This window comes from Rutidosis leptorrhynchoides, chromosome 2, assembly GCF_046630445.1.
Source record: "Rutidosis leptorrhynchoides isolate AG116_Rl617_1_P2 chromosome 2, CSIRO_AGI_Rlap_v1, whole genome shotgun sequence".
NCBI lineage: Eukaryota > Viridiplantae > Streptophyta > Magnoliopsida > Asterales > Asteraceae > Rutidosis > Rutidosis leptorrhynchoides.
Window position 1 is genome coordinate 403123587 of NC_092334.1, and position 72089 is coordinate 403195675.

The 72089-nt window shown below is 33.9% G+C and overlaps 1 long non-coding RNA gene across 3 annotated transcripts in view; it reads right to left on the minus strand.

Moving 5' to 3' along the window:
- Positions 1 to 70315: 70315 nt before the first annotated feature.
- LOC139892244 (uncharacterized) overlaps positions 70316 to 72089 on the minus strand; it is a 2312-nt gene continuing 538 nt past the window's right edge. For 2 of the 3 annotated variants that reach the window (XR_011774009.1, XR_011774010.1), the window contains exons 3-5: positions 71531 to 71710; positions 70602 to 70659; positions 70316 to 70532 (exon numbers count right to left, since the gene is read on the minus strand). This is a non-coding gene — a long non-coding RNA (uncharacterized lncRNA). The remainder of the gene's footprint in view (positions 70533 to 70601; positions 70660 to 71530; positions 71711 to 72089) is intronic. The other variant, XR_011774011.1, reaches the window with a different exon arrangement.

Consider the following 72089-nt stretch of genomic DNA (forward strand, 5'->3'; position numbering starts at 1 on the left):
GCTTTGTACCATAATTGGGGTTTGGACAAAAGAACGACACTTGTGGAAACTAGACTATGGGCTATTAATGGGCTTTATATTTGTTTAACTAAATGAAAGTTTGTTAATGTTAATATAAAGATTTACAATTGGGCGTCCCTATAAATTACCATATACACTCGATCGGACACGATGGGCGGGGTATTTATATGTACGAATAATCGTTCATTTAACCGGACACGGGAATGGATTAATAGCCACTAGAATAATTAAAACAGGGGTGAAATTACATTCAAGGGTAATTGGTGTAATTGTTAACAAAGTAGTAAAACCTTGGTTTACACGCAGTCGATAACCTGGTGTATTCATTAAACAAAGTATTAAAACCTTGTTACAATTCGAATCCCCAATTAGTTGGAATATTTATCTTCGGGTATAATAATAATTTGACAAGGACACTTGCAATTTATATTTATGACTGATGGACTGTTATGGACAAAAACCAGACGGACATATTAAATAATCCAGGACAAAGGACAATTAACCCATGGGCATAAAACTAAAATCAACACGTCAAACATCATGATTACGGAAGTTTAAATAAGCATAATTCTTTTATATCATATTTTATTTCCTTTATTTTATATTTAATTGCACTTCTAATTATCGCACTTTTATTTATTGTTATTTTATTTAATCGCACTTTTAATTATCGTACTTTTAATTATCGCAATTTAATTTTATCGCATTTTTATTATTCGCAATTTCATTATCGTTATTTACTTTACGCTTTAATTTAAAGTCTTGTATTTATTTTATATTTTACATTAGGTTTTAGCTGCGACTAAAGTTTTAAAATCGACAAACCGGTCATTAAACGGTAAAAACCCCCCTTTATAATAATAATATTACCTATATATATATTTGTATTTTTATAAAAGTTAACTAATATAGCGTTGAGCTTTGTTTAAAGATTTCCCTGTGGAACGAACCGGACTTACTAAAAACTACACTACTGTACGATTAGGTACACTGCCTATAAGTGTTGTAGCAAGGTTTAAGTATATCCATTCTATAAATAAATAAATATCTTGTGTAAAATTGTATCGTATTTAATAGTATTTCCTGCGTAAAATATAAGCTATTTTATATACACCTCGTTCGACATCAAGTATTTTTGGCGCCGCTGCCGGGGAACATCTTAAAAGCCGGAAGCGCAACGCTAATATAAAAAAAAAAAAAAAATATATTTTTATTTACTTTTATTAAAAGTCGTTTTTGTAAAAATTACGTTTTAATCATTCAAAAATATAAAAAGAAAAACAAAAATATAAGTATTTTTAGGATTTTGTTAAATATTTAAGTTTTATAAGTTTCTTTATCTTTATTTTAATTTATAAAAATATAAATTTTATTAAAAATCGTTTATTTAAATTAAAAACAGAAAACAAAATAAAAAAAAAAAATAAAAAAGAAAAACGCGTAAAAAGTACTACCTGTCAACAGAATTCCTGAACCCCGCGACTTGCGGGGTTTTACTCTTTATTTGCCGCGACTCGCGGAGGGTTTCTGACACACGGACAAAACCCTAATCACGGGTTTTAATTTATTATTATTATTATTAATTACTTAATTATTATTATTATTATTAGTTTTAAGTTTTATTTTTATTTAATTTATGTATTTAGTTTAAATAAGTTTAATTAAATTGTAAAATTAGTAGTTTTTATTAAATAAATAATATAAAAATAATATTTTTATAAAAATTGTACTTTTTACAACTTTTTGTATATTTTTATATTTTGTACCTTTTTAATCGTTGTAGCGTAACTTTTGTATTTTTAGCTCATATTTAATTTTAAACTTAGTTTTTACTATAGTTATTTTTACTCCTAGATTTTTAGGCTTTGCCGTAGAATTCCTTAAGTGCTTTTTCTTTAGACTAAGATTTAGGTACTTTAGAATTTTGCGACGCCCTTTTTAAGTTTTAGTTTCTTTTTAAGTTATTTCCATTTGGGATTTAGTTTTTCCTGTAAGCTTTAATATTTTTAGACCTTTTACTATGTATCAATTATCATTTCAATTAGTAATATCAATTTGCGATTATAATTTTAAGTTAGTTGTAGTAATAAGGTTAAATTAGTTAAGTATTTTTAAGTTTTTATAAGTTTCTTTTATTTTTCCGTCACCTTTTATTTTTCAACCATTTTTCTTTTTCGACCTTTTGCGACGAACTCTTTGTCTCTCTTATTTCTCGCTATTCTAGTTTTAGGACTTAGAATTTTTTCTACTTCTTATCTAAATTTCTAAAAATTACGAAAATTTATTTTGAGTGGTTAAATTAATAGACATCAAAATTTTCTGGTTCGTAGTAATAGTTGGATTTGTACGTGGACCGGGTTATTGGAGCCAAACAGTCCTCAATTATATTGAGACCAAACGAATCCTGCCCCTCTGCTGCATCTTTTGGCTATTCGAAACGTGGGCAAAATCAGAAAAGTCTATTGATTGGATAACTTATTATAATTTTTCTTTCCTTTTTAAAACTAATAGGATATTCAGTGAATGTACCGAGCAAGACGTTCATCACCTTTTGTACGTTCACCACCTGTAACTCGATCAAGACATCGTTTAACAAATATAACCGCCGTTGATTTTTCTTTAGAATCGTCATCCAGTCGACCAAGTACTTCAGTTCAAATTTCCGATAATCCAGTTTTTGAAACAAACCTCACAATTGAGAATCCAGAAAATATTCAGGAACGGTTCGTAGATCCTGAACCACTAAACTTTCCTCCGGAACCACCAATCATTCAAACAGAGATTGTTGAGGAACGAACTATTAAATCAGAATCATCTAGTGATACCGATTCAACAAATTCAATTATGGAGAATCTGGAACCTTTAAGTATGGAAGACCGAATGAGAGCTAAACGCACTGGCCAAGGTCACGCAATTACTCATCCAGACATTAATGCGCCAGATTATGAAATCAAAGGACAAATTCTACACATGGTGACTAATCAATGCCAATTTAGTGGTGCGCCGAAGGAAGATCCAAATGAACATCTACGTACCTTTAATAGGATCTGCACACTATTTAAAATCCGAGAAGTGGAGGATGAACAGATATATCTCATGTTATTTCCCTGGACTTTAAAGGGAGAAGCCAAAGATTGGTTGGAATCGTTACCTGAAGGGGCGATCGATACATGGGACGTTTTAATTGACAAATTTCTTAAACAATTTTTTCCTGCATCTAAAGCCGTAAGACTTCAAGCAGAAATTGTTACGTTCACACAGAAGCCAAATGAAACTCTATATGAGGCGTGGACAAGATATGGAAAGTTATTAAGAGGATGTCCGCAACATGGTTTAGACACCTGTCAAATAGTACAAATATTTTACCAAGGATGCGACATCACTACAAGAAAAGACATAGATATAGCAGCTGGTGGTTCGATTATGAAGAAAACCGAAACTGATGCTTACAAAATTATTGATAACACTGCTTCCCACTCACATGAGTGGCACCAAGAAAAAGATATCATTAGATCATCTAAAGCAGCTAGAGCCGATTCTAGCCATGACTTAGATTCCATTTCCGCAAAGATAGATGCTTTCGAGAGACGAATGGAAAAGATGACTAAGGATATTCATGCTATACGAATTAGTTGTGAGCAGTGTGGAGGACCACATTTGACAAAAGATTGTCTAAGTATTGAATTAACAATGGAACAAAGAGAGAATATTTCATACATAAACCAAAGGCCTGGAAATAATTATCAGAATAATTATCAACCGCCAAGACCGATTTACAATCAAAACCAGAACTATAACCGAAATATTCCATACAACAACCAACAAGGTCCTAGCAATCAACAAGTATCCAATAATACTTATAATCAGCAAAGGCCGAATTTTCAAAACAAACCACCACAACAAACCGATGATAAAAAGCCGAATTTAGAAGATATGATGACGAAGCTAGTTGAAACTCAAACGCAGTTTTTCACATCTCAAAAACAAACCAATGAACAAAATGCTCAAGCATTTAGAAATCAACAAGCTTCTATTCAAAATCTGGAACAAGAAGTAAGTAACCTAGCAAGGTTAATAGGTGAAAGAAAACCGGGAAGTTTACCTAGCGATACAAATACTAACCCCCGGAATGAAACAGCTAAAGCTATTACCACAAGAAGTGGTACAACACTTAAACCACCTGAAATACCTGTAACTTCTGATGAAACTATTCCTACTCCACAAGAACCACAACCTGATCAAGATAAGGAAAAAGAACCGGTAGTTGAAAAGGTTAATGAAGATAACACAGTTAAGGATAAACCTTATGTTAAACCATACCAACCACCACTTCCTTATCCGAGTAAAATGAAGAAAGAAAAACTTGAAGCCGAGCAATCCAAATTCTTGGATATGTTTAAACAAATAAATGTAAATCTTCCTTTCATTGATGTGATTTCAGGAATGCCAAGGTATGCTAAATTCTTGAAAGATCTAATCACGAATAGAAAGAAAATGGAAGAACTCTCGGCTGTTACTATGAATGCTAATTGTTCAGCAGTGCTGTTGAATAAGATACCAGAAAAATTATCTGATCCAGGAAGTTTCACAATTCCATGTTTTCTGGGTAGTCTTAGTTCAATAGAAGCATTGGCTGATTTAGGTGCTAGTATAAATCTAATGCCGTATTCACTATACGCTAAACTAGACCTTGGAGAATTGAAACCAACCAGAATAAGCATACAACTAGCCGATAGATCAATAAAATATCCTAGAGGGATAATGGAGAATATGCTAGTTAAAGTTGGTACTTTAGTATTTCCAGTAGATTTTGTTGTTTTGGACATGGAAGAAGATTCTCAAGTTCCTCTCATATTAGGAAGACCATTCTTAAACACGGCTAAAGCAATGATAGACGTGTTCGGTAAGAAACTGACCCTAAGTATAGAGGATGAGAGTGTTACCTTTTCAGTTGATAGAGCAATGCAACAACCACAATCTGCAGATGATACATGTTATTATATTCAAACTATAGATGCACATGCAGAATTATTAGAAGAATTTCCAGAATTACAAGGAACGGGAGAATGTTCTTTAGGAGAAGGAAATGAACCAATTGATGAAGCTGAAATGTTAGCTACACTTATAGCTAATGGATATGAACCAACAACAGAAGAAATTCAAATGCTAAAAGAAGAAGACAGATATCGATATAAATCATCGATAGAAGAACCTCCGAAATTAGAGTTAAAGCCACTTCCAAACCATTTGGAATACGCTTATTTACATGGTGAATCTGAATTACCTGTAATAATATCGTCTTCTCTTACTGAAAATGAGAAATCACAACTCATTTCTGTGTTGAAAGCTCATAAACCAGCCATTGCATGGAAAATTCATGATATTAAAGGAATAAGTCCTTCGTATTGCACACATAAAATCCTTATGGAAGAAGGTCATAAAACGTATGTGCAACGTCAACGAAGACTAAATCCTAATATGCAAGATGTAGTTAAGAAAGAAATTATTAAACTGCTAGATGCAGGTTTGATATATCCAATTTCTGATAGTCCATGGGTAAGCCCAGTTCAATGCGTGCCTAAGAAGGGTGGCATGACTGTCATCACAAATGAGAAAAATGAGCTTATTCCTACTAGGACTGTAACAGGATGGCGTGTATGTATTGATTATAGAAAATTAAATGACGCCACCAGAAAAGATCACTTTCCCTTACCTTTCATAGATCAAATGTTGGAAAGATTAGCCGGAAATAGTTACTATTGTTTTCTTGATGGATTTTCCGGATATTTTCAAATTCCAATAGCACCCGAAGATCAAGAGAAAACCACATTCACGTGCCCTTATGGTACTTTTGCTTACAAACGCATGCCATTTGGACTTTGCAACGCCCCTGCAACCTTTCAAAGGTGTATGATGGCGATTTTTCATGACATGATAGAAGAATGCATGGAAGTATTCATGGATGACTTTTCAGTCTTCGGTGATACATTTAAATCATGTCTAGTTAATCTGGAACGAATGCTAATTAGATGCGAAAAATCAAATCTAGTACTTAATTGGGAGAAATGCCATTTCATGGTTAAAGAAGGCATAGTTCTTGGACATAAAATTTCAAAAGAAGGAATTGAAGTGGATAGAGCTAAAGTAGATGTAATTGCTAAACTTCCACATCCCACCAATGTTAGAGGAGTTAGGAGTTTTCTAGGGCATGCCGGTTTTTACCGACGTTTCATAAAAGATTTTTCTAAAATTGCCACTCCTATGAATAAACTCCTAGAAAAGGATGCTCCATTCATCTTTTCAGATGAGTGTATCAAATCTTTTAATATTCTTAAAGAGAAACTCACTAATGCACCGATCATGATAACACCAAATTGGAATCTACCATTTGAACTAATGTGCGATGCAAGTGATTTTGCAATGGGAGCCGTTTTAGGACAAAGGATTGAAAAACGATTTCAACCTATATATTATGCTAGTAAGACATTACAAGGAGCACAAACGAACTATACAACTACTGAAAAAGAACTCCTTGCTATTGTCTTTGCATTTGACAAATTTCGATCATATCTCGTTCTAGCAAAAACGGTGGTCTATACCGACCATTCTGCTCTTAGATACCTATTTTCAAAACAAGATGCTAAACCAAGATTAATCCGTTGGATCTTACTCTTACAAGAGTTTGATATTGAAATCCGAGATAAAAAAGGAGCAGAAAATCTCGCCGCTGATCATCTTTCTCGTCTTGAAAATCCCGAATTAGAAGTTCTGAATGAATCGGCCATACAAGACAACTTTCCTGATGAATATCTATTGAAGATAGATTATAAAGAAATCCCATGGTTTGCGGACTATGCAAACTACTTAGTTTGTGGATTCCTTGAAAAAGGATTATCGTACCAAAGACGAAAGAAATTCTTCAGTGATATAAAACACTATTTCTGGGAAGATCCACATCTGTTTAAAAGTTGTCCCGATGGAATAATACGCCGATGTGTATTTGGAGATGAAGCTAGTAAAATTTTAAACCATTGTCACACAGGACCAACAGGAGGGCATTATGGGCCTCAACTAACAGCAAGAAAAGTTTATGAAGCTGGATTCTATTGGCCTACAATTTACAAAGACGCACACCTTCTTTGCAAATCCTGTGATGCATGTCAAAGGGCCGGAAAAATAAGTCAACGTGATGAAATGCCACAAAATGTCATCCAAGTATGTGAAGTATTTGACATTTGGGGTATTGACTTTATGGGTCCATTTCCAAAATCTCATAATAATCTATATATACTCGTAGCCATTGATTATGTATCTAAATGGGCGGAAGCACAAGCTCTCCCAACTAACGATGCACGAGTTGTAGTCAACTTTTTAAAACGTCTTTTTGCAAGGTTTGGAACACCGAAAGCTTTAATAAGTGATCGGGGTACTCATTTCTGTAATAATCAACTTGAGAAAGTTCTTAAAAGATATGGAGTAACTCATAAAATCTCCACCGCATATCATCCACAAACAAGTGGACAAGTTGAAAATACCAACCGAGCTTTAAAACGTATTCTAGAGAAAACCGTAGGATCAAATCCGAAGGAATGGTCCATTAAATTGGAGGATGCACTCTGGGCTTTTAGAACAGCCTACAAAACTCCAATTGGAACCACACCTTTTAGACTTGTTTATGGGAAAGCATGTCATCTTCCAGTAGAAATTGAACACAAAGCATTTTGGGCTTTGAAGACATGTAATCTTGATTTACATGAAGCCGGACGTCTACGATTAAGTCAACTAAACGAATTAGAAGAATTAAGACATGAAGCATACGAAAATTCGTTAATCTATAAAGAAAGAACGAAGAAATGGCATGATAAAAGAATCAGAAGTTCAAAAGAATTCAAAGAAGGAGACAGAGTTCTTCTTTTCAATTCACGATTCAAGCTATTTCCTGGAAAATTGAAATCAAGATGGTCTGGACCATTCATAGTCAAAAGAGTTTTCCCATACGGAACGATAGAATTAATAAATTCAAATGGGATTGAATTTAAAGTTAATGGTCACAGAGTTAAACATTACATACATGGTCCGATGGAAGTCGACAACGAAGTTAATCACAATTTCGACACCACAGCTAACTAAGTGTGGGGAGAATCAAGTCTTTAAGGGATAATATATATTTCTGTTAGAGTTAGATTGTCTGTTTTCGTGTAGTTCTCGAAAATGGAACACGTATGGTCTTTCCCTAGCAGACCCTAAAGAACTAGTCTTCTCCCCCCATTCTGAATTTTTATTTTTTTTAGGTTTTTACAAAATGAAGACTGCCTGTGAACTAAACCATGGTCTAATGCTACACGCTTTGATCACTAAAAGAAATAATGACATACTACCGAGTGAATTAGTATCAGTAATCAGAGAAAGAATGGACGGAGTTAGAAAAGGATCCAGATGCGAAGATAATAAGTTACAATTTGGTAAAGGAAAATCAAAATCCGCAGCGAAAAGAAGAGCACGACACCTAGAACGATGTCACAAATGCGGAAAATGGTCACATGGAGGTAAATGTTCAAATAATCAAACCTATTCAAATACCGAATTTGTTACTTTATGCAGAGACGGACCGTTCATATGTTTAGAAGAAAAGACAATGAATGCTCGAGGTTACGCCTATGCAGCCATGGAAGACCAATTAAACCGACTATCTTATGAATATAATAGATCATATAACTAAGAAATCTATTTCACAGGTATGTCTGTACAGTTTTTATTTTTATTTTTATTTTTAACCTTTTGATAATAAACGCTAATTTGTTCGCTAAAAAGTATTAAATTGGTATTGAATAAAATTAGGTTTGGCGACCGAAATTATTGATATCCTTCAAAAATTTATTACATCACTGCGAAATTTAACGTTTATTCTTAAGGTATAAATATCTTTAAACAATCAAACCAAAATATTTCAAAAATTCGTCATGAGTTAAATTAGGTCTTGGAACCGAAATTACTTTACCGAAAAGAGGGGCGCATATTTTTGATAATATTTGATTGATTAAAGTGGGATAAAAAGACAAAAAGATTTTTAATTTATTTTTACCATGTTTTTAATCTTAATATTTAAATCTTAAATTAATATTGTAAACTTTGTAAAAACAATATATTTAAAATTGTAAGAATTTATGAATTTTTAAATTAAGTATAGTGTGAATTTTTAATTTTTAAAATATGAAATTTTAATTTTATGCATTTCAAATTTTAAGTTTGGTGTGAATTTTTAATATTAATTTTAAATTTTATATTTATGTTGTGTGAATAAAAAAATAAAAATTTACTTTATCTCATTAAGTTAAGAATATGATTTTTAAAATTCGTCGTAAGTTGAAGACTAGGTCTCTGAACCGAAATTGCTTTACCCGAGGGAGGGACGAGAACTTTTATTATCATTATTTTTAATCTTATTGATTTAAAGTATGCCAAAAACATTAAAAAACCAAAAAATCTTAGCTTTTTAAAACAATCGCTACAAAAAGACAAATTTTAAAATTTTGTCGAGGGACGGACTAGGACATCGATCCGAAACGACCTCGTCCTAAATAACAAGGGAAACAAAATTTTAAAATTAATTTCTTAATTGTTTTATAAGTTAAAGATTATTATTAAAAAAAAAAAAAAAAAAAAAAAAAAAAAAAAAAAAAAAAATAACTCCGCGACTCGCGGAGTTTTAAGTACAAACCTCCGCGACTCGCGGAGGGACCAAATTACAGAAAAAAATAAAACAGCTGCACACGATCAGTCACTCCCACACACACAAAACACAGAAAAAAACTGCGAAAAAGAGCTCGAAAAAACCCACAAAAATCATCCCAAAAACTCAATTTTTCACCGTTAATCTTCAAATTTTTCACTACAATCATGTTGAGAAGGATGATATCTAGGAACTACTCAAGAAAACAGGTACAATTACACCCCAAATCACCTTTAAATCCGAATTTTAGTGTGTTCTTGAGCATATTTTCATAATTTGAATTTTGTTAATTTTTAGTGTAATTAGTGTTAAATTGTTAGTATATTATGCATGTATAACCTAGATTGATGCTTGTTAACATGATTTGAAGCCAAAAACTTCAAAATCTTTAGAATCTAGGGTTTGTGTTCTTGAGCAAATTTGGGGCTTTTTGATATAAACAGGTTATGGCCGATTTTTGTCATGAATTGTTGCTAAATTGAGTAGTGTAACATGTCTAGGTAGTTAAATGATCCAAACTTTGAGCCTAAACATGATTTTGAGAATTAAAGTGGACTTTTTCAAGTCCAAAATTCATGAACTTGATTTTTGAAAGATAATGCCATTTGAGACTTGTTTATTTGCTAGTAATGATTATTTTGACATGTTATTTGAGTTGAAAGCTTTGAACTTGGCGAAAATTTTCGTATATGCTTATTTGAAAAAGTGTAGATTTGATAAAAATGTGGAAATAAGCTTAAGTTTGATATAAATTGATAATGTCATTGTAATTATTTTAATTGATGATTTTGCTGACACTAATGCATATTTGGATGCACAAAATTTGTGTTTGATGTGTTTTGCAGACTGAAAGGGGTGAATCTTCATCCCAAGCCCGCCATGCTCCTGCTGAGAACTTGGAACAACAGGAGGTAGATAACTACTACAGGCAGGATGTACCTCATCCAGTCATGACCTTTTCAGATATGCACTTGGAACAGTTGCACCCGAACCTGCGATTTGACAGACTTTGGATAGATTATCCAAAATATCAACGGGGTTTGCATACTCTTCATTCCAAGGTTGTTGAGGTACCGAGGGTCATAGAATGGGGACCCTTGGAAGCTGTAGAATTGGCCGGGCCAATTAGGGAATTACTGGTACAGAGGTATGGTAATTCTTCTTTCAATGACTGGATATGTTTATTCACCATACGCAGACCTGTATATAAAGTATGGTGTGAAGAGTTGTTATGTAGTATAGAGTTGAATGATCGGGTAGCCAGTTTAACCGATCGTTCTTTTATTAGATTTTTGTTAGGCGGTTCGATGCGCCACATGTCTTTACTGGACATGGCTCAGGCTTTACGTATATATACGCCTGAGGAATTAGCGTCTGCCGATTGTAGAGGATTGATACTAAACGGTAGGAAAATAGATGAGAATTTTGATACACACGGTGTGTGGAGTCAAATGACAAGCCATCACCGTTTTAAAGGGGGAAACTACTCTTATTTGGATATAGATAGAGCCGAATTAAGAGTAATACATAGGTTTTTAGCTAACTCGATTACACAAAGGGGTAAAAACAAAGAAAAGGTAAATGAACAAGATTTGTTTTACCATATGTGTATTCGAGACCCACACAGCGCTGTAAGTATACCATATTGTGTGGGTTATTATTTATCAGCTATGGTTCGAGGGATGCGTCCACATAGCATAATAGGGGGTGGTATTTTTATTACTTTGATTGGTGAATATCTCGGTGTGGATATAAGTCGGGGGGGATTATTAGTAGAAGAGCCGGAACCCCGCGACACTATAGGTTTAAATGTGTACCATGGTGCGAAAGTGTTGAAGCGGCGAAATAACGCCGCAGTACGATACAATGGTAGACATCCACAAGTAGAGAGAAACCAGGAACAAGGTAATGTAGGAGGGGGGAACCAGATGCAAGAAATGCAAAGGTTTATAGCTTCTCAGGAATACGAAAATGCTAGACAGAGAGCATTTGAAGATTGGCAAGTTCATCAGAACCAGATAATAGCGCATTGCCAACACATAGGTAGAAACTATATTCCTACACCGAAACCCGTCTTCCCTCCTTGGTCGATAGAGATGCAGCCACCATATCCTACGTATGACCCTGCCGAAGCATTCTATAGCACTTATGGTTATGCGTGGAACCCCTATTGGTACCAATATCATCCTTAGTTTACTTATTTTTTTTTTTATTTTATTATTATGTAATTTGTAATTATTGATGTATTTAATATTTTTGTTAATATTGTAATCATTTTTATAATTATTCTTAGATTTTAATAATTTTTGAATGTGGGGTAATAAACCAAACTTCAAAAATATGTATATATGTTTGCAGTTTATCTTATGTACACAACAGGGTAAAACAACGCATTTTCAAAGACTGGCATTAAGTTCAGCAAAAGCAAGTAATTTTGACGACAATGATGCAAAATACATGTGAAATAACAACAAGACGGAATGAACAAATGACGTGCACCATTTATCATTCAGCAAACAAACGCCAATATATTTGGAAACTTTGGTAAAAATTTAATCATTTTCACACAAATCACCCTCAATAATTTGAATTGTTACTGATTTCTTGCAAATGAGGGCATTGCAAGATCTTAAGTGTGGGAAGGGATTAAATTCTTTCGGATTTTAAAATTTTTATATTAAACACTTGGTTACCATTAAAAATACTAGTAAAGCAGTAGTTGTATTAGAATCTAGTGCTCTCTGATAATAAAGAACAGCCCTAGTCTTATATACTGACTACCCAATTCTAGTAAAATTTTTCAAAATTTTCAATTAAATGAATTCAAAATCATGTTTATACATATTTATGAACGATAAAACTAGGTTTTAACACCGAAATTATTGTTACCTCGGAAAGGACATAAATTGAGAAACAAACTAAAATGTTAAAATTCATTTAAAATGGAATAGAGGACGATAAAAAGAAATAAAAAGCCAAGTGTGGGAAAATTTACCAAGTTATTTTAAACATATGTCACATATATTTGTAACAAATAACTGAAAATACTTTTGCTTTGGACTAAACTAAACTGTTTTACCCGATGAAAGAAAAGAAGAGATGGATCTACACGATGAATCAATTCCATCATTAAAAGGAAGTAAAGTCTTCCGAAAAAGACACGCGCTTCTTGATTTAGGTCATGAAGTTGTCGTTCAGACCAGCTGTAGGTTGACGAAAAATCTAGAAAAGTCATCACTAAAATCAGCAGGAAATCCACGGACCTCAGCATTAAACAGGGTCGCCAAGTGGTCAGATTTATCCTAACCATGAGAAGGATTTATCTCGTACAATGGGGAGGCACCGTGCAAATTAGCTGGATAAGACTAATGAATCAAATCCCCAGAAAGGATAATCTCCTTAAAGATTAAAAATCAGCTTTTAAGACTGATATTACTCAATCCTAGAGATTGACCTTAAAGATTGAGAATTCAAACTCATGGAATTCAATGATATCTAAACTCGAGCTTGAACGAGAAAATATTTTGATCAAAATTATAAACCGATTTGTTTTCTGAAAACCCTATTTTCAATGCGTTCATTACCATTGAACGTAAAATCCTAGGAATTCACCTGGAATTCATTAGGTCACCTGAACTAAATCGGGTGTCAACCGTAAGAACGGTGGTTGCATAGCATGGTCAAAGACAGGACCTTGTGCCAGACCGACAAATTATAAGGGTGAGCTTTACTATTGCTCCTACCAAGGATAGTAATTGCGTCCGACACGTTATAGACCATAATCAAAAGCATGTCACGGGACATTGCCTTAAACAGTTGCTTGTTCAACGCTTTCCTTTACAACCGGACGGTAGTTTGCCGAAAGGTAATATACGGAACAAGTAAACTGGACGTGTTGCTTTCCAAATACAAGGTTAGCAAGTGGGTGACACAAAACCGCAAGTTTTGAGCTAAAATTTTCAAATCTGAAACCCACCAAACCCACAAAAATATTTTGCAAACACCGGTGAAGGGTTATTCCGGAAAACTTATCTAGGGTAAAAACTAGATTTAATTTTCAAAAGATCAAATGTTTTCATAAAGATCCAATTTCCTTAATGGATCTAAATTTTTATAGTCATGTGGGACTGTAAACCATATCGTTACTACCATTGTTTATACCGCCGTATAGAAATCACTGATGTACAAAGTGTGAAGAATAAAGAAGTGATTCTAGTATTTCAAGACAATATTGCTTGAGGACAAGCAACGCTCAAGTGTGGGAATATTTGATAATGCTAAAAACGAACATATATTTCATAGCATTATTCCTCAAGAAAGACAAGCTTTTAGTTGCAATTGTTCTATTTACAAGTGATATTCGTTTAAATAATAAAAGGTGAAGACAAAAGACAGATTCGACGATTTGAAGACGCAAACGACCAAAAAGCTCAAAAGAACAAAAGACAATCAAAAAGGTTCCAATTATTGATAAGAAACGTCTCGAAATCACAAGAGTACAAGATTCAAAACGCAAAGTACAAGATATTAAATTGTACGCAAGGACGTTCGAAAATCCGGAACCGGGACCAGAGTCAACTCTTAACGCTCGACGCAACGGACTAAAAATTACAAGTTAACTATGTATATAAATATAATATAATATATAATTAATTATATTAATTATATATATATTATATATATATATTTAAAACCGTCGGCATCCAGAAACTCCAAGGGAGTAAATTGAAAATACCTCTCCGCGACTCGCGGAGTTTGAAGGGCTTTTTGCCGCGAGTCGCGGAGCCCCAAATTTCACTTCTGGCTATAAAGCCAACCGAATTCTGATCGAATTTTACACAATATTTTTTCAATCTCTCTCTCAATATATACGTAATATATATATATTTATATTTTAATTTTAATTTTAATTATAAATTCTAATAATAAGGGTATGTTAGCGAATGTTGTAAGGGTGTAAGTCGAAATTCTGTCCGTGTAACGCTACGCTATTTTTAATCATTGTAAGTTATGTTCAACCTTTTTATATTAATGTCTCGTAGCTAAGTTATTATTATGCTTATTTAAAACGAAGTAATCATGATGTTGGGCTAATTATTAAAATTGGGTAATTGGGCTTTGTACCATAATTGGGGTTTGGACAAAAGAACGACACTTGTGGAAACTAGACTATGGGCTATTAATGGGCTTTATATTTGTTTAACTAAATGAAAGTTTGTTAATGTTAATATAAAGATTTACAATTGGGCGTCCCTATAAATTACCATATACACTCGATCGGACACGATGGGCGGGGTATTTATATGTACGAATAATCGTTCATTTAACCGGACACGGGAATGGATTAATAGCCACTAGAATAATTAAAACAGGGGTGAAATTACATTCAAGGGTAATTGGTGTAATTGTTAACAAAGTAGTAAAACCTTGGTTTACACGCAGTCGATAACCTGGTGTATTCATTAAACAAAGTATTAAAACCTTGTTACAATTCGAATCCCCAATTAGTTGGAATATTTATCTTCGGGTATAATAATAATTTGACAAGGACACTTGCAATTTATATTTATGACTGATGGACTGTTATGGACAAAAACCAGACGGACATATTAAATAATCCAGGACAAAGGACAATTAACCCATGGGCATAAAACTAAAATCAACACGTCAAACATCATGATTACGGAAGTTTAAATAAGCATAATTCTTTTATATCATATTTTATTTCCTTTATTTTATATTTAATTGCACTTCTAATTATCGCACTTTTATTTATTGTTATTTTATTTAATCGCACTTTTAATTATCGTACTTTTAATTATCGCAATTTAATTTTATCGCATTTTTATTATTCGCAATTTCATTATCGTTATTTACTTTACGCTTTAATTTAAAGTCTTGTATTTATTTTATATTTTACATTAGGTTTTAGCTGCGACTAAAGTTTTAAAATCGACAAACCGGTCATTAAACGGTAAAAACCCCCCTTTATAATAATAATATTACCTATATATATATTTGTATTTTTATAAAAGTTAACTAATATAGCGTTGAGCTTTGTTTAAAGATTTCCCTGTGGAACGAACCGGACTTACTAAAAACTACACTACTGTACGATTAGGTACACTGCCTATAAGTGTTGTAGCAAGGTTTAAGTATATCCATTCTATAAATAAATAAATATCTTGTGTAAAATTGTATCGTATTTAATAGTATTTCCTGCGTAAAATATAAGCTATTTTATATACACCTCGTTCGACATCAATATACCAATAGTACATACATCTAAAAGCTGTGTATTGTACGAGTACGAATACGGGTGCATACGAGTAGAATTATTGATGAAACTGAACGAGGATGTAATTGTAAGCATTTTTGTTAAGTAGAAGTATTTTGATAAGTGTCTTGAAGTCTTTCAAAAGTGTATGAATACATATTAAAACACTACATGTATATACATTTTAACTGAGTCGTTAAGTCATCGTTAGTCGTTACATGTAAATGTTGTTTTGAAACCTTTAGGTTAACGATCTTGTTAAATGTTGTTAACCCAATGTTTATAATATCAAAAGAGATTTTAAATTATTATATTATCATGATATTATGATGTATGAATATCTCTTAATATGATATATATACATTAAATGTCGTTACAACGATAATCGTTACATATATGTCTCGTTTCAAAATCATTAAGTTAGTAGTTTTGTTTTTACATATGTAGTTCATTGTTAATATAATTAATGATATGTTTACTTATCATAATATCATGTTAACTATATATATAACCATATATATGTCATCATATAGTTTTTACAAGTTTTAACGTTCGTGAATCACCGGTCAACTTGGGTGGTCAATTGTCTATATGAAACCTATTTCAATTAATCAAGTCTTAACAAGTTTGATTGCTTAACATGTTGGAAACATTTAATCATGTAAATATCAATCTCAATTAATATATATAAACATGGAAAAGTTTGGGTCACTACAGTACCTACCCGTTAAATAAATTTCGTCCCGAAATTTTAAGCTGTTGAAGGTGTTGACGAATCTTCTGGAAATAGATGCGGGTATTTCTTCTTCATCTGATCTTCACACTCCCAGGTGAACTCGGGTCCTCTACGAGCATTCCATCGAACCTTAACAATTGGTATCTTGTTTTGCTTAAGTCTTTTAACCTCACGATCCATTATTTCGACGGGTTCTTCGATGAATTGGAGTTTTTCGTTGATTTGGATTTCATCTAACGGAATAGTGAGATCTTCTTTAGCAAAACATTTCTTCAAATTCGAGACGTGGAAAGTGTTATGTACAGCCGCGAGTTGTTGAGGTAACTCAAGTCGGTAAGCTACTGGTCCGACACGATCAATAATCTTGAATGGTCCAATATACCTTGGATTTAATTTCCCTCGTTTACCAAATCGAACAACGCCTTTCCAAGGTGCAACTTTAAGCATGACCATCTCTCCAATTTCAAATTCTATATCTTTTCTTTTAATGTCAGCGTAGCTCTTTTGTCGACTTTGGGCGGTTTTCAACCGTTGTTGAATTTGGATGATCTTCTCGGTAGTTTCTTGTATAATCTCCGGACCCGTAATCTGTCTATCCCCCACTTCACTCCAACAAATCGGAGACCTGCACTTTCTACCATAAAGTGCTTCAAACGGCGCCATCTCAATGCTTGAATGGTAGCTGTTGTTGTAGGAAAATTCTGCTAACGGTAGATGTCGATCCCAACTGTTTCCGAAATCAATAACACATGCTCGTAGCATGTCTTCAAGCGTTTGTATCGTCCTTTCGCTCTGCCCATCAGTTTGTGGATGATAGGCAGTACTCATGTCTAGACGAGTTCCTAATGCTTGCTGTAATGTCTGCCAGAATCTTGAAATAAATCTGCCATCCCTATCAGAGATAATAGAGATTGGTATTCCATGTATGGAGACAACTTCCTTCAAATACAGTCGTGCTAACTTCTCCATCTTGTCATCTTCTCTTATTGGCAGGAAGTGTGCTGATTTGGTGAGACGATCAACTATTACCCAAATAGTATCAAAACCACTTGCAGTCCTTGGCAATTTAGTGATGAAATCCATGGTAATGTTTTCCCATTTCCATTCCGGGATTTCGGGTTGTTGAAGTAGACCTGATGGTTTCTGATGCTCAGCTTTGACCTTAGAACACGTCAAACATTCTCCTACGTATTTAGCAACATCGGCTTTCATACCCGGCCACCAAAAATGTTTCTTGAGATCCTTGTACATCTTCCCCGTTCCAGGATGTATTGAGTATCTGGTTTTATGAGCTTCTCTAAGTACCATTTCTCTCATATCTCCAAATTTTGGTACCCAAATCCTTCCAGCCCTATACCGGGTTCCGTCTTCCCGAATATTAAGATGCTGCTCCGATCCTTTGGGTATTTCACCCTTTAAATTTCCTTCTTTTAAAACTCCTTGTTGCGCCTCCTTTATTTGAGTAGTAAGGTTATTATGAATCATTATATTCATAGATTTTACTCGAATGGGTTCTCTGTCCTTCCTGCTCAAGGCATCGGCTACCACATTTGCCTTTCCCGGGTGGTAACGAATCTCAAAGTCGTAATCATTCAACAATTCAATCCACCTACGCTGCCTCATATTCAGTTATTTCTGATTAAATATGTGTTGAAGACTTTTGTGGTCGGTATATATAATACTTTTGACCCCATATAAGTAGTGCCTCCAAGTCTTTAATGCAAAAACAACCGCGCCTAATTCCAAATCATGCGTCGTATAATTTTGTTCATGAATCTTCAATTGTCTAGACGCATAAGCAATCACCTTCATTCGTTGCATTAATACACAACCGAGACCTTGCTTTGATGCGTCACAATAAATCACAAAATCATCATTCCCTTCAGGCAGTGACAATATAGGTGCCGTAGTTAGCTTTTTCTTCAATAACTGAAACGCTTTCTCTTGTTCATCATTCCATTCAAATTTCTTCCCTTTATGCGTTAATGCAGTCAAGGGTTTTGCTATTCTGGAAAAGTCTTGGATGAACCTTCTGTAGTAACCAGCTAGTCCTAAAAACTGGCGTATGTGTTTCGGAGTTTTCGGGGTTTCCCACTTTTCAACAGTTTCTATCTTTGCCGGATCCACCTTAATACCTTCTTTGTTCACTATGTGACCGAGGAATTGAACTTCTTCCAACCAAAATGCACACTTTGAAAACTTAGCGTACAATTCTTCCTTCCTCAATACTTCTAACACCTTTCTCAAATGTTCACCGTGTTCTTGGTCATTCTTTGAGTAAATAAGTATGTCATCAATGAAAACAATGACAAACTTGTCAAGGTATGGTCCACACACTCGGTTCATAAGGTCCATGAACACAGCTGGTGCATTAGTTAAACCAAATGGCATGACCATAAACTCGTAATGACCGTAACGTGTTCTGAAAGCAGTCTTTGGAATATCATCTTCTTTCACCCGCATTTGATGATACTCGGAACGTAAGTCAATCTTTGAATAAACAGACGAGCCTTGTAGTTGATCAAATAAGTCGTCAATTCTCGGTAGTGGGTAGCTATTCTTGATGGTAAGTTTGTTCAACTCTCGGTAGTCGATACACAACCTGAATGTACCATCTTTCTTCTTGACAAACAAAACAGGAGCTCCCCACGGTGATGTGCTTGGTCGAATGAAACCACGATCTAAAAGTTCTTGTAATTGGCTTTGCAGTTCTTTTATCTCGCTGGGTGCGAGTCTGTAAGGAGCACGAGCTATTGGTGCAGTTCCTGGTACAAGATCTATTTGAAATTCAACGGATCGATGTGGGGGTAATCCCGGTAATTCTTTCGGAAATACATCGGGAAATTCTTTTGCAATGGGAACATCATTGATGCTCTTTTCTTCAGTTTGTACTTTCTCGACGTGTGCTAGAACAGCATAGCAACCTTTTCTTATTAGTTTTTGTGCCTTCAAATTACTAATAAGATGTAGCTTCGTGTTGCCCTTTTCTCCGTACACCATTAAGGGTTTTCCTTTTTCTCGTATAATGCGAATTGCATTTTTGTAACAAACGATCTCTGCTTTCACTTCTTTCAACCAGTCCATACCGATTATCACATCAAAACTCCCTAACTCTACTGGTATCAAATCAATCTTAAATGTTTCGCTAACCAGTTTAATTTCTCGATTCCGACATATATTATCTGCTGAAATTAATTTACCATTTGCTAATTCGAGTAAAAATTTACTATCCAAAGGCGTCAATGGACAACTTAATTTAGCACAAAAATCTCTACTCATATAGCTTCTATCCGCACCCGAATCAAATAAAACGTAAGCAGATTTATTGTCAATAAGAAACGTACCCGTAACAAGCTCCGGGTCTTCTTGTGCCTCTGCCGCATTAATATTGAAAACTCTTTCGCGGCCTTGTCCATTCGTGTTCTCCTGGTTCGGGCAATTTCTAATAATGTGGCCCGGTTTTCCACATTTATAACAAACTACATTGGCATAACTTGCTCCGACACTACTTGCTCCGCCATTACTCGTTCCGACACCATTTGTTCCTTTCGTTCTATTAACCCCTGGTCCGTAGACCTCACACTTCGCCGTGCTATGACCATTTCTTTTACACTTGTTGCAAAATTTGGTGCAGAACCCCGAGTGATACTTTTCACACCTTTGGCATAGCTGCTTCTGATTGTTGTTGTTATTGCGGTTATTATTGTTGTTGGGATGATTGTTGTAGTTGCTGTTGTTGTTGTTGTGGTTGTTGTTGGGCCGTTTATTGTAGTTGCGATTGATGTTGCGATTGTTGGGATAATTGTTGCGATTATTGTTGTAATTGCTGTTGTTGTTGTATTGGTGATTCTTATCACCGTTTTCCTCCCACTTTCTTTTGACTTGCTTCACATTGGCCTCTTTAGCAGTCTGTTCTTTAATTCTTTATTCAATCTGGTTCACTAGTTTGTGAGCCATTCTACATGCCTGTTGTATGGAGGCGAGCTCGTGTGAACTTATATCTTCTTGGATTCTTTCCGGTAATCCTTTCACAAACGCGTCGATCTTCTCTTCCTCATCTTCGAATGCTCCCGGACACAATAGGCACAATTCTGTGAATCGTATTTCGTACGTGGTAATATCAAATCCTTGGGTTCGTAACCCTCTAAGTTCTGTCTTGAGCTTATTGACCTCGGTTCTGGGATGGTACTTCCCATTCATCATGTGCTTGAATGCTGACCACGGTAGTGCGTACGCATCATCTTGTCCCACTTGCTCTAGATAGGTATTCCACCATGTTAACGCAGAACCTGTGAAGGTATGCGTAGCGTACTTCACTTTGTCCTCTTCAGTACACTTACTTATGGCAAACACCGATTCGACCTTCTCGGTCCACCGTTTCAATCCGATCGGTCCTTCGGTTCCATCAAATTCCAAAGGTTTGCAGGCAGTAAATTCTTTGTAGGTGCATCCTACACGATTTCCTGTACTGCTAGATCCAAGGTTATTGTTGGTATGTAGCGCAGCCTGTACTGCGGCTATGTTTGAAGCTAGAAAAGTACGGAATTTCTCTTCATTCATATTCACGGTGTGTCGAGTAGTCGGTGCCATTTCCTTCAAAATAGTCAAATGGAACAAGTTAATCATACAGAATATTAAGAGTAGTTAATAGTATTTCGTAGCATAATATGAACTCATTTATAAAAGTTTTTTCTTCATATTAGCATTTTATAAGTTTAAATTCGGGTAGTACCTACCCGTTAAGTTCATACTTAGTAGCTAATATACAATTCAACTACTACAATTCTATATGAAAAACTGATTATAATAATATTTCGCGTTCAAACTTTTACACAATATTTTACAAACTTACAATACCGCTTATTTTACATATAGCATGAAATATAGCACACAATAAATTTGATACAAGATGGTTGTGAAGATAATTCTAGCTAGTACACAAGTCGTTCAGCAAAGGCAATAAAGACACGTAATTCATACGTCCAGAAACAAGTAATGCATTCTGGTTTTACTAGGATTACTTCCCATCCTTGGTCTTGTGGAACATAACCGTTATGGCCGTTGATAAGACAGCGTGTTGTAACATCATCAAAGGGGCGAGGGTTACGTAATGTCCAACAGTCCCGTAACAATCTAAAAACCTCATTTCTTACCCCAATTACCGACTCCGTCACTTGTGGGAACGTTTTGTTTAATAGTTGTAGCCCGATGTTCTTGTTCTCACTTTGGTGAGAAGCGAACATTACTAATCCGTAAGCATAACATGCTTCTTTATGTTGCATGTTAGCCGCTTTTTCTAAATCACGAAGTCCAATATTCGGATATATTGAGTCAAAATAATTTCTTAACCCATTGCGTAAAATAGCATTTGGGTTCCCCGCAATATATGCGTCAAAGTAAACACATCGTAACTTATGGATTTCCCAATGTGATATCCCCCATCTTTCGAACGAAAGCCTTTTATAAACCAAGGCATTCTTGGAACGTTCTTCGAATGTCTTACAAACTGATCTCGCCTTAAATAGTTGTGCCGAAGAATTCTGACCGACTCTAGACAAGATTTCATCAATCATGTCTCCGGGTAGGTCTCTTAAAATATTGGGTTGTCTATCCATTTTGTGTTTTTATACTGTAAAATAGACAAGAGTTAGATTCATAAAAAAAAATACTTATTAATACAAGCAATTTTTACATATATCATAAAGCATAAGCACACTATATTACATATATTACACCACACGAATACAACTATCATATTCCGACTCGCTTGTTTCTTCTTCTTCGGTTTTGGTTCATTTTTCCAAGTTTCTAGGGATATATGATGTTCCCCTAATACGAGCCGTCGTAATCCACATTGGTTTAGAAAAACCTGGTGGTTTAGAGGTTCCCGGGTCATTGTTGCAACTTAAGGACTTCGGGGGTTGACGATACATATAAAGTTCATCGGGGTTGGAATTAGATTTCTCTATTTTTATGCCCTTTCCCTTATTATTTTCTTTTGCCTTTTTAAATTCAGTTGGGGTAATTTCTATAACATCATCGGAATTCTCGTCAGAATCCGATTCATCGGAGAATTGGTAATCCTCCCAATATTTTGCTTCCTTAGCGGAAACACCATTGACCATAATTAACCTTGGTCGGTTGGTTGAGGACTTTCTTTTACTCAACCGTTTTATTATTTCCCCCACCGGTTCTATTTCTTCATCCGGTTCCGATTCTTCTTCCGGTTCCGATTCTTCTTCCGGTTCCGACTCTTCTTCCGGTTCCTCTTCGGGAACTTGTGAATCAGTCCACGAATCATTCCAATTTACATTTGACTCTTCATTATTATTAGGTGAGTCAATGAGACTTGTTCTAGAGGTAGACATCTATCACATAATATCAAACGCGTTAAGAGATTAATATATCACATAATATTCACATGTTAAAAATATATAGTTTCCAACAAAATTTGTTAAGCAATCATTTTTCAAGTAAACACGGTCGAAGTCCAGACTCACTAATGCATCCTAACAAACTCAATAAGACACACTAATGCAAAATTCTGGTTCTCTAAGACCAACGCTCGGATACCAACTGAAATGTCCCGTTCTTATTGATTAAAAACGTTCCATATTAATTGATTTCGTTGCGAGGTTTTGACCTCTATATGAGACGTTTTTCAAAGACTGCATTCATTTTAAAACAAACCATAACCTTTATTTCATCAATAAAGGTTTAAAAAGCTTTACGTAGATTATCAAATAATGATAATCTAAAATATCCTGTTTACACACGACCATTACATAATGGTTTACAATACAAATATGTTACAACAAAATAAGTTTCTTGAATGCAGTTTTTACACAATATCATACAAGCATAGACTCCAAATCTCGTCCTTATTTAAGTATGCGACAGCGGAAGCTCTTAATAATCACCTGAGAATATACATGCTTAAAACGTCAACAAAAATGTTGGTGAGTTATAGGTTTAACCTATATATATCAAATCATAATAATAGACCACAAGATTTCATATTTCAATACACATCCCATACATAGAGATAAAAATCATTCATATGGTGAACACCTGGTAACCGACATTAACAAGATGCATATATAAGAATATCCCCATCATTCCGGGACACCCTTCGGATATGATATAAATTTCGAAGTACTAAAGCATCCGGTACTTTGGATGGGGTTTGTTAGGCCCAATAGATCTATCTTTAGGATTCGCGCCAATTAGGGTGTCTGTTCCCTAATTCTTAGATTACCAGACTTAATAAAAAGGGGCATATTCGATTTCGATAATTCAACCATAGAATGTAGTTTCACGTACTTGTGTCTATTTTGTAAATCATTTATAAAACCTGCATGTATTCTCATCCCAAAAATATTAGATTTTAAAAGTGGGACTATAACTCACTTTCACAGATTTTTACTTCGTCGGGAAGTAAGACTTGGCCACTGGTTGATTCACGAACCTATAACAATATATACATATATATCAAAGTATGTTCAAAATATATTTACAACACTTTTAATATATTTTGATGTTTTAAGTTTATTAAGTCAGCTGTCCTCGTTAGTAACCTACAACTAGTTGTCCACAGTTAGATGTACAGAAATAAATCGATAAATATTATCTTGAATCAATCCACGACCCAGTGTATACGTATCTCAGTATTGATCACAACTCAATCTATATATATTTTGGAATCAACCTCAACCCTGTATAGCTAACTCCAACATTCACATATAGAGTGTCTATGGTTGTTCCGAAATATATATAGATGTGTCGACATGATAGGTCGAAACATTGTATACGTGTCTATGGTATCTCAAGATTACATAATATACAATACAAGTTGATTAAGTTATGGTTGGAATAGATTTGTTACCAATTTTCACGTAGCTAAAATGAGAAAAATTATCCAATCTTGTTTTACCCATAACTTCTTCATTTTAAATCCGTTTTGAGTGAATCAAATTGCTATGGTTTCATATTGAACTCTATTTTATGAATCTAAACAGAAAAAGTATAGGTTTATAGTCGGAAAAATAAGTTACAAGTCGTTTTTGTAAAGGTAGTCATTTCAGTCGAAAGAACGACGTCTAGATGACCATTTTAGAAAACATACTTCCACTTTGAGTTTAACCATAATTTTTGGATATAGTTTCATGTTCATAATAAAAATCATTTTCTCAGAATAACAACTTTTAAATCAAAGTTTATCATAGTTTTTAATTAACTAACCCAAAACAGCCCGCGGTGTTACTACGACGGCGTAAATCCGGTTTTACGGTGTTTTTCGTGTTTCCAGGTTTTAAATCATTAAGTTAGCATATCATATAGATATAGAACATGTGTTTAGTTGATTTTAAAAGTCAAGTTAGAAGGATTAACTTTTGTTTGCGAACAAGTTTAGAATTAACTAAACTATGTTCTAGTGATTACAAGTTTAAACCTTCGAATAAGATAGCTTTATATGTATGAATCGAATGATGTTATGAACATCATTACTACCTTAAGTTTAGTAGGTAAACCTACTGGAAGTGACAAGAAATGATCTAGCTTCAAAGGATCTTCGATGGCTTGAAAGTTCTTGAAGTAGGATCATGACACAAAAACAAGTTCAAGTAAGATTTTTACTCGAATTAAGATAGTTTATAGTTATAGAAATTGAATCAAAGTTTGAATATGAATATTACCTTGAATAAGAAAGATAACCTACTGTATATAACAAAGGTTTCTTGATCTTAGATGATTACTTGGAATGGATTAGAAAGCTTGGAAGTAAATTAGTAAACTTGAAGGGATTTTTGAAGTGTTCTTGAAGTGTTCTTCCTATGATGATTATAGCTTGATTCTTGAAGTGATTTTTGATGAAGATGATGATTAACTACTGGAAAAATACGTTCATAATAGTGTGTGTGTGTTGAGAGAGAATTAGAAAGAGAATTGGAAGTAAAATGGAGTGAATGATGAGTGGTAATTGGTGAGTGGTGAGTGGGGTTAAAAGGAGTTCTAGTTAGTTGACTAGCTCATGGTAGAAGTTAAAATTGATTAGTCATACATGACATAATCAAGAGTGGAATCCCATGCTAGTTCCTATTGGTATATACCCATAGTAAGTATGTTTTGAAGCTGTGTATAATACGGGTAAGAATACGACTAGAATTCTTGATGAAAGAAAAGAATGGGAAAGTAACTGTAACCATTTTCATTAAGTATGAGTGTTTTGATATATGTCTTGAAGTCTTCCAAAAGTATTTTAATACATCTAAATACACTACATGTATATACATTTTAACTGAGTCGTTAAGTCATCGTTAGTCGTTACATGTAAGTGTTGTTTTGAAACCTTTAAGTTAACGATCTCAATTAATGTTGTTAACCCATTGTTTAATATGTATTTATACACTTTTGAAAGACTTCAATACACTTATCAAAATACTTCTACTTAACAAAAATGCTTACAATTACATCCTCGTTCAGTTTCATCAACAATTCTACTCGTATGCACCCGTATTCGTACTCGTACAATACATAGCTTTTAGATGTATGTACTATTGGTATATACACTCCAATGATCAGCTCTTAGCAGCCCATGTGAGTCACCTAACACATGTGGGAACCATCATTTGGCAACTAGCATGAAATATCTCATAAAATTACAAAAATATGAGTAATCATTCATGACTTATTTACATGAAAACAAAATTACATATCCTTTATATCTAATCCATACACCAATGACCAAAAACACCTACAAACACTTTCATTCTTCAATTTTCTTCATCTAATTGATCTCTCTCAAGTTCTATCTTCAAGTTCTAAGTGTTCTTCATATATTCTACAAGTTCTAGTTACATAAAATCAAGAATACTTTCAAGTTTGCTAGCTCACTTCCAATCTTGTAAGGTGATCATCCAACCTCAAAAAATCTTTGTTTCTTACAGTAGGTTATCATTATAATACAAGGTAATAATCATATTCAAACTTTGGTTCAATTTCTATAACTATAACAATCTTATTTCAAGTGATGATCTTACTTGAACTTGTTTTCGTGTCATGATTCTGCTTCAAGAACTTCGAGCCATCCAAGGATCCGTTGAAGCTAGATCCATTTTTCTCTTTTCCAGTAGGTTTATCCAAGGAACTTAAGGTAGTAATGATGTTCATAACATCATTCGATTCATACATATAAAGCTATCTTATTCGAAGGTTTAAACTTGTAATCACTAGAACATAGTTTAGTTAATTCTAAACTTGTTCGCAAACAAAAGTTAATCCTTCTAACTTGACTTTTAAAATCAACTAAACACATGTTCTATATCTATATGATATGCTAACTTAATGATTTAAAACCTGGAAACACGAAAAACACCGTAAAACCGGATTTACGCCGTCGTAGTAACACCGCGGGCTGTTTTGGGTTAGTTAATTAAAAACTATGATAAACTTTGATTTAAAAGTTGTTATTCTGGGAAAATGATTTTTATTATAAACATGAAACTATATCCAAAAATTATGGTTAAACTCAAAGTGGAAGTATGTTTTCTAAAATGGTCATCTAGACGTCGTTCTTTCGACTGAAATGACTACCTTTACAAAAATGACTTGTAACTTATTTTTCCGACTTTAAACCTATACTCTTTCTGTTTTGATTCATAATATAGAGTTCAATATGAAACCATAGCAATTTGATTCACTCAAAACGGATTTAAAATGAAGAAGTTATGGGTAAAACAAGATTGGATAATTTTTCTCATTTTAGCTACGTGAAAATTGGTAACAAATCTATTCCAACCATAACTTAATCAACTTGTATTGTATATTATGTAATCTTGAGATACCATAGACACGTATACAATGTTTCGACCTATCATGTCGACACGTCTATATATATTTCGGAACAACCATAGACACTCTATATGTGAATGTTGGAGTTAGCTATACAGGGTTGAGGTTGATTCCAAAATATATATAGATTGAGTTGTGATCAATACTGAGATACGTATACACTGGGTCGTGGATTGATTCAAGATAATATTTATCGATTTATTTCTGTACATCTAACTGTGGACAACTAGTTGTAGGTTACTAACGAGGACAGCTGACTTAATAAACTTAAAACATCAAAATATATTAAAAGTGTTGTAAATATATTTTGAACATACTTTGATATATATGTATATATTGTTATAGGTTCGTGAATCAACCAGTGGCCAAGTCTTACTTCCCGACGAAGTAAAAATCTGTGAAAGTGAGTTATAGTCCCACTTTTAAAATCTAATATTTTTGGGATGAGAATACATGCAGGTTTTATAAATGATTTACAAAATAGACACAAGTACGTGAAACTACATTCTATGGTTGAATTATCGAAATCGAATATGCCCCTTTTTATTAAGTCTGGTAATCTAAGAATTAGGGAACAGACACCCTAATTGACGCGAATCCTAAAGATAGATCTATTGGGCCTAACAAACCCCATCCAAAGTACCGGATGCTTTAGTACTTCGAAATTTATATCATATCCGAAGGGTGTCCCGGAATGATGGGGATATTCTTACATATGCATCTTGTTAATGTCGGTTACCAGGTGTTCACCATATGAATGATTTTTATCTCTATGTATGGGATGTGTATTGAAATATGAAATCTTGTGGTCTATTGTTACGATTTGATATATATATAGGTTAAACCTATAACTCACCAACATTTTTGTTGACGTTTAAAGCATGTTTATTCTCAGGCGAATACTAAGAGCTTCCGCTGTTGCATACTAAAATAAGGACAAGATTTGGAGTCCATGTTTGTATGATATTGTGTAAAAACTGCATTCAAGAAACTGATTTCGATGTAACATATTTGTATTGTAAACCATTATGTAATGGTCGTGTGTAAACAGGATATTTTAGATTATCATTATTTGATAATCTACGTAAAGCTTTTTAAACCTTTATGTATGAAATAAAGGTTATGGTTTGTTTTAAAAATGAATGCAGTCTTTGAAAAACGTCTCATATAGAGGTCAAAACCTCGCAACGAAATCAATTAATATTGAACGTTTTTAATCAATAAGAACGGGACATTTCAGGGATCCCCCTAAAAAGGCCAAACGAGATCTCCCCGAGATCTGAATTCTCCAACCTTGCTTGTATGTATGTTCCTCCCTAAATTGAAAATAAATAAAAACCCCATTTTCTCAATCACAACGCAAGAACAAAATTGCAAAATTAAAAACTCATATTTATTAACAAATCATCAACCCTAATTGATGCTTCTCAATAAATTATTTCATCAACCCCAATCATCAACCCCTCGCATGTGAGAGTAATATTGTCCCTTCAATAATTTATTTCATTTAACCACCATCTGAATTGAAAATATGGATCTTTATCGTTTCATTATAAACCATAATTACTGTTTCCAACTACGACTCGTCTATCACTTATGAATGTAAATTTTATTATTATAAACCCTAATTTCTCTTTCCCATCTAAATTGCACCAATCGATCTTTATCGTTTCATTATAAACCCTAATTGTTGCTTCCCAATTACGACTTGTGTTTATATTTCAATTCTGAAGGTAAATTTGTAATGGTTAATTGCTTTTGTGGAAGAGATGCTGTAATTCGAACTTCATAGACAGATCGAATCCTAGCAGACGCTATTAGGGTTTATAACGAAACGATAAAGATCGATGGTTTTAATATCACTCAAATCGAACATTTATATTATCGCGATATCAAACGTTTTCTCCTCGGTTTCATGGTTATTTAAAAGTTTAATGCTATTTTATGATAAGGTGTTGGTTAGAGTTATTTTGGTGATTTATATGTATTTTTAAGCTTAAATGTCAATAATATTGATCTCGGTTCGAGTTGGAAGTTAATATACAAGTTCAAGACTTTTTCTAGGTCAAAACGAGAATTTTAAGGTTCCCTTTCATGACAAAATGGTTCCCAATCGCGAGATACAAGTCGAGGTGGAATTCCAGGCGAGAAAATAAAGAAAATGGATCGTGAACCCTCAGTTTCAGGAGGTACAGGATCGCGAACCAAGTTCCATTAAAAACTCGCGATCGTGAGTTGACGGGCAGCATGTATGGGATTTTGATTAAATTCCGTTTTTAGGTAATAAGGGGGATATCTTTTGGAGCCGCAAGTGTAGGTTTCAAGGTGCGAATTTAGGTGATTTTTGGGAAATTTCAAGATCACCAATCCCTCCCAAACATTCCATTAACGAGGCTTGATTCTAACAAGATTGAAGATTGATCATCAACTCGGTTAATCTCTAATTTGATTCTATGTCTTCTTTATCTTTTGATTTAATTTATCTTGTCTTGAACATGATTGTAGGCTAAGTTTTATATGTTCATCTAGACTAAATACTTGTGTTGGATATATTTTGGATAGATTATTGAATGTTTAATGATTATTAGCTTTTACAATTGAAATTCTTGTTGAGACTTATTGTGATTACCCAGAAAATTTCGACTTATTTAAACCAATTCTCTATATGATTTAATATTTTCGACATGATAAGCAATGAATTTTGAAACTTTTGAAAATGATTTTTTTTATATATAACGGTTGACCACCCTGTTTGTCCAACGATTCACGAACGTCATAACATGTATTATATACATATTTTAATAAATATAAGAGTTTTCGATATATATGGAATCATGCGAATAATATTTATATACGAAATGATTAAAAATTTACTATTAAACGATGCTATTTCAAATTAAAAATTTTACGTATTAAGTCATTTTATTTTTATGATATAATTTTTGTATTTTTTTTAAGAAACAAAGTTAAATTAATAATGTACAATTTGTAAAGCACAACGTACAACGTGTAGCTTAAATAGTTGAATTTAAATTAATTCATTTACTATTCACATGAAAACGACATGATAGAAATTATTAATTATAAGTTACATAGAATACCCCTGAAGTATTTAATAAATACGACTTTTTAAAATTTTAAATTCAATTTAGGATTATAATATATGTCGACGAGGTACACGATAAAACATTGTGAGCTATAAAACCAATCCATGCGATCGCATGGGAATTGGTCATGGGAGCCATGCGATCGCATGGTGACAGATCCCAGCAAACATCTATAAATTTCGACGATTTTTGTTCATTTGTTGCACAATTACTCACTCTGTAATATTATTATTATTATTATTATTATTATTATTATTATTATTATTATTATTATTATTATTATTATTATTATTATTATTATTATTATTATTATTATTAAGATTAATATTATTATTAATCTTATTATTATTAGTATTATTAATAATTAGTATTATACATAAAATACTACGACGAGGTTATGAGCGTGTCACTTTCAAAAATGGGTTTTCGAGCGGGATAGAGCTAAGGAAAATATGGGTTATTACTAAGGAGGTTATGGGTATTGTTCAAGGGTTTTGTTTGCAAGTCAAAACTAGTGTTTATCATCTCCGTTACGTTTACGTACTTTCCTACAATATTGAATCTCAATATTGATATGTTGAGATCTACGATTATTTGATATTCCGGGTTTCGGTCACATTACGATGAACAACTTTATGTGCTGCTAAGGTGAGTTTCATTTGCTCCCTTTTTAATTGCTTTTGAAATCTATATTTTTGGGCTGAGAATACATGCACTTTATTTTAAACGCAATGGATACAAGTACATACTAAATTCTACACCGAGTTTGAACCGAAAATCCCTTAGCTTTGGTAACTAGTAACTGCCAGTTATAAGAATTGGTGGGCACGAGTAGTAGTATATGGATCTATAGGGCTTGACATCCCCGTCTGTTCCAGGTATAGAAACCCTAGCCTGAACTATTAAACTGACGTATGCTATTTGAGTTTAGTACACGTTGGTTTGCGTGTATTGTACATGTTGGTTGCATGTATTTTAAAACAGGGGTACTTATTATATAGACGTTAAAGTTTAGTTATCAGGGTGCTCAATCTTGTAGAATATTTTGATAAACATTTCTGGATGAAACAACTGAAATCTAGTGATCCATCTTTATATACAGATTATACGAAACATACAAACTATGAACTCACCAACCTTTGTGTTGACACTTGTTAGCATGTTTATTTTCAGGTTCCCTAGAAGTCTTCCGCTATTTGCTATTATGATATACAAGCTATGTGCATGGAGTCTTACATGGCATATTTTTTAAGAAAACGTTGCATTCACCAATTCATCACCATGTACCTTATTTTGACTGCATTGTCAAGGAAAGTACTATTGTAAACTATTATATACGGTGATTGTCTATATGTAGAAATCATCAGATGTCGAAAACCTTTGATTTAAATATACATTTATGGTGTGCCTTTTCAAAAGAATGCAATGTTTACAAAACGTATCATATAGAGGTCAAATACCTAGCAATGAAATCAATGAATGACGTGTTCGTCCATATGGATTTGGAGTGATCGTTACAGTTGGTATCAGAGCCTTGGTCCTAGTGAACCAGGTCTTGCATGAGTGTGTCTAACTGATAGTTGTTAGAATGCATTAGTAAGTCTGGACTTCGACTGTGTCTACATGTCAAAAGTTTTACTTATCATTTCTTGTCAGAAATTACATGCTTATCATTCTTAAGTCTAGACACGTTTACCTGCAATTATTGCATGAATAGTGTGTAGATAAAATTCATATCTCAGCGTATCTACTAATACATATCTTAGCATATCGGATACTGTAAACTTTTCCTGACATCTTCCGAAAATTTCTCCGTGATTTATGGAATTTAGTATTATATATACATATGTAAATTATGTATTGATGAATACCAAACTAAATTCTATAATCTAATTCATATCAAAAATAATCTCCCTAATTATACAAGATGGATCCCGTATCTAGTTCAAATTCCTTAAATTCCGACAGCTATTCCGATATGGATATTCACCTGAACTCCGAAGACAGTGTAACCGGAATGGATCAACCAATTAGCCATCATCTATTCTGGATGAATTGGGGATGGGTTCGTAGCCTCCTCAATCATTGGAGACAAGAAGAAGGTGATCCCTTCCATCCACCACATTACCCTCTTGGCGAAGAACCTGAAGCACTTACCGGCGAACCTGTTCGTAATACCATTTTCTCTCTCATTTTCAGAGTATCTAGTCATGATTATATACTATCTCACATTCTAAATCTTATTCGTCCGCTCGTCCGAACCGACAATCATCCCGGTGTAGTAGAAGAAGTCAACGAGCTTCGTGCTCGAGTGGTGACTTTAGAGAATATGGTACAAAGGTTACAAGCACCAGCAGCATCACCAGCATCAATAGTACCACCATCATCAACGTCAACAGTATCATTACCACCACCAACAACAACATCCGCATCGCACACCTCAACATCACAATCTGTACCTCGAACATCAACGTTATACGCACCATAGATACCAAGGAATACCAACAACAACAAACGATAAAGTATTGATTCATAACTTCATCGAAGAAATATTCTGCAGAGAATATGTAGCTTCTAAAAGTTTTAGAGATTATATATTCTAGTCCTAGTCAAAAACCAGATGAGATTAATATTATGTTAACTCATTAAATCCATGATTACATCTAAAGAAAATATATATATAGGTATATTTTCATAAAGATTGTAATTAAGAAAATTCTTTTGTATAAACTGTTAATGGTGAGAATATTTTAACGGGTAGGTAATACCCGAGAGATATATAAATTCACAATTAACATGTTACATTTTTCGATTCTGATTCAACCAATCATTAACTACTTTCATAACGAGAAACATTCTTTCATAGAAATCAAAACAACCATACTCATTCAAAATCAATTACATATTCTGATTTTAACATATCAGAATCCAAGTCGAGATATACCCGATATCATCACTTTTAGATCCCTACATCTTTCAAAGCTATACTTTGATTTCAAAACTGTGCTAGAACATCATATGTATATTAACGATTACAATATGTGTTCAAACCGTCCAAAATTTTTGAAAAACACTTCAAACAATGAACCATCGAGATGATGATCCAACCACATGTTACTCACAGTTATGCACCTGAAAAACTCTCAAAACCAAAGTCATAGTTTAACACGTAATCGTGTCAGACCATTTGGCATTTATTAGCAAAAATAACTTTTCAAACCCTTTTCAACATAGACAGTTTTGTCACAGCTCCAACAAATCAACTTCAATTATTCATTCGAATAAGCCTTATTATAACTTTGATATATAAGTTCGCAATTAATATGTTACACTGTACATTCTTCAACTTTGATTCAAAAATTATTAACAATGCTCACAACGATATACAATCGTTTTCATACAAATTCGATTACATATTGACAGATCAGAATCCAAGTCATAACTCTGAACCGGTGACATCATTCTCAGATCTCGATATCTTTCAAAGCTATATTTTGACTTCATAACTGTGCAAGATCCTTTAGCGTTGTTTTTACCGAAAATAATCTTGCAATCCTTTTCAAAGTATCCAGTTTTATCACACTTCCAACCAACTTTGACTTTTCATATTAGCCTTATTGTGACTTTGATATATACGTTCTTGTTACTGGGAAACCTTTCATGTTCCACCACATTAGCAGTAAATTTACTAACAACTCCATTGATCTTTGACCTTCCGAAAAATCATAATATTCATTGAAACCCTATCATGTACTCATCCACATCTTTTAACAATAATTGCCATATCAACTACCGAGAATTAGCAATCAGTATTTCGAATATCGCAGCAATTCTACGTCATCAGTTATATATATACATATAATGTCTATCTTCTAGACTTACATACTTCGAATGTAAAGTTTCTGAAAAACATCCCAAACTATGAACTAGTTCTCTGAAATTGAAACAATGCTGATGAAGCAGCAAAAACTGTAAACGACCTTAACAGTCAAAAGTTTAATGATAAAGAATAGTATGGTGGTAAAGCTGAGAAAAAGAGAAGGTTTGGAACTGGAAAACGGATTGAGCAAAGTATGAAGGAGGCTGTGAATAAATCACAAAGACTGAACCTGCCTTCAAAGAATCCAAATGATTCAGTGTCTGCTGAAACCATTAGTAAGAACCTTAATTCTTATTCTAAACCTTCACAGACAGATTTTCCGCATCATCCTCTGATATTAGAAATTCTAAGATATCATCGTATCTTCCATTATAAATATCCTCCATATTTCTGAAGATATTTTTTTATAACCATTCTTATCTGAAATCATTCATCTCTTCGCTCTATCTGTGTTACATCATAAAAGAAACTATTTTAGTTTCTAAAATCTGAAAAATTCAAAAAATAGATGTTTTGAAGTAATGTTGGGAATTGAAGCATGAGTTAGTATAATATAATGACACTTGATCAACGTGATTATATTACAGTAAGTCATGCTGAGTTTCTAGTGGAACGTGATAAAGGTTCACAGATCACACCCTCATCATGAACCATGTTACATAACTCTTTCATTCTATTTAACCTCTAAACATATCAAGAAAATATTTTTCTTGATGATTCGGTTTTTTCGAGGTATTCTGGTAATTTGACAAGTCAGATTGTGCCATTACCGTTTCTTTCTTATAATATTAATTATGTTCATTTCAAAATCCATACCTACGAATTTTGGACCATTATTCGCTTGACTTAAAGTCGGGAAGAGAAAACGAAAGCATGAAGCTCTGAAATATAAAGGAGAATATAAGCCCGATAACAACCCCGAAATTACAAACCCTGTATATCAATGCGTATAGCAATATAAAGACACGGGAGAATGAAAAACACTATAACCCCAAGGTAATAGTAGAAGAAAATAACTTCCTTTGGTGGCAGATGAAAAAGAAGAATGAAGGATACGATAGCCAGGAAAATATCAAGAATCAGAACTGGATTAAGCATTTTCACAATCTATTGGGATGTATGAAATAAGAAAGAAGATTATAGGAGTGGTGAAAATAAATGAAACGGAAGAGGTCAATTTATAGCGAAATATCAGACATAGCAATCGAGGCAGATTGCGCATTTAATAAAAAAAAATCTTAATTTTCATAAATTCCGAAGAATCAAATCTTATTTAGATTAAGAAGATTTTCTATTCTTTAAATTTCGAAAATCAATCGTTATTACATCAAGAGATAAGATGCATCTCTATTCTTCATTTCACTCTTTTACGATAACTTCCCTCATACGCTTCGAGTAATTGGATTGTTTTATCCATATTATTCAACGATGATAGAAATTCTATTTATCAACTCATATTCGTCATGAAAACATTTTTATTGTTAGTCATGACGACCTCACTCAAATTTCAGGACGAAATTTCTTTAACGGGGAGGTACTGTGATGACCCGGAAAATTTCGACTTATTTAAACCAATTCTCTATATGATTTAATATTTTCGACATGATAAGCAATGAATTTTGAAACTTTTGAAAATGATTTTTTTTTATATATAACGGTTGACCACCCTGTTTTTCCAACGATTCACAAACGTCATAACATGTATTATATACATATTTTAATAAATATAAGAGTTTTCGATATATATGGAATCATGCGAATAATATTTATATACAAAATGATTAAAAATTTACTATTAAACGATGCTATTTCAAATTAAAAATTTTACGTATTAAGTCAATTTATTTTTATGATATAATTTTTGTATTTTTTTAAGAAACAAAGTTAAATTAATAATGTACAATTTGTAAAGCACAACATACAACGTGTAGCTTAAATAGTTGAATTTAAATTAATTCATTTACTATTCACATGAAAACGACATGATAGAAATTATTAATTATAAGTTACATAGAATACCCCCGAAGTATTTAATAAATACGACTTTTTAAAATTTTAAATTCAATTTAGGATTATAATATATGTCGACGAGGTACACGATAAAACATTGTGAGCTGTAAAACCAATCCATGCAATCGCATGGGAATTGGTCATGGGAGCCATGCGATCGCATGGTGACAGATCCCAGCAAACATCTATAAATTTCGACGATTTTTGTTGATTTGTTGCACAATTACTCCCTCTGTTATATTATTATTATTATTATTATTATTATTATTATTATTATTATTATTATTATTATTATTATTATTATTATTATTATTATTATTATTATTATTATTATTATTATTAAGATTAATATTATTATTAATCTTATTATTATTAGTATTATTAATAATTAGTATTATACATAAAATACTACGACGAGGTTATGAGCGTGTCACTTTCAAAAATTGGTTTTCGAGCGGGATAGAGCTAAGGAAAATATGGGTTATTACTAAGGAGGTTATGGGTATTGTTCAAGGGTTTTGTTTGCAAGTCAAAACTAGTGTTTATCATCTCCGTTACGTCTACGTACTTTCCTACAATATTGAATCTCAATATTGATATGTTGAGATCTACAATTATTTGATATTCCGGGTTTCGGTCACATTGCGATGAACAACTTTATGTGCTGCTAAGGTGAGTTTCATTTGCTCCCTTTTTAATTGCTTTTGCAATCTATATTTTTGGGCTGAGAATAATGCACTTTATTTTAAACGCAATGGATACAAGTACATACTAAATTCTACACCGAGTTTGAACCGAAAATCTCTTTGCTTTGGTAACTAGTAACTGCCGGTTATAAGAACTGGTGGGCGCGAGTAGTAGTATATGAATCCATAGGGCTTGACATCCCCGTCTGTTCCAGGTATAGAAACCCTAGCCTGAACTATTAAACAGACGTACGCTATTTGAGTTTAGTACACGTTGGTTTACGTGTATTGTACATGTTGGTTGCATGTATGTTAAAACAGGGGTACTTATTATATAGACGTTAAAGTTTAGTTACCAGGGTGCTCAATCTTGTAGAATATTTTGATAAACGTTTCTGGATGAAACAACTGAAATCTTGTGATCCATCTTTATATACAGATTATGCGAAACATACAAACTATGAACTCACCAACCTTTGTGTTGACACTTGTTAGCATGTTTATTCTCAGGTTCCCTAGAAGTCTTCCGCTGTTTTCTATTATGATATACAAGCTATGTGCATGGAGTCTTACATGGCATATTTTTCAAGAAAACGTTGCATTCACCAATTCATCACCATGTACCTTATTTTGACTGCATTGTCAACGAAAGTACTATTGTAAACTATTATATACGGTGATTGTCTATATGTAGAAATCATCAGATGTCGAAAACCTTTGATTTAAATATACATTTATGGTGTGCCTTTTCAAAAGAATGCAATGTTTACAAAACGTATCATATAGAGGTCAAATACCTCGCAATGAAATCAATGAATGACGTGTTCGTCCATATGGATTTGGAGCGATCGTCACACTTATTGATTTAAGAAATTGATGATTATGATTGTTCATATGAATAAGAGTTCTTGAAGTGTATTGTAATTATTCATAAAGATTGAAGCTTTTGATTGATTGATTGTATGGTTGTCAAATTTAGCGACGTTTATTGGAGTCTGGCATATTCAATTGATTGATTAAACTATTTTAAACACTTGTGCATTAACCAGAGATGGTAGTGAACTGTTTGAGTTGATTGGTTGATACAGGGTTTGATTGTGTACAAGGAAGGTTGACATAGTTGTCGATTTCCGAAAATTCTAAGTCATAGTTTAAGTCTAATATTCAGTCAATTGTATTAACCACAGTCTGGAGGTCTACAGTGATAGGGAACCCTGTACTTGTGTAATCTGGATTGTTGTGTTCACTCAGGGGAATTCCTGGTGAACGGGTAAGTTTAATTGCAATTGTTTGGTGATTGATCAGGTCTTAAGTGTTCAACATCCAACACAAGTGAATATAGTTTAGGTGAACATATTTGTTATCTTCTGAATTTAAATCTATTCTTAATCCGTTTTACTAATATAAAACAACCAAAAATATTGTTTTTAAGTAGTATTCCTGATTTGGCTAATCGTTAAATAGCCACAACAATTTTCGTACTTTTTCTTTATTTAATTTGGTTTTGTTGATTGCATTTAGTTATATAATCTTGAATTGCGTTAAACTGTCCATGGAACGATAACCTGATTTTACCATCATCTATACTACTACACGATCAGGTATACTGCCCGTGAGTGTGTGTAATTCTAATTGAGAAAACTTGTTCAATAAATAATAGACGCGATTTTCCACATCAGGTTTCATTTCAGATGGTTTTTATATGGATTAAATTAAATAAAGGGATGAATTTTCCCTCACATGCGTGGCACATGTGAGGGGTTGATCATCAAAATGTAACAACCCAAACCAAACCACGTTCGAACCCGCTTAAAATGTCACACAAAAAAAAATTTATTTATTCAGCAAGTGGCGCGGCGCGCCATGGACCTCGCGCGGCGCGCAAAAGTAGCCTGTCCAAAAGTTTTGAAACGCGAAAAAGATGGACCACTTCCCGACATAATTAGACCAAACGCTTTTCACAACCCATTAAAATATATGAAACTAACACATTTCAATCGTAAAATCAAGTTTTCCATAATGGGGCCCACATTGGCCGTTTTACTACTTTCGTACAAAATACAAGTTTCCATCACAATTTACATTTAGACGAGTTAGGACTCTATAACCCAACCCGATTCCAAGAGCATAATCCCGGAGACTACCAAATCCCCAATCCGCGTCCGCATATCCAAAAGCTACCTCATCGAGCCCAAGCGCTCCTACGCAACTAGTCTAACAACTAGCTAGTTTCATAACGCAATACCTGTAAAAAGGTAAACAACGAGAGGGGTAAGCTAAAAGCTTAGTGAATGCAATAATTATACGAATACATATATAATTATGCCTACTTGCAAACACTTACACAAACCGCAAACACGCTAGCAAACATAATTAGCTTATCGTCACAATAACAAGCTATAAATCTCCAATACCACAAGCTAGCATAACAACCGCATATAAATATAACTCGAATAATATAATATGCTTACAACACAAATAACCATGGTCAACCAATAGTACAAGGGAACGGCGCTCGCGAAAATGCCATCGGTGTTCATAACATCCGTTAGGGCACTTAACACCTCGCACCACTAACCCCTAGGGTGGCACCTTAACACCTCGTCACATCACCCCGAGTGGAATCTTAACACCTCGATGCAACACTCATTATTTTACGGAGTGGTGTCTTAACACCTCGACACTACACTCCTAGGTGGCATCTTAACACCTCGATGCTACACCCGAGTGGCATCTTAACACCTCGATGCTACACTCTTCACGTGAAACGTGGTGTCTTAACACCTCGACACTACACCTTTCACGCTACAACAAATAGATACATTATATACATACGCATATAATTATTCCACTCACCTTGGAATGCCCGCATAAGTCATGTACAACATGATCTTCGTCCTCAAATCCGAGCAAGTAATCACCTATAATACAAATAGGCACAATATACACATAAATTACACATTCTCTAAAAGAGAACCCGACACAAACATCCCTTAACCGAGGGATTACACCTTGCTCGCCAAAACCCGCCCATTTAAAACCTAATGGACACTAACACATCACCACTTCGGGTGGTAATTCAAACCAACACAACAAAGTACGATTTAACCCTAAATCATACTTTACACCCATTAGACCAAACCTTGGTCTTAAAACTAAATTACTACTTAGGTAGTAGTCATTTCAAATGCCAATTACACAAAAACCCCAACACGTGCAATATTGACCCATAACAAGGTTGACCACGTTTGACTAAATCTTAAAATATCATTTTAACTCAAAATTACTTCTTGCGAGTAATTCATTCCAAAAACATCATTTAACACTTAACAAAATCGTTTAACATCCATTTAATCTAAATTAGTGTCATCCTTAATTTTGACCCAATTCAAATTACCCATTTTGACCAAAGTCATAAAACGCCCCAAAATCACTAACGACTAGTGATTATATTTCCAAGACAACCACTAACACTTAAATCAAGTATTTATCTACTTAACTTACCAAAACTTGACTCGAAACTTAATTTAACACCGAATCAAGCTTACTTGTCCCAAAATACCCATTCGACCCGTTTTGACCTAAATTAGGGTTTACACCCAAAAACCAAGTCAACACAAGTGTTCTAAGGTTTAACCAACACACGCAAGATCCAAACTTACAATTTAATCAATCGAAACCCTAAGTCACCCATTTAGGCTTACTTACATGAATCTTACCCAAAACCCCCAAATTTCACAATAAAATGGGTTTATAACCCTAACTAACACAAACCCTAACTCAAACAAGAAATCAAACACTACAATTCGGATTAGGGTTTCCCTCAAGCACCAAAACGAGCTCTAGTAGCTAGAAACACCAAGGAGAACCAAAACCCGCTTCCAATTTGGGCAAAAATCACCATCTTCATCATTAACTCAAGCTTCCTCTCTCTAGAAACTCATCTCTCTCTCTCTAAGATTGGGAGTGTTTGAATGGATGTCAAAATGATCCAAAAGTGGATCTAAAACTGATATTAAAGTCACAAATCCGTCCATAAGTGAAAGGACCAAAGTACCCCTCATTTGACCCTTTAAAATGCTGAAAAAACGCATCAGGCACTTTCGGCGCGCCGCGCCATATGGTGGGGCGCCGTTCCACCCTACAGGTCAGATTTCAAAAACTTGTTTTGGCCATAACTTTTTGACCGTAGCTCCGTTTTTGATGAATCAAATATCGTTAGAAACGTAATAAGATTTCCTTTCTAATGGTGAGGTTTTGAAACATCAACTCAAACTTTATTTGGGGTCGAAAAGGTACGTACACACCTTGTAACTCCAAACAACGTCCAGTTTTCTTCGACGTTCGAGCAAGCAACACGTACATGCTTCGTACACTTCATACACGCATCGTACACCATAAATACATTATGTGCAATAAATATTTGGGTCTTACACAAAACCTAACAAATATTGGGTTGAGGTACCAATCACGAAAGTTAGGCAAAACATAGGTACTAACTATGCAAAAAATAAAATTTATGTGTTGTCATGAAAATGTAAACAAACTACAGGTATTAGCAACGTAATATTTCTAAAAGTAATATATTTTATTTATAGAATAAAAAATTGTAAGTAACTAGAAAGGGGGGGGGGGGTGAGTAGTTCCTTAATATGTTTTTAACACTTTTTTGATTGATCACCAAATTCGATTAACTTTGATCAACCAATTCAACTCAAACTTGATGTGTGTAGTGTATATGTTCAAAATGATGAATAAAGTAATGTAAAAAACATAGACACAAAGATTTATAGTGATTCGGTGGATGTTAACTAATCCACTCTCCGATTACACTAATCGGGATTTCTTGCTTCACTAAACACTTTTCTCCAAACCCGGTGGAGATCCGATTTACAAGTCTTCAACTTCTTTGGTAGATAACAAACCTAATCTCTCTATCCCTTTGAAAGATCAACTCCAACCTAGATCAACTTGTCTTCACCTTGGACAAGTATTAATCTCTAAATAAGATTAATCAACTTCCTAAGTCTCTTTAAGGAACTAGATTACTAAGCTAGCATATGCTTCTACTAATTGAAGTTACAAGACTTATACACTTTGCAATGATGATCCTAAAACAATACCAGGACATACATTACACTTAGTAAACTCACAAGATTAATGATTTTGATAAGTAGTTTACAACAACCAAATTCTATATCTATAAGATCATAGAATCTTCTCTTACTTGATCACATTTGAGTAGTAATTAGAGCCCTTGTGATCTCTGGAAATAAGCTTTTAAAATATGCAAGAGGGTCAACTTCAAATGCTCTTCAATGCTTGATTTTTATAGTGGGATTCAAAAAATAGTCGTTGACACACGGTTGCCAGCACGGTCGACCGTAGTTTGACCGTGCGTGCTCTAATCCAAAAAGTGTATCCGTTGTATAGCCGTTTGACTCAAATTTGAACATCACATTTTAGAATCTTTACTCCATCTAGGACCTGCAAAAGAAACCCAACATCCTATACAAGTACTATATGCATTAAGTGTGTGGGATTTGGTCTTATTGAGTGAAAGTGACATAACACTTCAATAGTGGTAAACCCAACATTCTTGAAGAAGTGTCTTGATTGATATTTTGGCAAATCTTAGTTTGGTCAAGACTTAGTTAGCAACATTAATGCATTTGGTTCAATCCTATTGACCATTCAATATGTCATTAACTTCCTAGTTTCAATTAATCACAATTCATATTAATTTTAAAATTAAGTAGAGATTAATTGAATGATGTCTTTCTAAGATAATCATTAAGTATGTAAAGACATTAAAGTTAAGTCATACTTGGATAAATAATCACAACTTATTACTTAGACAAGACCAAATAGACAATTGACTATAATTCCATTGTGAACCATTTTACACTTAATTCATTGGAGTAGGCTAGTTACTTGAATCCTAGTATTCTAACTAGTAAGCACATAGCAAGCATATTAATCAAGTTGGCAAATTTATGAGTATTAAACATATTAGCAAGTAGCAAGTAATACTCACACATAGCAAGAGATAATTATTCTAAAATTAACCATATAGATATTTGAACAACATTATAGTTTAAGCTTTTAGCAAGCTTACTTGCAATATAACATATTGCATGATTAATGTGTAAGCACACATTAATGTCCAACACATGCACAAGGGAAGAACAATCTCTAGTTGGAACTTGGTGACCATCCTAAATGTATCTAAGTATATTTTAGGATTACAAGTCTTTACTAGTTATACTTGAAAGCATATTTCTTCATTCAGTCTTAATTAATCACTAAGTCATCTTTAATAATAATTATCGTTTTAGTGACATTGGCTTAAGTGTGTTAGTACTTGATGATCATACTAAGGATATCTAGATAGGATTTAAGATCACAAGTTGTTGTTTAACACTTATGTGTTATACCTAATCTTGGTTAATTTGTCATTAAGATGTCATTAGGCGTAATTAACCACGATTAGTGTTTTTATGACCAAAACTCAATTGAATATGGAGAGGGCATCTATTCTAAGCATGTTGAGGAAGGTTTCATGAATTATAGATGTCAGAAACTAGTCAAACTAAATTTAGTCAAAAATGTTGACAGAGAAAACTACGGTCGCACTGCGGTTGACCGTGGTGGCGACCGTGCAACTTGTTTTCATAAAACTGCATTGCAATTCAGTTTGGGGTTCTACGACTAGGTATGCGGTCGACCGTACCTTGACCGTGTATTTTGTTGATCTTTATTTCCATTCTTTAAGTTATGTTTGAATTGGACATTTGCAAGATAAAGTATGAATTAGTGACCTTGCGTGTTTTATGTTAAGATGTCGGTCATCACTTATGCATATGTATGTGTCATCATCAAAACATATTCTTTGGTTAATCATCATACTTAACTTTGTCGTTTAGTTCATTAACCAACATTCAACCAACAAAAATGTTCGAAACCTCGAAAATCAACGATGCTTGATCGACGTTGGTTCCGTTGGTCCGGAACGTCGCCCGAAGTGGCTGAACTATCAATTTAGTTTTCGATGTTTTAAAAGAGCGACGTGGAAAAAAGTTCTCGCTATGCTCTAATCATTTCCTAAGACCATTTTTAACGCGCGGTCAGAAGGGTCCCGTCCGGCTCGCTGACGCCCTATGACGCCCCTAACGCGGCGTCAGTAGTCATGCCCCCGGGGCGTCAGTCGATTATTTCACGGGAAAAAAGGCGTCAGGAATGGTAGCGGTTTCTGATTGGTCCAATTTTTTAGCCGTTAAACAACGTATATTATTCAAAATTTTGTTTTTCTTATTTAAATTACTTATATTTTTTCTATATAAACCCATCAAAACTCATCATTTTTAACACATCAAACTCTCTATTTTCTCTTATTTTAACACTTTCATTCAAATTATTTATATAATTAAATGACATCGTATTTACTTAATTCTGAATCCGATTCGGAAGACAAGCGTATTGTTGCACTAATTCAAGAATTAGAAGGTGATGATGCCGAAGTCGGATCATCCGAGCGTGTTCCAAGATCCCGAATTTATATTCCTAGATATCGAGAGAAAGCCGCAGATCTATGAGGAGAAACATGATTTTAAGGGTATGCTCGGGAGTATTGATTGTATGCATTGGGAGTGGAAGAATTGTCTAGTTGCTTTAAAGGGACAATACAATCGGGGTGATCACAAGAAACCCACCATTGTGCTTGAAGCAGTTGTTTCATATGACTTGTGAATTTGACATGCATTTTTGGGATGGCGGGTTCCAACAATGATACAAATGTTTTGAATCAATCACATGTTTTTGATAAACAAAAGAACGGAACAACTCCACCCGCACCATTTGAGGTAAATGGTAATCATTACACAAAAGGCTATTACCTCGATGATGGTATATATCCTGACTGTGCTACCCTAGTCAAAGGTTATGCGGCGCCGACAAATGACCCAAGGATTAAGTTTACGCGGTTTCAAGAAATTTTTTTGTTTCATGAAATCAAGAAATTTTTTTTTGTTAACTAGTTTAGTGACCCGTGAATTCACGAATTTGATTAAAAACCATTTAACCTTAGACTATGTAGCATAATCATTTAGTAATGGCCAACGTAATTTGCATCTCCTTTCGCCATAGACTGTACTGAATCAATCTCATAATCACTTGACTGATTATGCCAACATACACAGCATAGAAGAACATCAAGTGAATATATATACTATTAGATAAAAAACAATAAAATAATAAAGATGAAAGTAAAAATTCAAATTAGTATTAGATAAAAAAAACAGTAAATACATCAACAAAGCTTTCAGTTTCACTACACTTGACAAAGCACATAACCAAAGAGTATTATTTTGATTCAAATAATCAAAACTTTATTACTTTAGGACAACCACTTAACAAAGCACATAACTTCGACCCAATCACAATAGACACACCCCGAACAAATAAATGAGTTGTTTCATTCATATCAAAATCAAACTTACATCAATAATGACATTTATTAGTGATTCGTAACTACACATGATCCGCATATTCAGTTTCCTAAGGCCTTATCTTATAAATTCCCTTCAAGCAACGTAAAGTATTTTTTTTCATTAATACCGATCAGAAAAATAGTGAGCCTTTTGTCAATAACAAAATTAAATATATACAGTACCTTTTACCTATGGTGAACTCCTTGGCCTTATCACCGTGTGTAAGAGCTTTCTCCAAAAGTAGTTTCGCTTTCTAATCTATCATTGCAAGATCCAATACAAACAATAAATGGAAAAACATTTTAATCGTTACCTTTTTAGGGTGAGTTTCTTCATGTGATCTTGATTTTTGGTCTTTGTATGACAACCCACTATGGATCACCTTAACGCATCAATTCAATCAAAACCATAGTGTTAAGTCACTCCATGATATGACTGTAGCAAAGGATTGATAGGCAAACAAATACAAAATATATGAAAAACTAACATTACAAAGTGGGAAATCATAAATTATCTTCTTAGAATTTCAGTCTGGATTATTAAAGAAAAAGTATCAAGGATGTAGAAAAAACATTTTTTGTAAAATATACCGATTAGATGAAAGATTGATAGGCAAACAAATATAAAATATGTCAAAGAGAGAGAATGTATGTGAGAGAGAAAGTTAGGAGAGAGAGTGAAAGGAGAGTGAGCGGCGGAGCACGGGGAGCACGAGAGAGGCACAACGGCGGACTTCAACACCGGTTAACATGGCTATTTGGAACTCATCTAACATCGTTCATGTTCTTCAACTTCCCGGATTCGTGGACTGTTGCGGATTTATGGAAGACTTTCAAGCCGTACGGCGATCTAAGCAGAGGCGAAGCCAGGAATACAGAATAGGGGATGCTTACGAACAGTGGCGAAAGCAGGATTTTTTTCAGCGGGAGCAAAAAAAAATTAAAAACGTAGCAATTTTTTTGTCAAAATATGGAGGTTTTGGGGGGAAAATGAAGGTTGTTAGGCAAATTATGGAGGTTTTGGGATAAAATTTGGAGAATTTTAGGCAAAATTTGATGGTTTTGGGGCAAAATATGTAGATTTTGGGGCAAAAAAATCCACCTGGGGCAAAATTTGAAGAATTTTGGGCAAAATTTGATGGTTCGAGGGCAAAAGATTTAATGAACTAAAGAACCTTTGAAAAGAAACGTTGGGTTATAAAGGTTAGTCATTAGGAATAAAATAGAAGCCGGCGAAGTTATAATTTATCAGATATTTAAACGCCGTGTTAACCATTTTCAATTTGTAATACTTGTACCACTTAATTTGATGTAAATGTATCTTTAACTTGTTCTTAAATTTTATAGCAATAATTTACTATTGTAAAACTAGAGCTAAACAAAGAGAAATAAATTGATTCTTTGGACGTTCAAAAAAAAAAAAAAAAAAAAAAGAAATTTAGGGGTTTATTATGACATGTAAAAGAATTTCTAGGGGTGTTGGTGTAAACATGTAACAAAAGTGAAACTATCGCCACCAACCCCTCTTTTCTTTTGTCTTCTTCACCGAGAATTTGCAGACTCTGTAATACCTTCGTTAAAATTAATTTTGAGTTATCTATACATAAATACATCATTGTAAATCATTTTAACGTGGATCCGCCCCTGGCCACCCCAGAAATCTGCCCCTTAGGGGATGCTCATAATTTATTTCACAAAATTTAACATATGGCATATGGTGTCGGTGGTCCACTTGAGGGTGGCTCAACACCCCCAAGCCACCCTACTGCCTCCGCCATTGGATCTAAGAGACATCTACATGGCAGCAAAAAGGCTCAGAAATGGCAAGAAATTTGCCTTTGCGAGATTCGGCAACGTCAACAACATCAACCATCTTCTTGCAACATCAACCATCTTCTTGCAGATCTAGAAAATATCACTTTCAGAGGGGAACAAATCAAAATCTTTAAGGCGGTTAAACGAAAAGATACAGAGAAAAGAGGTAAAGAGGATAGCAGGAAGTTTAATCATGCTCAGCACACTTTCATCAACACGAAAAACTACTACAACAAATTCAGAGATGATCGATGCTTCTGCGATGTGGCTAATCACAACAGGGAAGACTTAAGGGATTCTTTAAATAGGAAACATGAAGAAGGTAAGCAGGGTCATGATCTCAGATACGATTTAAACAAGAAGAAAGGAGAAGATCTCAGATCTAAAATCAACAAACCAAAGGAAGAATCTACAGAAGGATCCAAATCCAAGCAAGGCACAGATGATAGGAAATATAGAGATGAAAGAACCGTTACCGTTAGAGTGAAAACAACAACCTAGTCGGCAACTCCATCATTTGTGAGATCGTTAGTCTAGATCTAATGTTTCAATTTGACGACTTATGTAAGGCTGAAGGAATGGTCAACTATCAACTTAAATACTTGGGGGGAATGGACATCCTTATTGTCTGTGATTCCAATCAATCAGCAGAAGCTATTGTCAAAAACCCTAATCACATGATTTACAAGTGGTGTAAGCATGTTAAAATCCTGAATAACACATATCGCAGCCCGGGAAAACTAATGTGGGTAAATATATGTGGGGTCCCAATTACATCCTGGAACGAGGCTACATTCAAAGATATCGCTGGATGGTAGGGTAACATACTAAAGATGGAATGTTGCTCGATTGAGGAGGGCAACCAAGACCTAAAGTGTGGAAAAGTGCTTCTTCATATTCGAAGCAATACGGTACATTATGAAGGCTGGGTGAAATTACAAGATGACCAAGGATGGTACTATGTTAGCATCAGTGAAGACCCCAACAGGATTGTTAACGTGGAATTTGAAATTAAGAGTTCACAAGACCAGAGTTACAAAAATTCAAATCCCAATTCAGATGATGAATTCATCGACGACACGTTTGATAATTCCGAAGAAGAATTGGATGATGACGTCGACGATGAAGATATACTCAAACCTGTAGTCGAAAATCGATACTATGTTACAGAAGAAATATTGGTCAGTCCTAATGTTAGGGATGGTTGCAACAACGATTACCGATCTAGTTCCGGCAACGAGCAACACCGTCGGGCATGTGAAGATGAAGAATCAGATTTCTTGGGTGAGAATAGTCACGTTGGAAATCCAAGCGACGATGATGATGTGCCAGAAAAGTCGGTCAAAACCAACAGACGCAATAACGATTTTTGTGAGTCCCAAAATATTGTGTCGGATATTAATTGCAGCCTTAACGACATTCCAGATCAAAGAATTAACGAGTTGGTCAGTATTCCTGAAACACCCAATGTGGGCCCTACGCAAAACATTCAATGTAGTCCAATATGTTCTGGCAACAAATATACAGGCCCAACGTTTGTAAATGAAAATGAGGATATTGATTCCAAGCCCATTTCTTCACATGATGCTACAAGCCCAACTCACAAGATTCTTTCAAGCCCTACTAAATACAAGAAGGTTACAGTTAATAAAGACTCGTGTGGACCTGAGGCTGGGCCTAAAGAAATTCAAAATGGGCCAGAAGGTAGCTGCCGTAACCCAAAATCGGTTAAACACAAAAAAGTTGGGGCAAAAAAAAGATTAAAAAGCATTCATATCGATACTGTAGAACCTTCAAACCAAATTGGAGATAAAAAGCACCAGAAGAAATCGATCTCTGATAAAAGAGATTGTTGTTGGTCAAGCATTCGACGATGGAAATCGTCATCTAGAATGCTTAATGTTAAAAACGTAGCCAGGAGTGGAAGGCCTGATTGTAAACCAATTAGGTCTAGATGCACTTCGTGTGGGGAGAAAGAAAAATCAAATGGAGTCTCGAATTCAGTAGGAAGGAGGAAGGATTCGATAGAAAATCAAAGGAATTCGAATAGAAGCAAAAACTCAGATGGTAATTCTCAACCGAATAATACGATTGCATCGATGGCACAGATGACGTCTATGAGTTTGGCTGCCGTTTGTGTCTAAAATGGCAGAAGAAACCTACACCTTAGTAAGTTATCTGTCCCTCTTTCGTCTTTCCCTTGTGTCAATGAAGTACATATCTTATAATATTAGAAGTTTCGGGGTTGGGGTTGAGAGTAAGTTCGCCTCTACAAAAAAGATGATTTCGATTGAGAAGCCTAGTTTTTTTGCAATTCAAGAAACAAAGTTAAAAACAGTGAACTATGGGTGGATTCAGTCGCTTTGGTGGTCTCCTGAGTGCGATTTCATACAGCGAGAAAAAATAGGGAAATCAGGTGGTCAATTACTTATATGGGATTCGGGATCTTTTGAGGCGATAGATACGATCTTCTTGGACTGTGTAATTGGTATAAAGGGTAAATGGAAGTGTAACGGGGAAAAGCTTAACGTGGTTAACGTTTATGGGCCACACAATGATCTCAAGAAGCGTCAACTATGGGATTCACTTGCCAACCTATTAGACAATAGTGATGAAGCTTGGATTCTATGCGGTGATTTTAACGAGGTACGGGATGAATCAGAGCGTCTTAATTGTGAGTTTGTGGATTGTAGAGCTAGGAGATTTAACGACTTTATTGCTTCCTGTGGACTATTCGATATTCCTTTAGGAGGAAGAGCGTTCACTCTTGTTAGTGATGATGGCATGAAATTTAGTAAATTAGACAGGTTTTATGACGATCACTCCAAATCCATATGGACGAACATCATTCATTGATTTCATTGCGAGGTATTTGACCTCTATATGATACGTTTTGTAAACATTGCATTCTTTTCAAAAGGTACACAATAAATGAATATCAATTTCTAAGGTTTTCAATGTTTGATGATTTCTACATATAGACAATCACCATAAATAATAGTTTACCATAATACATCTGTTGATAATGAAGTCAAAATAAGATACACGGTGATGATTTTGTGAATGCAAAGTTTTCTTGAATAAAGCATGTATGACTCCATGCACATAGCTTGTATCACATATAAGCAAACAGCGGAAGACTTCTAGAAACCTGAGAATAAACATGCTAACAAGTGTCAACACAAAGGTTGGTGAGTTCATAGTTTTAGTGTTTCGCGTAATCTGTATATAAAAGTGGATCACAAGATTTCAGTTGTTTCATCCAGAAACATTTATCAATAGATTCTACGTAACAGAGCACCCTGGTAACTAAGCTTTAACGTTATAATGATAAATACCCCATTCGTTTTAATACACGCAAACCAACGTGTCCTAAATTCAAATAACACACGTCCGTTAAAAGGCTAGCGCTCTAGCTCGGACGGGGATGTCAAGCCCTATGGATCCATATACTGTTATTCGCGCCCACCAGTCCATATCCTATGTACTGGCAGCTACTAGTTACCAAAGCTAAGGGATTTTCGGTTCAAACTCAGTGTAGAATTAAGTATGTACTTGTATCCATTGCGTTTAAAATAAATTGCATGTATTCTCAGCCCAAAAATATATATTGCAAAAACAATTAAAAAGGGAGCAATGAAACTCACGCATATAAATCTAGTATTTTCAGTATTTATAAACAGTCGCATGTATTCTCAGCCCAAAAATATAGATTGCAAAAGCAATTAAAAAGGGAGCAATGAAACTCACCATATAAATATTGTATATCGGTTAATAAAGCATTTGCATGTATTCTCAGCCCAAAAATGTAGAGAGTAAAAGGGATCATATGAAACTCACGCATATAAATATTGTATATCGGTTAATAAAGCATTTGCATGTATTCTCAGCCCAAAAATGTAGAGAGTAAAAAGGATCTTATGAAACTCACCTTAGCAGTACATAAAGTCGTTCACCGAAATGTGACCGAAACTTGGAATACCAAATAACCGTAGATCTCAACCTAGAGAACATATGTTGGTCAATAATTGTCTATCAAGCTAGGTCAGGTCATAGTGTATCACAATCCTAATGCTCGAGATCGACATACAAAAGTTATCCAAAGTCGTTTCAAAAAGTCAATTTTGACAGTTGTTTAACAAAATGAGACGTACCTTATATAAGGATTCATTTACTCGGTTGGTAATATTCAAAAATCCAATTTATCAATCTCGTAAACAAGTTGTTTAAATCTTAATTGTAGATTCAAAAGCAATTTCAATTAACGTTAATCATAATTCAGTTGATCATATCTTTTAATCCGTTCATCGAAACTATTCGATATCTAAATGAAAAGTCATTAATTTTTCGCCAGCTTTCCAAAAACATGCATATCATATACCTTTTACCATTAATATATGTATTTAATTCGTGATTCATCATAAACTGTTTAACGACGAAATTTAGCATACAAGCATGTATAAATATATATACTCGAGCACTAGACATGGATACACAATTAATATATAAAAGATAAAATATGAGTGCTTACGTATCAATATTGAGATTAAATATTGTAGGAAAGTACGTAGACGCAACGGAGATGATAAACACTAGGTTTGATTCACAAATATACCCCCGAACATTACCCATAACCTCCTTGGCAATAACCCATAATTTTCTTAGCTCTATCTCGCTTGAAACCATTTTGAAAGTGACACGCTCATAACCTCGTCGTAGTATTTTATGTATAATACTAATTAATAATATTAATAATAATAAGATTAATAATAATATTAATCTTAATAATAATAATAATAATAATAATAATAATAATAATAATAATAATAATAATAAAATACGGAGTAATATATGATGTGTGAAAACTAAGCCAAAAATCGAGCAATTTATAGAACTTTTTCTGAAAAAGTACCCCATGCGATCGCATGGGATTTGTGCTTCAAGGCCATGCGATCGCATGGCACCCTGGGACAGCTCACAAATTTTTAACTTCTTGTTTGTCGACATAATTTTATATTATATATATAATATATTTAATTTATATAATTAATTATATATTATATTAAATTCACATGCATAGTTGACTTGTAATTTTTGTTCCGATAAGTCGTACGTCATCACTCGACTTATGTCCCGGTTCCGGTTTTTCAAATGTCCTTTCGTACGCTGAGAAAACTTGTATTTTACATTTTGTGACTCGTACCTTTGTGAAAATATAGCCTTAAATTATCCCTAAACTATACCACTCAAAGTATATCATAAACTTTCGAGTATTTTGGTCATTTGCTTCTATAAATCATTGCCTCGCTATTTGTTGATATATATATAATAACAAATCGTTTTATGACCAAGTTAATATATATTTTCAACATTCATAAACACGTTTTAAATATACGTCGCAAGTTATTCATACAATTAATATTCCAACTTATCATATATATTCAAATAAATATTTAAACCAATAAGTTTAATGTACGGTATTAAACAATTAAAACTTTGTTACGTTTTTAAGTTATAGTATATATATATATATGTATCTATTTACATATAATGGTTCGCGAATCGTTGAGAACAACCGAAGGGTACTTGAATAGTTCAAAAATTTTGAGGTTCGGTTTTACAGACTTTGCTTATCGTGTCGGAAACGTTAAATCATTTAAAGATAAAGTTTAAATTTGGTCAAAAATTTCCGGGTTGTCACAGTACCTACCCGTTAAAGAAATTTCGTCCCGAAATTTGAGTGAGGTCGTCATGGCTAACAATAAAAATATTTTCATGACGAATATGAGTTGGTAAATAGAATTTTTTTTTTTCATCATTGAATAATACGGATAAAACAATCCGATTACTCGAAGCGTGTGAGAGAAGTTATCGTAATAGAGTGAAATGGAGAATAGAGATTCGTCTTATCTCTTGATGTAGTAACGATTGATTTCCGGAATTTAAGGAATAGAAAATCTTCATAATTTAAATAAGATTTGATTCTTCAGAATTTAAGGAAATTAGGATTTCCTTTGATTAAATGCGTAATCTGCCTCGATTGCTATATCTGATATTTATCTATAAATTGACCTCTTCCGTTTCATTTATTTTCACCACTCCTATAATCTTCTTTCTTATTTCATACTTCTTAATAGATTGTGAAAATGCTTAATCCAGTTCTGATTCTTGATATTTTCTTGGCTATCGTATCCTTCATTCTTCTTTTTCATCTACCACCAGAGGAGGTTATTTTCTTCTACTATTACCTTGGGGTTATAGTGTTTTTGATTCTCCCGTGTCTTTATATTGCTATACGCATCGATATACACGGTTTGTAATTTCGGGATTGTTTTTGGGCTTTATATTTTCCATTATATTTCGGAGCTTCATGATTTCTTTTTCTCTTCCCGACTTTAAGTCAAGCGAATAATAGTCCAAAATTCGTAGGTATGGATTTTGAAATGAACATAGTTAATGTTCTAAGAAAGAAACGGTAATGGCACAATCTGACTTGTCAAATTACCAGAATATCTGGAAAAGACCGAATCATCAAGAAAAGTATTTTCTTGATATATTTAGAGATTAAATAGAATGAAAGAGTTATGTAACAAGGTTCATGAAGAGGGTGTGATCTGTGAACCTTTATCACGTTCCATTAGAAACTCAGCATGACTTACTGTAATATAATCACGTTGATCAAGTGTCATTATATTATACTAACTCATGCTTCAATTCCCAACACTACTTCAAAAACATCCATTTTTCAAAATTTTCAGAAATTAGAAACTAAAATAGTTTCTTTTATAAAGTAACACAGATAGTGTGAAGAGATAAATGATTTCAGATAAGAATAGTTATGAAAATATCTTCAGAAATATGGAGGATATTTATAATGAAAGATACGATGATATCTTAGAATTTCTAATATCAGAGGATGATGCCGAAAATCTGTCTGTGAAAGTTTAGAATAAGAAGTAAGGTTCTTCCTAATGGTTTCAGCAGACACTGAATCATTTGGATTCTTTGAAGGTAGATTTTGCCCTTGTGATTTTTCTACAGCTTCCTTCATACTTTGCTCAACCCGTTTTCCAGTTCCAAACATTCTCTTTTTCTGTGCTTTTCTAACACACTACTCTTTATCATCAAACTTTCGACTGTTAAAGTCGTTTACAGTTTTTGCTGCTTCATCAGCATTTTTCCAAAATTCGGAGAACTAGTTTCGTAGTTTGGGGTGTTTTTCAGAAACTTCACATTCGAAGTATGTAAGTCTAGAAGATAGATGTTATCTATATATAACCGTTGTCGTAGAAAATGCTGCGAGATTCAAAATACTGATTGCTAATTCCCGATAGTTGGTATATCAATTGCCGTTACAAGATGTGGATGAGTACATGATACGGTTTCAATGAGTACAAGGATTTTTCGGAAGGTCAAAGATCAATGAAGTTGTTTGGTAAATTTACTGCTAATGTGGTGGAACATGAAAGGTTCCCCAGTAATAAAAACATATATATCAAGGTTATAATAAGGCTAATCTGAAAAGTCGAAGTTGACTGGTTGGAAGTGTGATAAAACTGGATACTTTGAAAAGAAATTGCAAGATTATTTTCGGTAATAACAATGCTAAAGGATCTTTCACCGTTTTGAAGTCAAAGTATAGCTTTGAAAGATGTAGAGATCTAAGAATGATGTCACCGGTTCAGAGTTATGACTTGGATTCTGATCCGTCAATATCAGAATATGTAATTGAATTTGTATGAAAACGATTGTATATTGTTGTGAGCATTGTTAATAATTTTTGAATCAAAGTTGAAGAATGTATAGTGTAACATATTAATTGCGAACTTATATATTTCTCGGGTATTACCTACCCGTTAAAGATTTCACAATTAATACTTTGTACAAAAGAATTTTTATTACCGTCTTTATGAAAATATATGTATGTATATTTTCTTCAGATGTAACACATATTTAATGAGTTAATATCATATTAAGCTCATTTAATTTTCGGCTTGACTTAGAAATGATTAATCTCTAAAACATTAAAGATTACATAATCTTTGTGGAGTATTTCGCTAATGTAATCGATACTTCATTATTTATTCTTATTTCTCGGTGAAGGATGTTAATACTCGTGGAATTTTTGTGAACCTTACAAGGCACAGATGATGTTTTCTGGAAAGTTTCGAGTACATCGAAAATGAAAATGTAAAATCAATTATGTAATTGAATAATACACTTGGTTTATTATGAAATGGAATTCATTAAGTTGAAACAGGGATTGTAGTTAACAATGGTTAAGTTGTTAAGGAAGGATGTACATCATTGCATATTAGTAATATGAACTAACCGAGTAGTACCTACCAGTTAAGATTCACACGTAATAGCTTAGTACGAAAAGATTTATTTTGATTTCAAAATTCATATATATTAAATATACATAAAATTTCTTCAGGGGAAATGAGTTAATACTTCATCGGTTATTGTTGCTGGTATTTTCTTGGTAACTACGGTGCGTATGACGTTGATGCTCGTGGGACAGATTGTGAAGTTGAGGTTTGCAATGCGGATGTTGTTGGTGGTGGTAATGGTACTATTGGTGTTGTTGTCGGTGGTACTGTTGATGCCGGTGATGCTGCTGGTGCTTGTAACCTTTGCACCGTATTCTCCAAAGCCACTACCCGAGCGCGAAGCTCGTTGACTTTTTCTACTACACCGGGATGATTGGCGGTTCGGACGAGCGGATGAATAAGATCCAGAATTTGAGAGAGTATATGATCATGACGAGATGTTCTGGAGATGAGAGAGAAAATGGTATTACGAACAGGTTCGCCGGTAAGTGCTTCAGGTTCTTCGCCAAGAGGGCAATGTGGTGGATAGAATGGATCGCCTTCTTCTTGTCTCCAATAATTAAGTAGGCTACGAACCCATCCCCAATTCATCCAGAATAGATGATGGTTGATTGGTTGATCCATTCCGGTTACACTGTCTTCGGAATTCAGGTGAATATCCATATCGGAATAGCTGTCGGAGTTTAAGGAATTTGAACTAGATACGTGATCCATCTTGTATAATTAGAGAGATGATTTTTGATATGAAATAGATTATAGAATTTAGATTGGTACTCTTCAATATATAATTTACATATGTATATATAATACCAAAATTCCATAAATCACGGAGGAATTTTCGAAAGATGTCAGGAAAAGTTTACAGTAACAGATACGCTAAGATATGATTTTTTGTCTATACACTATTTATGCAATAAATGCAGGAAAACGTGTCTAGACTTAAGAATGATAAGCATGTAATTTCCGACAAGAAATAATAAGCAAAACTTTTGACATGCAGACACAGTCGAAGTCCAGACTTACGAATGCATCCTAACAACTATCAGTTAGACACACTTATGCAAGACCTGGTTCACTAGGACCAACGCTCTGATACCAACTATGACGATCGCTCCAAATCCATATGGACGAACATCATTCATTGATTTCATTGCGAGGTATTTGACCTCTATATGATACGTTTTGTAAACATTGCATTCTTTTCAAAAGGTACACAATAAATGAATATCAATTTCTAAGGTTTTCAATGTTTGATGATTTCTACATATAGACAATCACCATAAATAATAGTTTACCATAATACATCTGTTGATAATGAAGTCAAAATAAGATACACGGTGATGATTTTGTGAATGCAAAGTTTTCTTGAATAAAGCATGTATGACTCCATGCACATAGCTTGTATCACATATAAGCAAACAGCGGAAGACTTCTAGAAACCTGAGAATAAACATGCTAACAAGTGTCAACACAAAGGTTGGTGAGTTCATAGTTTTAGTGTTTCGCGTAATCTTTATATAAAAGTGGATCACAAGATTTCAGTTGTTTCATCCAGAAACATTTATCAATAGATTCTACGTAACAGAGCACCCTGGTAACTAAGCTTTAACGTTATAATGATAAATACCCCATTCGTTTTAATACACGCAAACCAACGTGTCCTAAATTCAAATAACACACGTCCGTTAAAAGGCTAGCGCTCTAGCTCGGACGGGGATGTCAAGCCCTATGGATCCATATACTGTTATTCGCGCCCACCAGTCCATATCCTATGTACTGGCAGCTACTAGTTACCAAAGCTAAGGGATTTTCGGTTCAAACTCAGTGTAGAATTAAGTATGTACTTGTATCCATTGCGTTTAAAATAAATTGCATGTATTCTCAGCCCAAAAATATATATTGCAAAAACAATTATAAAGGGAGCAATGAAACTCACGCATATAAATCTAGTATTTTCAGTATTTATAAACAGTCGCATGTATTCTCAGCCCAAAAATATAGATTGCAAAAGCAATTAAAAAGGGAGCAATGAAACTCACCCATATAAATATTGTATATCGGTTAATAAAGCATTTGCATGTATTCTCAGCCCAAAAATGTAGAGAGTAAAAGGGATCATATGAAACTCACGCATATAAATATTGTATATCGGTTAATAAAGCATTTGCATGTATTCTCAGCCCAAAAATGTAGAGAGTAAAAAGGATCTTATGAAACTCACCTTAGCAGTACATAAAGTCGTTCACCGAAATGTGACCGAAACTTGGAATACCAAATAACCGTAGATCTCAACCTAGAGAACATATGTTGGTCAATAATTGTCTATCAAGCTAGGTCAGGTCATAGTGTATCACAATCCTAATGCTCGAGATCGACATACAAAAGTTATCCAAAGTCGTTTCAAAAAGTCAATTTTGACAGTTGTTTAACAAAATGAGACGTACCTTATATAAGGATTCATTTACTCGGTTGGTAATATTCAAAAATCCAATTTATCAATCTCGTAAACAAGTTGTTTAAATCTTAATTGTAGATTCAAAAGCAATTTCAATTAACGTTAATCATAATTCAGTTGATCATATCTTTTAATCCGTTCATCGAAACTATTAGATATCTAAATGAAAAGTCATTAATTTTTCGCCAGCTTTCCAAAAACATGCATATCATATACCTTTTACCATTAATATATGTATTTAATTCGTGATTCATCATAAACTGTTTAACGACGAAATTTAGCATACAAGCATGTATAAATATATATACTCGAGCACTAGACATGGATACACAATTAATATATAAAAGATAAAATATGAGTGCTTACGTATCAATATTGAGATTAAATATTGTAGGAAAGTACGTAGACGCAACGGAGATGATAAACACTAGGTTTGATTCACAAATATACCCCCGAACATTACCCATAACCTCCTTGGCAATAACCCATAATTTTCTTAGCTCTATCTCGCTTGAAACCATTTTGAAAGTGACACGCTCATAACCTCGTCGTAGTATTTTATGTACAATACTAATTAATAATATTAATAATAATAAGATTAATAATAATATTAATCTTAATAATAATAATAATAATAATAATAATAATAATAATAATAATAATAATAATAATAATAATAAAATACGGAGTAATATATGATGTGTGAAAACTAAGCCAAAAATCGAGCAATTTATAGAACTTTTTCTGAAAAAGTACCCCATGCGATCGCATGGGATTTGTGCTTCAAGGCCATGCGATCGCATGGCACCCTGGGACAGCTCACAAAATTTTAACTTCTTGTTTGTCGACATAATTTTATATTATATATATAATATATTTAATTTATATAATTAATTATATATTATATTAAATTCACATGCATAGTTGACTTGTAATTTTTGTTCCGATAAGTCGCACGTCATCACTCGACTTATGTCCCGGTTCCGGTTTTTCAAATGTCCTTTCGTACGCTGAGAAAACTTGTATTTTACATTTTGTGACTCGTACCTTTGTCAAAATATAGCCTTAAATTATCCCTAAACTATACCACTCAAAGTATATCATAAACTTTCGAGTATTTTGGTCATTTGCTTCTATAAATCATTGCCTCGCTATTTGTTGATATATATATAATAACAAATCGTTTTATGACCAAGTTAATATATATTTTCAACATTCATAAACACGTTTTAAATATACGTCGCAAGTTATTCATACAATTAATATTCCAACTTATCATATATATTCAAATAAATATTTAAACCAATAAGTTTAATGTACGGTATTAAACAATTAAAACTTTGTTACGTTTTCAAGTTATAGTATATATATATATATATATGTATCTATTTACATATAATGGTTCGCGAATCGTTGAGAACAACCGAAGGGTACTTGAATAGTTCAAAAATTTTGAGGTTCGGTTTTACAGACTTTGCTTATCGTGTCGGAAACGTTAAATCATTTAAAGATAAAGTTTAAATTTGGTCAAAAATTTCCGGGTTGTCACAGGTTTCTTGTGTCCAATAAGTTTATAATGACTTGGAGCAATCTTACGGGGGTTATCCTTGATAGTACTAGATCCGACCACTGTCCAATCCTCCTAAAAGATGACGACAAGAATTTTGGGCCAAAACCGTTTAGAGTGTTTGATGTGTGGTTCGACGAGGATGATGTTGATAAGGTTATAGAAGATGCATGGTCTGATCAAATCAACGTGGTTAATCGCAAAGACTGTAACTTTAGGAACTGACTGAAAAATGTGAAATCAGCCCTTAAATTGTGGAGCTCTAATAAATTTGGAAAGTTAGATTGTGAGATTGAAGCACTTAAGATAGCAGCTAGCACGCTTGAGCTCAAGGCCGAAAAAACTACACTATCTGATGTGGAATTGCTTCAATGGAAAGACAGTAGGAAAAAGTGGTTGGGCAAAGAAAAATTGAAAGCGAGTATGATTAAGCAAAAGGCAAGGCTACGTTGGAATCTTGAAGGGGACGAAAATACGAGATTTTTTCATTCGGTCGTTCGCAACAAACAAAACCAAGGTAATATCAAGGGCTTAATAATTGATGGTTGTTGGAATGAAAACCCGTCCGACATCAAAGCAGAAATTTTTAATCATTTCTCAAAACAGTTTGAGGAAAACAACCTTAACAGACCTTCACTTGAGGATTTGTCTTACCCCACTCTGTCAGAGGACGAAGCTGTTTTAATCGAGTGCTCGTTTCAAGAAACTGAAATTCACAATGCTATTAAAGAATGTGGTAGTTCGAAGGCGCCGGGGCCGGACGGTTTCAACTTTCGCTTCTTTAAAAAATATTGGAACCTCATCAAAAATGATCTTATCGAAGCTATCAATTGGTTTTGGGAATCGGGGGAGATCTCGAAAGGTTGCAATGCATCCTTTGTCACTTTAGTCCCAAAAAAAACAAATGCGATGGGACTTGGAGACTATAGACCAATTAGCTTGATTGGGAGTTATTATAAAATAGTTGCTAAGGCTCTATCAAACCGTCTCCGAAAGGTCATGCCTTCACTTATGGGACCGGAACAAAGCGCTTTTCTAAAGGATAGGTTTATCCTTGATGGTATCCTTGTTGCGAACGAAACTATCGATTTCCTTAGGGCTAATCATAAAAAAGGTGTAATCTTCAAGGTTGACTTTGAAAAAGCTTTTGATAGCCTCAATTGGAAGTTCTTGATTGACGTTATGAAATGAATGGGGTTTGGTGTCAAATGGAGAAAATGGATCTCATCTTGTCTTAGTTCGGCTTCGATCTCCGTTCTTGTTAACGGTTCACCTACAAAGGAGTTCTCGATTCAAAGAGGAGTGCGTCAAGTGGATCCGATATCACCGTTTTTATTCAATCTCGCGGCGGAGGGTCTTAACATTTTGGTGAAAGCGGCTATCGATAAGGGGTTATTCAAAGGAATTGAAGTCAGTAATGATAAAATTTTAATCTCTCACCTTCAATACGCCGACGACACCATTTTTTTAGGGAATGGAGTAGACTTAACTCGCATAACCTTCGGAATATTCTAAAATGCTTCGAACTTGTCTCGGGTTTAAAAGTAAATTTCCATAAAAGGTTCATTTATGGGGTGGGAGTTGATCAGAGGGAAGTTGACCTTATAGCTAACCACCTTGGATGTCAAAGTGGCAAACTTCCTTTTACCTATTTAGGATTGCCCATCGGATCAAAGATGAGAAAAGTTGATGATTGGTTACCGGTTATTAATAAATTCAAGTCTAGACTCGCGGGGTGGAGAATGAGATCGTTGTCTTATGGGGGAAGATTAGTGCTCGTTAAGTTGGTGCTTAATAGTCTACCGTTGTACTTCTTCTCGCTTTATCGTGCTCCGTCAAGTGTGCTAAAATTACTCGAGAGTGTGAGGAGATCCTTCTTTTGGGGTGGATCCGGATCGGGAAACAAAATAGCGTGGGTCAAATGGGATAATGTTATTAATTCTTTCGGGAATGGGGGGTTGAACATCGGGTCTTTAAAAAGCAAAAATCTTGCTCTCTTAGCAAAATGGTGGTGGAGGTTTAAAACCGAAACCGAGTCTCTTTGGGTCAAAGTTATTCGTAGTCGTTATGGTCCTAATGGCGGTTTACTTATAGATGATGGATATGCTCATAATTCATCATTCAGTACTTGGTGTAATATTATTTCTGCAGGCGCTCACATTGACGAACTTCAAGTCCCGTTTACAAACTCGTTTTCTAAATCAATCGGTGATGGCGGCTGCACATCCTTCTGGCTTGAACACTGGATAGGATCAAATAAACTCTGTGTCCTATTCCCTCGTTTATACAGGTTGGATTTAAATCAAGAAGCTCTCATCAAAGATCGTGTTGCTGCTGTTGACTCTCAAGGTATTCGTTGGTGTTGGAGCTGGATGCGACCTCCTACAGGTAGATCTTTAGGCGAATTGGAAGCTCTCATCTTGTTGCTGTCATCTGCTAGACTGGAACATTCAAGATCAGACACTTGGAAGTGGGCATATGCGTCGAATGGTACCTTCACAGTTAAGAGGCTCGCCTCCCTAATAGATGCTCAGGTTCTGCCTCAAACTCCGAATCAAAGTGAGACTTTAAAAAACAAGCTGGTGCCGAAAAAAATAGAGATTTTTGCGTGGCGTGTGATGAAGAAAAGGATTCCGGTGAGGTTAGAGCTAGACAAAAGGGGATTGGATCTTCCTAGCGTCCGGTGCCCCGTATGTGATGATAATTTAGAATCGGTTGATCACATCTTTGGTTCGTGTAGTCGTGTGTTGGAAGTGTGGGATCGGATATCCAAATGGTGGAATGTACAGCCCATTACGACGTCCTCCTTGCCTCATCTTCTTGCTGCCGACTCCTCTTCGAATATGTCGGTAAAAGGGGGATTGATATGGCAAGCCTTAAAGTGGATTTGTATATACCTCATTTGGAAAAACCGAAATAATTTAGTTTTCAATAAAAAAAGTTGGAACACTCCGATGATCGTCAACGAGATACAAGTAAGCTCATTCGCTTGGATTTCCTCAAGGCTTAAGGGTGTTAGCATGGATTGGCTCTCATGGCTTGCGAACCCAGCATGCTTCCTATCCTCTTAGTGATTATATTCGTTGCTGTGTCAATGTTTCGAGTCTTCTTTATGTTTCTGCTTCATTGTTTTTTTCTAGTTTAGTGGTTGCTCCTTGCAACATCTCCTGCTATTTTCGTTTCGCTAAGCTTGTAATTGCCTAGCGTTGCTGTACTTTGCTCTTTTCGCGTGTTTCAATAAAAATATTTCTTGCCTTTCAAAAAAAAAAATATGTCAAAGAATAAGTTGCAAAGTGGGAAATCAAACTTCTTAAAAACACATAATGTATATGCATATAAAAATATTAGAATCTATACACATATACATATATACATATATAACCGATAGAAACATTACCAATTAGAATCTATACACATTAATAGATGATAATGTTTCAGGTTATATGCAAGAAGCCAAGAATATTAGCAACATATCACTTTTCATCTTTTTATCTAGACACTAAAATAAAGAATTTCAAACCACTCAAATTATTTCACCATATTTTAAACTCTTTTCATTCGGGCGTTTCATCAAACACATAATATGTACATCACAAAGAGGCATAACCTTGGTCTCAACTAAAATTATCATTTCATTAACTTAAAATGAACTCATCATAAGAATTATTGTTCATTTATCAGCTATAACTTCAATAATTTAAAGAGATACTTGATTAACTGTATTCCATATCTCATCTGATGATGAACATTGAAACAAAAGCAACTAAGCAAGTTATTTAATGAATATCACTTATTTATCAAATTTCTATTTAAATCTGAAACAAAACAAAACAAAAAATGATTTCTATTTGAATTTACAACAAAAGAGTCAAATTTGAAAAGATCTACAATAATGAAAATCAGAAAGACACCTAAAAGATGCATACGAAACATGAAGAATGAAACCTGGAACAATAATTGCGAAATGGAGATGAACAAAGCCAACTGATTTTCGATTAATGTGGATGGTAGAGGCGTAGAGCATAGACAACAAATAAGGAGATGTAAGAAGATGAAGACATGTTGATGATTTAGAAAAGAAAAAAAAATTTGTAGACACAAAATCAAGCGTGCATCAGATGGATGTTGTCATTGGAGAGTAAATGCGGTGACTGATAAGATAGTCTTATTCTATAAGCTTCCATTTAGGGAGTGATTCTCATACACTGTTTTTTAATCCTCACACACTAATTTACTTGAACTCCTCCCTAATAATAGGGTAAAAGGGTGTGTGAGGATAAAAAACTGCGTGTGAAAATTATCCCCCTTCCATATAAGTAATTATTTTTAATTAAATATGTAATTAAATATTTAAATATTACATCATCAAATTGGCATGTTACAATCTAGAAAGCATATGATACAACCCTATTAAACATATAATGAACTCAGCATCAACTCCATTGTAGTAATATAGATATAGATATAGATTTTTACACCACGAAAATATATTTTTAAAGCTCCCTCCCTAAGACCATAGATATTGGTGATTGTGACGTGGAGTGGTTGAGATGTACTTTTTGGGAAAAAACTGTGACTGGGCTATGATATTTTAGGGGGAGTTGTAATGGGGGGCTTTTGTCATGGTAAGACTGTGACGTGGCATTTTATTTTTCTTATTTTTTTTAATTGTTTTTAAATTATTTTTTATTTTTTTTATACAAAATATAAAATAAACTAGACAAAAGTACATTAATTATTTTAAAAAAAAACATTACAATTAAAAAAAAAATACACGCAAAAAAAAACATTACAATAAATTATTAAAAAAAAACACTAGTTATGCATCGAGCGAAAGTTTGGCGGGAGGTTCCAAATATGAGCCGTTAAATCTTCACGAAGTTGATCATGCACGTCTCGATCGCGAATCTCTTTCTCTCGTGATCGACGATCTTTGACCCTTCTCCGAATATTGCGACGAGGCCGGTTTTCGGGTTTATCTAACCATTCTTGTTCCCAAGTACTTAACGCAAACTCGTTATCTTCTTGTATCATGTTGTGCATAACAATACAACTATACATATTTTTAATTTCTAAAACAAAAAAAATATATAAACTTTTATATATATATGTGAGTGTGTAGTGAATAAAAGTGTGTGAAAAATGAAATTAAAGAGTGTGTATTTATAGAAGAAAAAAATAAATTAAAAAAAAAAAAAACAACGGCTAGCTGTAACGGCTATGAAGTTTAGACCAATCAAAACGTGCCACGTCCTCTACTATTCCGTTTGTAGCAGCGTTTTTCCAAGACAAACGCCCCGCCACAAACGCTCACAAACGCCCTATTCCGGGTGTTTGTGGGGCGTTTGTGGGCGGGATAGGGTGACATACGCCCGCGTTATCTGTGGTCTAACGAAGAGGTAGAAGCTGATCAAAACAAAATTACGAGGGAACCAAGTCAAGAGTTCCATCTAGTAGCTAGACTTCTTACCTTTATAAACAAGTCATGAAAAAGAGTAATTCCAAATATTATCAAATAAACAACTCTTCTCTATAGGAGAAAGATCGAATAACATGTTATTAGTATTTCAAAAGCATCCACGTTATCACCGTAAAATAATATAAACCTTGTCCTTCTCATCTAAAATACCAACATGAGCATCAGCTTATTCAAACGCAACAATACACGAAGAAAAAGAAGGCACGTGTTAAACCATTCAAATTTTAACTTGATGGCAATAAGGCAATCAAAAAGTGTATGCTCCAGCAATTCACCACTACTCGAACACAAAGTACACACGACAGAAGAGATGTCTAACTCTCTTGACTGACAAATGAGTAGGCATTTGTAACAAAAAGTATATTTGATTGGTAGGCCTCACTATTTGGAGGTGCTCCTAATTCACACTATGACGGATAAGGTGCCTTGAAGATCTAATAGTGCTCCCAATGAAGACATGACTTCTTTCAGGACTAGCCAACCATTTAGCGACACATCATCAATTTCATCCCACTTCCTTCCCCGGACTAAACCCAAGACTAACCACTTTCAACAATGACATACTTCCTCAAATAAATTGGACCCACGTAAATTATTTAATTAAAGATGTTACAAGCTTTAATGTTAATGGTACAAGTAATATATGCATGTATATCCGTCCATTCGTCCAACAATATGATTGAAATGGACGAGCAGGAGAACGAGGGAGCTGGGCGACACCCTGGACTAAAGGCTGGACTAAGTGGTGCCAATGGTGTCCTCGTGGACTAAAGCTTGGACGGGCTCTGGACGTTGCCAAACTAACCTGACCCCTTTATAGATTGTTATAGAAACTATTACTCCGTATTAATGTTTTTATTAAAATGTACTTATGTACATTTGATTAGGCTTTTCAATACCTGACAAACGAGTCAGGTTGGGTTGGTTTGAGTAATGGGTCAAAACTGCTTTGGGTTAAAATGAGTCGTGGATCAAACGGATAAAAATTTTAAACATGTCCAAACGGATCAGGTTGGGTCGGTTTGAGTAACAGGTTGAGACGGGTAATTGGTCAAATGGGTCAAATAGGTCAAATAGGTCCAAACATGTCATATACTTTTACATTTGATGTTTTACATTTATTATAATGTTTTAGTTATTATTAATATTTATTATTATATTATTATTATATATATAAGAAAATATTAATATGCAATAAAACCATTAATATTTTCATAGATCAGTAATGGATGAATCTTGTTATCTTCGACTCATTTGACCCATTCACAAGACTCATTAGACATGTCTCTATTTATTAAACTTTAAGATTTGATACTCATTTGACCCCTTCTTTTATATTTTGTATAAGACCCAATAAATTGAATAAAAACTCGTTAGATATTTTTTTAAGTGTTGGTTTACATTGACGGATCTAAATGTTTTTAAAGATCCAATTGAGCCGAAAACTTGACCCATTTAACTTAAATTCGAGAATATGAATCTTAATTGCCAGGTATAGCCACTTTTGTATCACAAGTAAGATGGCTGAAATCTGAAGGGGGGAAGTGGAACTTACTAATTTTGTTGGTTAAAAAAAAAAATATGCTCCAATTAACAAATGTTTTTTCTATTTTTTAAGTTTTAGAAGGTTCATCAAAACTTCCCAAAAAGTCAAAACTTTCTCCATTGACTATTCAATTCGACCATTTGGATCGAGTCTCCAAGAAAAATACTTCGTATATATACTTTTCATTATTCTTAGAACAGACACATGTCACATAAATAAAAAGCACCCAATACACACACAGCTTACAATTTACAAACACAGTTTCAACAACAAGAAAATATGGCCTGCTTCCTTTGTGGCTCTTTTCGCACCCAAGCAGAAGATGACCCTTATATCTGTTCATTATCTTCCCCTTCTCCAAAGAAAACAAGACAAAAACGGAACATGTTTCATACTAGAGTCAATAAGAACAGACCAAACCCGTATTCAGATCGCGGGCTCGACAAGTTTGAGGCACTTTTAGAGGAACTTGACCAAAAAAGACAAAAGATATTCACACAAAAAGGGGCAGAAGATGTTTCAATGGTTAAGTTCATTTATAAAAGTCCTAATGATGAACCCAAACCAATTATAGTCAAGTTTCAAGATCATAGAAAACACGATAACATGAGCTCAATAGATGTTCCTAATACTAAAGGGGATAATTTAGGCGCGAATAATGAGTTCGAAGAAGGGAAAAAAGCGAACATTTTTAATAATGAGTCAACTAATTATATGAAGATTAAGTTTGGTGAATGGTGGGATCCTTCATATATAGTCCCATTGTTTGTGATCTTGATCTTGGTGTTATTGTTGTTTTCGGGGCGATCGTTCGTTATATTATGCATATCAATTGGTTGGTATCTTGTTCCGATTATTAACGAGACATTATACGATTCAAAGCAGCCTAAAAAGATAGTAAAGAAAGAGCAAGTGAAGAAATCAAGACCATCTGAGAAGTAAATGTTGTTCTTTGATTTGAATTGATTTGATAACAACCCAAGCAACTTCATTTTTCTAGTTTGTTTTAGGGGATTTTGGTTAGTTTCTTGAATTGTTTTTGTATATTTGATTGTAGTTGGCGATGTTAGTTATGTGTATTTTTAGCAATTTGTTAATTACTTTGGTTCTTTTGTGATTAGATTTAGGCATGTCGAGTTGGACTGAGAATTCGATCACTTGTTTTGTCCGAATATTGACATTTTAATTTTAATTGTAACTTATAAGGTACATAAGTTAAAGACCCGCGATTTCGCGGGGTTTTTGAATGGTGAAATCATTGGCAATTTTTTTTAATATACAGAAGAATAAGATTATACAAACATAAGATCATACATTTTATTTATTTAGTTGCAACTCGTGTTTAAAGCATATCAAAATTATCATCATTCATCTATTGGCTTATCATAAAGTTCAATTAAATGCCAAACTATTCAGTGGTTACTAAGCTACCATAAGTTACATCTTAATATGTTTAATAATTACATGCCTACGCATCAAAATAGAAAGAAACTAAATCCATAGATACATCATTCAACATATTCATTAACACTTCTACACAAACTAATGAAAAACCTGCAGAATCAAAAGACTTTGATATCGAAACAAACTGTTACAGCGGGTGAGTTCCACCTAGGACCATGCGATCCTGCGTTCGTCACGCAGGAACCCAATCAAACACTTGTCGTCCGGAACATACCCATTTACAGTTAAGAACTTTAGCCACCCTTTAGAGACATACTTTTTCTTTGATCTTTTTTCTTGCTTCAAACCCCATATATGAGTTTTGTTGTTCAGATCGAGACACTCATAGTCACAATTACTTTGTAGTTCAGGTAGTTTTTAAAGCTCTTCCGGCAGCCGCTAAATCACATTCATATTTTAATCGTTAAACAGTCCATAAACATTTGTCAATAACATGTTAAAAAAAAGATTCTCAAATGTACCTATGAATGTGACCTATCAATGGTTAAATCATATTTGGTAAAGTATATTTTGTATGAAAATAAAATTAATTCACCCAAAGATTTGCTTTTCGGTTCTTGAAGAAAACGTACGTAGTATAACCTCTGGTCCAGGAATGGAGTCTTTTAGCTTCAGCGAGTTGTTCTTTAATATTCAGACTTGTATGATCAGATGCATCCGGATTTGTTGTGGCATTGAGAAATTCGGTCTTACTAATTTCTACAACATCCGAACTATCATCATATGGTTTAGTGTCTTCCAAATGTCTCTTGTGTGAAACCAATAGACCATGAGAAGTTGATCCCGTTTCCCATTTGTTTGGCTGAGAAGTCTGAGCAGTAATTTCTGTACTTAATAAACAATTGTTACACGCGCAATATATGGTGTAGGAAAATGTTATAGCTTGAACAATTCAGATTGAGAAAAATGTATACGATCATATGAAACACAACACCAGGTTTAATGTGTTAATGTAGGTAAAAAGTTAGATTAAAAGTTGTTGAATTGGGAAAACTCATTGATTACGTCATTAGACCAAGATGTAAACTAATGATAAGTATGGTCGACTATTCCAGGTGTTTTTTTTTTTTTTTTTTTTTTTTTTTTTTTTTTTTTTGTAATGTTGGGCTTTGATTTGTATTTGATTGTTATTGTGTAATTTTCAGAAAAAATTGCATATTTTTTAGGAAAAATGTAATCAATAACTTTTAGGTAGTAATGATAACTTTTGTATAAACAAGATTTAGATGTTTCCCTCATGGACCACAAAAAGTTTTACTTTTTGAAATGTATTGCAACTGTCATAAATTAGTACCCATATTTAAAATATTCGACGCTTTGTTCCGTATACGATGCTTTAGTAAGTCCTGGTATACATTTGATTGTAAGAAGGAGATGAAATTTGTTGTTGAAAAAGAATCGTCGCTTAAAATTAACCCATAAAAATCCATTCTTAGCTGATGGTAGGGAAGGATTTTAAATCCTACAAAATATCAACGGAGAAATAGTAGGGAGTCTACTTTAAAGAACCCACCTCTTTTCTTCTTTCTCCCAAAATGCTTCTCCATAAATATCATATAAACAAGCTTCTATTTTTTTATAGTTCTAAAATTATTGCTCATCATCACGTAGGTATCTTTTACTTTTCATAGATTATAATTTTTATTCATCTTCTTACATTTATCTATATTATCTTTTCAACTGAGGGTTTCTAATTTTTATTCTATTTCATTGATTTTTACTCAGCTTCTTACATCTATATCTAGCATAATAACAACCATAGCCCCTTTATCATTATACTAACAACCATAATAACATGGATTATGTAGAAATCATATATAACACATCACCATAGCCCGTAAATAGTTTATAATCCGCGAATTTGCTGGGCTATAACATAATTTAATTTATATCATAACATTATTATAACAAATTGACATGCTAACAGAAAACACAAAGCAATCATTGAACTAATGCGTACAACCATATCATACAAAAAGGAAATCACACATTTATAACATAACAAAGTCTAACAATTTCGATTACAATTTCATTGTTGCCAAACTTTTGGGAGTTAAAAATCTAGCCTCCACTACATCATTCACTGCCTACATCAAATCGCATTTTTATTATAACAAACTCCAAATACTTAATCAACGATAAAGAAAATGGCATACCAGTACATGCGCTCATCCAAGATACGTTCATCCAAGGTAAGCTCATCCAAGATACAGGCTGCCATGCACAACTTTACATCAAATAAATAACATCATGTAGATAAAAATGAGAAGAAGTGTAGTCAAGCAAAATCTCATCTTTCATGTTGTGCACTTCATAAACAACCAAAAGCAATTAAGTAAATATAAATAAACATGCAAGTGTTAAAGCATTAACAAATGCATAGTTGTGAAGTTGTCTTTAAGCGTTACAACTTCATACTTGATATATGATAATTCGATATTTTGCCTACGATTAAAAAAGTAGCAGGGACAAATACAGATAATGAGCCTTCAAAGGTTCCATTAGCAGACTACAAAATGTAATGAACCTTCGAAAGCCCTATTACATATAAAAAATATAACAAAATCAATTGACAATCCCATTCAAAAATCACTTATTTACTAAAAGTAACAAAATAGGTGACCAAACAGTTAATAAGATAAAATGAGAGTATCTCAAATAATATTAGTGTACTATTTTGAGGATAACGCCCTATTAAATATTGGCATTGTCTATGTTAACTTCTTCAAGTTGGTGGAACAATTTCTAAAAGTTTTGTGCAGTAAATTTGCATAATTTAGTCAAACACATGCAACATTCATCCTACCAATAAAATAAATGCATCGACAACTATATTATGTTAGAATAAAGAAAACTTTTACCATAAACCTCTGAGAGTGAATTGAACAAAAATTAATTGTGAAATTGGGCTTATGCGATTGAAGTAAAAGAAAAGACTTAAGGCTAAGTGCGCTAGAAATAAAAAATGGAATTGAAACTTATCCCATTACACATAGCTACTGCATCCAATTACCCCCAGTTTCAATCCCTAATGATGACACTTACTAAATGATGTAGAGTTGTTACAAAATGTAACGATGCTTACTGATCTTTCTTGCTAAGATGTTCGACTGGCAAAGCAACTTTCCTTGCTCCAAATAATTGCAACAATGCCCCTGCATTTTCCATTGTAAACAGTATCAAAAGTACCAGGTCCAACTCAACCAAGTGCCCTAAATTCATCAAGATCTTCATTCGCATAATATGCAGCAACAACTACATAAGACTACATTAAGTTTACACAACTTAGAGCCTAATGTAAAAATTGACATCTCATCAAATTCTATTATATTCATTAAGCTACTATAACAATAACATAACAATCATCATCATAAAAAATGATAATCTTTCAAATTAATTAGTTTATCTAATCTGATTGTGCTTAACTAAAGTGGTGACCTATTTGGTGACAATTTGGTGGTCACCAACAATTTCAATACTCAATATTTGATTGCCAATTTAAGCAAGCAATAGCACAGGTTGATGAAAAATTGAGGGATTGGCTCAATCATAGCATCATTACTACTTGGAGAACTAACCAATAACCTTCCTACCAAATTTTAACATAAACATATTTTTGAAACTACAAAATACGAATATACAAT